Source organism: Silene latifolia, chromosome Y (assembly GCF_048544455.1).
Source record: "Silene latifolia isolate original U9 population chromosome Y, ASM4854445v1, whole genome shotgun sequence".
NCBI lineage: Eukaryota > Viridiplantae > Streptophyta > Magnoliopsida > Caryophyllales > Caryophyllaceae > Silene > Silene latifolia.
Genome location: NC_133538.1, coordinates 265,553,671 through 265,625,759, shown reverse-complemented (window position 1 = coordinate 265,625,759; position 72,089 = coordinate 265,553,671). Strand labels below are relative to the sequence as shown.

Sequence of the window (72,089 nt, the reverse complement as noted above, 5' to 3'; positions counted from 1 at the left end):
AGATTGGTTGATAAAAGATGCGGCGGTGTCGTAAGATGATGGTAGACCTCGGACGAGTTGCAATACGAGCCGCTGATCGCTTACAGCCGCTCTGACGTCTTTCAATTGGCCAGCAAGATCCTTTAACTTCTGGCAATACGCATCAAGGGAGGGTAAATTTGCGAGTTTAAGATTGTTAAACTCGTTCTCCAAAGCAGCGGCGCACGCCCCCTTGTTGCTAAGGAAAATTGCAGATACACGTTGCCATGCCTCATATGCCGTTGACTCGTCTTCAAGGACTCGGGGAAGAAAGTCATCGCTCATCGTTCCATAGATCCATTGGAGGACGTGAGCATCAATTTCACACCAATCGTTATAGTTGTCGGCAGTAGGCTCGGGTGGAGCAGTACCGTCAATATGAGAAAGAACTTTGTATGCCTTGGCATGAACCGTAAATAGGCGAACCCGCATAAGTGACCTTGGTTCCGTCGAGAACACGGATCTTGTGTTGAATATTTGAGACGGTGTATACGGGATGGAGAGGAGGCTTGGGTGAGGATGATGAGGAATCGGTTCCTATTTTATCGCCCATCGAGATGGGTATCCGGACTACAGCAGTATCGAATTTGATCAAAATAGTACGAATGTATCAACTTATGGAAATAATCGGAAAACAAAATAAAACAAATGGGATATGAAAATGCAGAAGATAAGATAGGAATCAAATATTTAAAACTCAGTTGATCTAAATCCCTGAAAGCAAACCCATAAACAAATGGGATATGGAAATGAGTATTCTGATCATTAGTGGACTCAATGTAGAATTCATCGGAAGTGAGTTCTATGGAAATTCTGCAGAGCAAGTATTTCGATCTCTAAGGACACTTGTGATTTCTATCTTTCCAAGGCTAATCACTTGGATGTGCCTACCGTAGAGGCGATGGTCATTTTTCCTCGCCTTGAACGTCTACAAGTTGAATATTGTCTCGTGCTAAAAGCTATTCCATCCCTACATTGTGAATCATTGACACACCTGAAGCTTGAAGAGCTTAATAGCATCGAGTCATTGGATATCATTAACGGTTGCACCGGACTCACCTCACTGCAAATGTATGGGATGTCTTTACTGACACGTCTGCCTGATGAGATGGCAAGTCGAAAAGATTAATGAACGAACAGTTATAAGCTTTGTTAGACAATGTCCTACATCGGTAAATCCAGCCATTCAACCTCCCTTTCCGGAGTTTATTATCTCTTCTGATGGCGACAGTTCCTCTGAAAATGAAAATGAAAACATCGTAAAAGCTTGACACTTTCATTTGATTCTCGGGTATGTATAATGTACTTAGTTCTTAGTTCATCCGAGCATATGACCATTTCTGGCAACATATATTAGAATTATAGATCATATTTATATGATCAAAGACGATTGGTTGCGATTTTGTGCAATAGGATGTTGGATGGATATAGAATGTATGGAGAATTTGTCAGATTTATGGGAGCTGGTGTGAAATTTTGTACATTTTATTAAAGCACTGTTTTTTATGTCACCCCTCTGTCCCTTGGTTTGGATTGTGATATCAGTTTAGCTTTTCTTTTTAGTCATTTAGAAAACGTATCGCAGGTTCAGTGGTGAGATATTGTATTGTATAACCCGTGATATTGTTTAGTACAACCAGTGGTATTATTTATTGTAAGGTGTGATATTGTTTTGTATAACTTGTGATACTCTTTTACTGGACTCACAGACTCAGATACAATATCACAGGTTATACTAAACAATATCACAGCTAAGATTTTTTTTTTTTTTTTTAAAAAAAATTATTCATAAAAAAAATCGTGATATTTTTGTGTAGAGCGTGTGATACATAAGTGGACTCACGGGACTCAAAAATATAGGGTGGACTCATGAGATCCTAATTCTATATATATATATATATATATATATATATATATATATATATATATATATATATATATATATATATATATATATATATATATAGAGAGAGAGAGAGAGAGAGAGATGGGATCCGGTGAGAACGAACACTCGGTGAGAACGACTTAGCTATATAAACTTAACAGGTCACGTGTGATTGCCATTTCAACTCAAAATCAGCACACAACTAATTATTCACAACAAACACATCTCAAATCTTATCTACTCATCCTCGTCCACCATCACCGCCGGCGGCCAACAGCCACCTCCACCTCCGCGACGACATCGACGAACACCACGACCACCACCAGACGCCGGCGACTTCTCATATCCCTGTCTCTATCTATTTTCACGTTTTATGTTGCTTCTGTGAAGGTAATCGTTGCGCTGCCATTGTTCTCACCGTCGCTTTTGCCACAGTTCTCACCGTTGATCCGCAGCGACTACCACCGGCGAACTGGCTACATCACCGGCAGCACCGTTGACCTCTCATGACCGTCGCACTCGCACACTCGCACCCCATAAAACATCTTTCTCCGGTGATCAATTAGGCGTTGTCGGCGATCTCTTAAAAGCTACTATTTTCAGTTCTGATATGTTGCTGCCAGGGACGGCTTAGTGTGATAGTGGGCTGATTTGCTATTGTTGTTGGTGGTGGTGGCCAACAATTTTGGGGGTACCTCCTGCCCTCCGGTAGCAGCCTCCTCCTTTTGTCATCCTTATCAGTACAGTGATTCAGGCTTGGAACATAATTTACTATTGAAAGTGGGATTGGGGATAAAGATGACCTAAAAGATGGGTTGTTCACCTCAAAGATGCTTGCCTTTTCGTGAAAAAAACTCGTTTTTCTGCTGTGACACACACACTTGTAGTATTCCATACTTCGGAGCCGTCTACAACTGGCTGAGATATCTCCGTAGCTACAGTATTAGGTGCTTTGATTTTCACAGTAAAGAGTAGATCTCTTGTGATTGAAGAAAGACAACTGTTTTCCATTTTTCAGAATTTGATAGACTTCATTTGACAAGAAAACTATTTGATTGAGGCTTCTGTCTATGAATTGGAGCTTATTATTGGTTTCAGCAACTTCTTTGAAATTGGAGTTCATATTCAAGGAGTCTTCTTCAATTTAGGTTTTTGCAGCTGATAAATTGGATGACGGAATGATAAGAATTCACAAGGACTCTTATTTTCGTTAATCTTGATTCACTGGAAGTTAAAAAATTATAATATTTGATACATTTACATTCTTAATAGGCGTATAAAGATTTCAGGTAAAAAGTGTATCTACAATAAAAAAAAGGGTATCTACAATCTAAAAAAAGTATATATAAAATTCTGGTAAAAAGTGTACCTAGGATAAAAAAAATGTATCTACATTATTAAAAAGTGTATACAGAATTATGGTAAAAAGTGAACCTACAATAGTCAAAAGTGTATCTGAAATTTGGTAAAAAAAAAAAAAAAGTGTATCTACATCATTAAAAAGTGTGATAAGGAGTATGTATGTACACAGTAACACATTGATCGCAGGTATATTTAAATAATCAAAATAAAAGTAATGATTATTAAGTAATATAGTATTATAAACGCCATGAAAAAGTAGAAAACACGTTACATTTTTCTTTAATATCTTCAATTAAATATGTATGCGTCAACTAGGTCAAGTATAAAATATTGATTATGAGTAACTAAATACTCCCTCCGTCTAGGTCAATTGTTGTTCTTTGATTTTGGCACAAAGACCAAGGAAAGAGGAGAGGACCAATAACTAAATGACAAGTGGAACAAATTGAATGAGAATGATCAAATTACTCATCAAGTTCATTCTTAAAAGAGAAAGGACAACAAATGACTGAGATGCTCCAAAATGGAAAAGGACAACAAATGACCGGGATACAGGGAGTATTACTTTTAGTTAAATATTTTATATGTTATCTTTTAAATACTTTGAAGTTAAACCTAAAAAAATATTTGAGAAAGTTCAACCTATTTTATTTCCAGGTAATTTATTAAACATCATTGTATAAAAATAATATAATTGATAGTTGTTTAAAAAAACAAAAGGTGTAAATTTCTTATAGACGTGTTTGACACATAAGCACTTGCAGCACACAATCAAAAGAATTGAATAAGTTGAGTTTGGACGCTATATGTTTGATACATAAATATCACACGTTATACATAAAAAAATATAAATTACATAAAATTATATTCACATCATTTTGAACAAATATTAACTGGTTCGGGACATAATGTATCGTTAAATAATATAATGTGAGAGCTCAATGTTCATCGATGCGTTATTCAAGTTTAATTAGGTTCACTAATAAATGGCAATTTTTGTAAAATGAAAAAAATAGACAAGGACAATATGGTAATTTCACAACTAAAAAACTTACTGAAAATGGAAAGGGGGAATAAAATCCACAAATACTATCTTACAACCAGTTGTATAGTAGCATTGTATAACCGCCTCAAAGTTGTTGAGTTCTTACACAAAGTTGTTGAGCTATTTTACAAGTTATTGAGCTATTTTACTAAGTTATCGAGGTTAATAATTATTCTGTTAAGTTCAATAATTTTGTACCATAACTCCATAGTTTTGTTAATAGAACTCGACAACTTTATAATAAAGTTCAACTACATTAAATAGGTTGTATATACAACCAGTTGTATTAACTGAAGAAAATCCGACTAGCTTCGAAAATGAAAGAGGGAAAAAATAAGCGACTAGGAAGGAGTATGATATTAGATAAGTAACAAATAATTTATTTATAAAATATTTATCATGCATAATTAATTATCACTTATTAGTTTTAATAATTAAAATTGTATGTATTTTATTTTAAAACATTGAAGTCAAACCTAAAAAAAATTAAATTTAAGAAAAATTAATTTATTTTTATTTCTAAGTAAAAATATTAAAGATCATATATGAATTATATTATTTTTCTTCAATTAAAATAATAAAATTTTAAAACAGGCCGCGCGAAGTGCGGGATACTATCTTGTATATACTAATGTTGTAGTTATTGTTATAGTTCTAACCAACTTAATAATATAAAATATGATAATTATCTATAGCTTCATATAATACTCCCTCCGTCCTATTCATTTGTTTATCTTTGGTTTAGAGTTTAAACCAAGAATGAATTGCTCATCAAAGACATTCCTAAAATATAAAGTTTAACAATTGACTGAGACACTCCAAAATGGAATAGGTAAACAAATAACTGAGTCGAAGGGAATAATATATGAGAAGAGAATTATATGGCCTAATATAACATGATGTTTATCTATAGTTTACTTATTTATTATTACAATTATTATCCCGGGTGAAAAAGTTTGCCTCGATATTTAATTTCCTTTGAAATTTTAGTAAATATACGAGATAAAGCCTATAAGATACATGGACGAGTGATTTCAATTTTCTCCATAATCCTCCATTTGGAATGTTTGACGACTTTGTTCATATAGCCTCAACACCAAATTTGTTAATATGACTCCTTATAAACTACACAATAAATTAACATAGTAGTATACATATACATTTAATAGTTTGAAGTGAATTTAGAATATGCAACTTTATAATTGTAAGACGTGTATACAAAATTTGCTTCCAACATATTCCAAACATAAAAAGATTAAAATAAATTTGATGTCATGCTCAACTCTAGATGGAGAAATCTCCTTTAATAATAATTAAGGCAAGTTAATGAAATGTTCATCCCAAGTTTGTTAATTTCATTTGCATAGAAATCATTACTTGATAAATAAATGAGAATCTTACCGATGACAATATTCAATTTTGATGTTACTTACACAACTTAAAATTAAAATGACCAATTTTACGCATAAAAATAAATAGCGCCACATTTAAATAGAATATTTTTAAATACCGTGCAACGCACGGGCAAGAAATCTAGTAATTAATAAAGCCAACCCTACTGCCATCACCTCTATTTCCGTACCTGGCCACCATTAACAACCTACCGGCGAGTCGGCAACCACAATTGCTTTTCCCAACCGACCACTTGCCACAGACACAAGTTGTTTTCCCCCAACTACTCCACTCTCGTCGCACATCGTCCACTTTTTCTACTCTCCCATGTATGTTACACTTCATTAATTGGAAAAAAAATGAGAAGACAATCAAGTATTTAAGGAATGATAATTTGATTGAGATATAAAATTGATAACAATGTCATTTCCTAACCAATGAATCACAAGATGAAAAAATTGTGTACTATAAAGCAAAACAATCAAGTACTATGACCAATTATTTGTCGCACAAAGTTTGTGGGAGAAACTTCCGTTTTTGATTTTACTAGTTGTTGCTCCGCGCCCTACCGGGCGCGAAACCCCAATTTGGTTAATCATTTAGACGACGTCATTAGTAAGCGTTATAGCAGAAGTGGACATTGCAATTTACGTTTCCTAACATCTGGATAGAAGACGGTAAGCACTATACCACGTACAATATGCAAATAAAGGAATAAATAGTATTGTAAACGGACATGTTCCATTAGTTGGACATGGAAACAATTAACACTTTATGTTCGATGATGTTTCTAATTTTCAGTAAGGACGGATAGAACACTTCGCAACCAATATCCGATTTACTATTGTTGATTCGTATAAGGTAAATTTTAAACTGTTGTAAACGAACACGGTCCATTAGTTGTTGATTTACTGTTGTAATGTTCTTCTTTAGCTTTTTCCACCTTCATTTACAATATATATCAAACCAATGTTATTAGAGACTAATAGAGCAATGATATATACAAATTTAGCTTGCTTTTTAAACAATAAAATAACGTGCTTTGAAAAAGGCAAGTTTACCGTGATAACTGGATTTGTTTTTATATTCAATTAGTTTTTTTTTATAAATCTGAGGTATGATGGTACGAAACAAAATGGCTCCTAAAATTTTTTTGCCTAATTGCCTACTACCAAAATGATGATTTTCCAAAGCTTTTTCGTTACGGCTCATGAGGAGATACTAAACATATTAGCAAACGTTTTGTTGAAATTGAATATAAACAATTATCCTCCTCGCTCCTCCTTCTCGGCCTCCTTCCATGAATATCTTATTTCGTCCTTTAGGTCTCTCTCTCTCTCTCTCTCTCTCTCTCTCTCTCTAATCCTCATCCTCATCCTCCTCCTCCTCCTCCTATTAAGTCTTGATCATCCTCATCTTTATCTTCATCTCTCTATTTCTCCTACGCCTCCTTTTACTTACCTCCTTCCTATTTGGCGTTGTCGCCTCCTCCTCCTCCTCCTCCGTATTCCCCCTTTTTCCCGCTCTTCTCTTTATCTTTTCCCCTCATTCTCATCCGTCGCCGCTTTTCCCCCATTCTCCTCTATCTACATCCCCCATTTCTCCCCCTCGATCTCTTGAACATCCCCGCATTTCTCTTTCTTCTACACCTCTTCTTCTTCTTCTTCAGCATTGCCCCACCTCCTCATCATCCTCCCAATTTCTTGCTTCCATTCTATCTCTTGTTTTTATGTTCCCTCTCATTCTCATCCGTCGCCGCTTTCTTCCGATTTTCTTATGCATTTCTTCACATTTTCCACGACACTTCCCCCCACTTGCATCATCCTCTCTCTTTCTCTCTCTCTCTCTCTCTCTCTCTTTCTCTCTCTCTCTCCCCTCTCTCTCTCTATCTCTATTATCCTCCTCATGTGCATCCTCATCTTTATCTTTATCCTACGCCTCTTCTTTCCCTCCTCTTCAGCGTTGCCGCCACCTCCTTCTCAGCAGTTTACCCCCTTTCCTGCTTACCTTAATCTCTTGTTCACCTCTTTTCTCCCATTATCTTCTTCATCCCTTCACATTTTCCACTTTACCACCCTCCCCCTCCTCTGCCTATTTCCCTTTACCCTTCCCTTCCACCACGGTGGTTCTCTCTTCCCATTCTCCTCATCTTTTCTCCCCTTCTCATATATCGCTGCCTATTTCCCATTATCCTCTTTCCCCCTTCTCTGTTGCCCTCAGTTATCGTTTCACCCTTCTACTTGTCCTCTTTCCCATTGCCTCCCCCCTTTCATCACCTCTGCTCCTAATTTTCATTCTTTACCATCCATCTCCTCCTTTACGCTTCCACACCTCCTCCTCTATAGTCCTCCCCTTCTCTCCTTCTCCAACTTGTCTTGCCCTCTCTCACGCCTCGATTTCTACTTCTCTTTCATCTTCATTTTCGCATTATTATCCTCCTTCCTTCAAAGAACGCTTTATCGTAATTGTTAAAGAAATAGAAACCTAAATTATTAGGTACGAATGTTTCCTTATGATTTTATAAGATTAATAAAACCCGTGCAATTATGTATCTTCCTCATTTTAGCTAAAAGTCAAGCATACAATTTACACAATGGTAATAACTCAATCAATTACAAAGATTTCTAGATGAACCGTCTTTAACATCTTGTTTAAGAATAAACATGTTACACCATCCTTTCCTTTTCTCTTTTTCTCAAAATTCAACATAGATATAATCATTGATCAACAAACATGGTTATACAAACTTTAAAAATACTGCAGACATTATCAAATCCTTTTTTGAAGACTAAATTCATTTAGGCCCTGTTCTTTTGGACTTAAAGTTGCTGAACTTAACTTAATTTTTCTGAACTTAACTTAATTTTGCTGAACTTAACTTATTTTTGCTGAACTTTTCTGAACTTAATTTTTCCAACTTAATTTTGTTTGAACTTTTCAACTTAATTTTCTTGAACTTAATTTTGCTGAATTTTGCTGAACTTAACCTATAATAGCTTAACTTTTCTAAATTAAAATAATCTTACTTAAATTAACTTAATTTAATTTCACTTACTACTACTACTACTACTACTAATAATAATAATAATAATAATAATAATAATAATAATAATAATAATAATAATAATAATAATTCCCTTCAAAAAAAAATATTTAATAATAATAATAATAATAATAAAGAAATATAACTAAAAACACAAATAAAGATTATAAAATACTTTATTTATATAAGTTAATATTTTCGTACACATTACCTAATACATAAAAATAAAAAGTAAATCACATTACTTTTTTTTTCTTTCTAATCATCTAGTTCCATATTATCATCTTCCTCGTCACTTTCTTCATCTTCATTTGAGCTCACCCAGTCAAATCCATTGCCTCGCCAAATGTTCTTGACTATGTTATTTCGCACCTTGTACATAGCTTTTTTCTGCTTCTTATCAAACATGCCTAAATCTTTTGTCCCTAGAACGTTCTCATGTTGTATAACAGGTATCCCATGAGTGTGCATCCGTATAAAATTATGAAGTGTGAAATTAGAAACAATAATGGACATTTGATACTTAGGTGACATTTGAGGCATAACTTTAAACACCTTCCACCTTTTTTTCAATTGACCAAATGTCATTTCAACTTTCATTCTCAATGGCGAATGTCGGTAATTAAAATGCTCTAACATACCTTCGGGGGATAGGTAAAAATTCCGCTTTAAATTAATATTTTTTTTTTGAAAAAATTATATAGAATAATAATTAATCTCGGATTGTTTATACAACCGATTTGAACGAAAATTGTATCTATTTTTTAAAACTCGTCAATATTATGAAACTTATTATTATGCTTAACTTTTCTGAACTTAATTTTGCTGAACTTTTCTGAACTTAATTTTGCTGAACTTTTCTGAACTTAATTTTGCTGAACTTAACTTAACTTAATTTTGCTGAACTTTTCTGAACTTAACTTAATTTTGCTGAACTTAACTTATAGAGAGTGACTTTAAGTCCAAAAGAACAGGGCCTTATTAACCCTTGTCTCATAACATCTTAAATTAGCCCAAGAACACAAGGAAGATAAACGGCGTAGAAAACTCCTGGTATTGTGTTGGTATGACATTTATTACACTGAATGGTATGCTATGTTAGGTTGATACATTGTGGGTCATTGATTTGAAATCGCTTAAAAATTATCCGGCAAAACAAAAAAAAAATAATACGTTACATCTTTGTCTATCTACCGTCACATTTGTAAAAAAGCATTAAAAATTTTGTTAGGTAGATACACGTATAGTGCGCCTCCTTGTACAATCTTCATACCTTGTTATTAACAAACCAAATAAATAAATAAACAATTATATTTAAGCTTAAGGTGAGCCTAAATCCGTACCTTCTCGATATTAAATAATCTAGCCTTTTTCTTCTATGCTAGTTATCTTACTCTAAGCAGTAGTGGGCTAGCGGCTTGTTGTATCTTGTTAAGTACCCATTAGAAGACAACCTAGAGAAGCTCTTCGCTCCTCCCAATGGATGACGACAAACTCGGCTATTGCTTTTGCCTCCCAACTGGAATCGACCATTGCTCATGTTGTGCGGAAGCGTGAATACCTCGTGTTGAGCCTCTGCTGCATCTGTGCCCACAATCTATAATAGTACGATATTGTCAGCTTTCGGCCAAGTCCTCACGGATTTACTCTTGGGCTCCTTCGCAAAAGGCCCCGTACTATTATATTTTGTAGACACTTATAAAGATGATCTTCCATCTTTATTCTACCAATGTGGGACATAGGTTTACACCCTAACAATCCTCCCCTCAAACCAAGGACCATCATCTTAACTCGGACCTTGACCTCTACGGAGAATTTCCCACACCTACAGCCCCAACTTCTAGACCACCCGAAACATCACAAGTCTTGATAACCTTCCCTTAGCCGACACACCATGTTACCACGAGCCATGTCTTGCACCACATGTCACCGCCTGGTCAAGTGAGTGTCCCCACATGCTCCTGAGTCTGCATGTCCATGTGCCCTTCTTGGGAATTTTCTAAACATGAATATCGAACATTATCCTCTGCATCCAATATACCCTGGACCGGGTCCGTCACTTCAGAAGTCCTAGAACACAAACGGTCTCTGGCGGCATCCAACCTGGAAAGGACCCACCAGACCTGTGGCACCCAACCTGATAAGAGTCCACCTGATCAACAGTTCTAGTATACAAATGGTCTTTGTCCCACAAGACCTATGACGCCTTCCATCCATTTAGCCCTGGACCGGGCTTGCTGACTCACCTCGAGCTAGGAGTTCCACGCCTTATAGTGTACAACTTCAAGTCTTGGGCCTACTGATGCATCCTTGTGTCTAGCCCAAGTCGAACCTTGGGCTCTGATACCACTTGTTGGGCGGAAGCGTGAATATCCTGTGTTAGGCCTCTGCTGCATCTGTGTCCACAACCCATAGGGCTTGCTTGGAATGGGAGTAATAATTAAGGGAGTAATAGAGCTAAAATGACCTAAAAAATGGAGGGAAGGGATGGGGGTTGGAGATAGAAATGGATAGAAATGGGGAAATATAGTGTAATAGTCCCTCCATTAAGGGAGTAATTGTTACCCACCTCGCCCTCCAAGTAATAATTACCTCCATATAGAGGTAATAATTCCTCCCTCACCTCCTCTTTCCACCCTCCACAACCACCACTAACCAACAATTTCCTCTCATTTTTCTTATTTTAGCTCACATTACTCCCTTAATTATTACTCTCATCCCAAGCAAGCCCATAATAGTACGAGGCCTTTTGGGAAGTACGAGGCCTTTTGGGAAGGAACCCAAGAGTAATCCGTGAGGGCTTGACCCAAGAGTACAAGGGCTCTGATACCACTTGTTGTGCGGAAGCGTGAATACCTCGTGTTGGGCCTCTGCTGCATCTGTGTCCACAATCCATAATAGTACGATATTGCCCGCTTTGGGCCAAACCCTCACGGATTTACTCTTCGGCTCCTTCTCAAAAGGCCTCGTACTATTATATTTTGTAGACACTTATAAAGATGATCTTCCATCTTTATTCTACCAATGTGGGACATAGGTTTACACCCTAACAGCTCACACTTCTTCCCTCTCAAGGACCACGAGAGGGGTTAGCACTTGGAGATACTATTAGCTTTTCTTCTAAAATCTTGCATCATAGATGGTATTTCTTCTACAGATAAGTGAAATAAACATTAGATAGAAGTAATGGACAAGCACAAATTATTTAGGTCCTTATTGTTAGAACTGACACGTTAACAAAGAGCACAAATACATTGTGTATATAATAGACATACTTTTCTTTTGATAACATGATAATATAGGTGATCATCATGATTATAAAATTACAAATTCATGTTCAAATGTAGGTCATCTTAATTGCAGTACCCTGCTATAGAAAGGAGAGTTACTGAAGAAAGGAAATACACTAAAATAGAAAATATGGCACACTCACTGTTAACTGTGATTCTAACTTTGTTTTGTGCTCGACAATGGCAAGCTTATCACGAAGTTGCTGCATTTTTCTCTGGAATAAATTAGCCAAACTGAGCAATAATTTAAGACCCTAAATTGAAGTTTTGCAGCCTGCTTACTCTCTAATACAACATAATCTAATATTTAGACCACTGTGTTTAGATATCTAAGTTTTGCAGTGAGCTTTGTTTTACTTCGACCCTATATTAACTCACATTCACCGTATTTAATAATCAAAACTCCATACGACACCTCACGTATATTGGAGAAGTGTTACCTTTGGTTTGGATGGGAGGGAGTAATATTTACACCGCAATTTACCCGTTTTGAATATACAAACACTAAAACATGAGCCCCAAATTCTTCAAACATTTTGCAGCCATATTAATTTGTGATAAAAATAATCAAATGTATATGTCAAAGATGACATGTTACACAAATAATGGTCCCTAATCTAAGAACAACATTAAGCGATTCGTGAGCCTTCGCCTCTTTTGCTTCCAGCTCAATGACCCCTTGTGTCACCACACCACTGCACAGTACCGTCATCAATTTTCCATTGAACCACGTCCCTCTATCAGCCAAGCTACATGCGTCAACATCTATTTTGACAACCCGGCCCATCCGTTGGACGAACCCACCTGCCGGCTCTCTCTGCTTCTCTAGAACGACATCACACAGCTTCACCTCATTCTTCTTCCTATTGTTCACGCCCTCCCTCACCCTCCTTATTACGCCCTTACTGACCCTGAGTACACTTGGCGTCACCCTTTATTTTAAATTTTTTCCAAACAATACGAGATTTACCAATTAAAATAACCCGCTAGCTCACAATGCTGATCATGACACCATATACTTCCTTCCATCTTAACAATCCATTAACATAAAGTGAGCTAAGTAAATCCTAACAAAACTGATATTTTCCTGCCATTAAATCATCACATTTCCGACTTCTCACCATTATATCAAAATAATCAGCTCTCGAAGGGACAAATATCCTTTCGACGAACTATAACAAACAAAGTCTTGATTTTGGAAACAAAAAAAAAAGAACATAGTCGATAATTTAGGCATCATTCCTTCCACAAACATCACTGATTTGTTTGTCGTAGTCATCCAGATAAAACTAAATGCAAGGCCTTGAAAAAAAAAAAAAAAGCAAACTCGTGAAAAAAAAAAGAACATACATATAACATATTAACTGAATCCTTGGCAAGCATAATAAAAATAATAATAATGTACCGCTAACTATATTAATTATGATAGGCTAAAATCCCATTAAACCCCAAATGAATCCAGTATAGGAAAGCCTCAAGAAAATTATATATACTTCACTCAATCAAGAGAACGACAACCCATGAAAATAAAGCTAAACCATTTCAGTTAATCACAAATCCTCATTAAACCTCAAGAAATTAAACTTCAGTCAACCTACCTACCGCTAATTCACACAACCACATTTTACTTAATTTTGAGGAGGTATTTTTGTTTTATCATTAACACTCGTCATCTGCTAGTAGTTACAGTAATAAAAACCACAATGACACAGCAAAAATAATGTTTTAGAGATATCATATCAATTACACAACGGGAGGCGTCATTTTACCTTTGAGTGTAGGCGTCTATTGTCGCAAAGGACCAAGCTTGACCAGGTTTTATAACAAAAGGCTTATCATCCTTGTTAGTCGAGGCCATTTCACAAACCCCAGCACAACCAGCCTCCTTACTAAATGATTATCCTTGCTAAAAATTATTACCTGAAGCAATAGGATCTTTCAAAAAGACTACATAACCCACATTCGTCTGCTGGCATTACTTCTTCTAGTTAAATGCACGTAAACAGGTAATAAATCTAACCACACATTTGGTATTTCTTAATTTAAGGCTCGTAAACAATAGAGATGTACATAGCAAAAACTAACCAACATCGATAAGAGAAGGAAGGAAGGAACAAATAGGGTCGTTGTCTCGTTAAAAAAAAACAAATATATAAGTCAATCTAAACTGATCAAATCGGGAATTAGGGATGGGTACAGTACACGTAGAAGTCAATCTAAACAGGTCAAAACAAACATCAGGCAACATTTCTTTCTCCCTCTCGCCCTTCCCTCTCTATCCCTCCCTCCCAGCCTCTTCATCTTCCTCACTCCCTCTCAAACCGAACAAAACCAAACACAGACATAAACGCGTAATAGGACAAATAAATGTCATGTATCTTTGGAATTGTTCAGTGTCTATCAACTGCAAAGCGAACTGAATATCATAGACAAACATGTTGTTATCACACAATGAATGTATACTACAACAGAAAATTTGTTTAAAGAGTTTGAACATAAATAGCTGGCTCTAAGTCCTAAAACTAAGTCAATGGTTGATATATGATTAAATTGCACAAGATTTCCCTTCTTCTTTCATGTATTCCGACTTCTTTCGAGTCGGTTTTGTGCGCCTAACCTTGCATTTTGTGCCCGATACCCGCGTCTATGATTTTACGCCCCTCTTGCAGGACTTGAGGCAGTTATAGAGAAATCGGGGCAAGTGAGGCGGTTCGATGATTAAGCATGAGGAAAAGAAGGTTGAGATGTTGAAGCAGTGTTCTTTGCCGGCGGGCTGGCAGCCAGTCCATCGGCAGGGAACACGACCTGGTGAGGAATTAAGGAGAAATGCTGAAGAAGAGTTCTCTGCCGGCAGGCCGGCAGCCGGTCCACCGGCAGGGAACCCCGTCCCATGCCTTAGACAAATTTAGGAGATATTTGAAGGAAAAAAAGGAACAAGTTCTCGATGCCGGTTGACACACCGGCAGCCGGTCCGCACATCGGCAGCCGGTCCGCCGCCGGCACACGCATCATCAAGGTGAAGAATTGAAGTTGAAACTCAGCAATCTCTGCCGGCAGGCCGGCGGCCGGACCACCGGCAGGGAACACGCCCAAGCCAATTCCAACACATTTTTGAAGAAGATCTCGTAGCCGGCAGGGAGGCCGGCAGCCGGTTGACCGGCACAGAGACCAAAACCCGCGAAATGGGCTTTATTTCCTCCTTATGTTTAATCCAATGGGATAGTATAAATACCCCTTTCCTAATCAATTGTGAACACATACCCTAGATCTGAAATTATTTCCTTAACCTTATGCAAACTCTTAATCAAAACTTTAATCTTTCCTTAATCAATCATTAATCACTTGTTATATTAGCTTAGAATTAGTAGTGTTCAATAGTTTACATTTAGTATTGGGTTGTTAATTGGAGATTGGTGAAGATTATTCTTCTATTTAATCAAAGGTTGCAACTTTATCTTCATTATTGCTATAATCTCTTCTTTATTGTTGTTCATCTTTCATTTGTTTACATATTGAATTGTTTAGTTAATAGAATTTGCAAACATGTTTCTGTTTGCTTGTTTCATGCTAAATTCTTCACCTTTTGTTTATGTCATCATGATCATGTGTGAGTAGTGCCTTACTAGGATGTAGGGGAATCCGTTGTAGTATTAAGGAGAGGCTTTTGGCATGGATTAATGGTAATTCTTAGGTTGTTTACATTTACTACTTGTTAGGCACACAAGGTGTTTGTAGAATTGTCCAAATGAGTAAGTTGAGTAATTCTTCTAACAATCTATCCACTATTTGAGTGAGTAACTTGAGTAGTAACTAGGATTTGATAACAAGTTTTGAGTTAGATTAACTGAATGAGTAAGTTGGTTAATCTTGGCTCAAGTGTAGAATTTAGAACGAGAGATTAGAATCTACATGTTGTAACAACCTAGATAACTATTAGTCCATGCCTATTTCCCTTCTCCATGCTACTTGGGTGAACCCGACCATCCTAGTCTTTCTTAATCATCGTTTTAAACCATCTTAATCGTTGTTTAATTCCTACTTGCTTTAATTCATATTGTAACCATTAGTTAGAACTCAAACCACCTCCTTTTTAGACCTAACTAAACTAGCTTCCAAACAAGTAATTCTAGTGCCACAATTTCCGTCCTTTGGGTTCGAACCTTTTGCATATTACAACGAGCAATCGTTCACTTGCGAGAGGAGTATAAGTAAAAATCGTATCAATTTTTTGGCGCCGTTGCCGGGGACGGCAATATTGGATAGGATAATTTGTTTTCATCTAGGCTTAGTTCTTTTATTTGTTGCTTGCTTGTTTGTTTTCTCCACTTGTCCTAGTGCAACCCTTGCAATAGGACTATTTGATCTTTTGTTGAGTTCATAAATAGGTGCTATATCGGACCTCTTTTCCCACTTGATCACGAGATCGAGAAGACATTCCGGGAAAGAATAAGATTAGCTCTCTCGGCAATTCGAGGATCTCCACCCTTTCTTAACCCACCAATCACCCACAATTCCACAATTGATAACTTAGACCAACCACCCTCTTCCTCCACCCTATCACCACTTCACATTCCACATAAATCACCACCTCAAAACTCTCCCATTGATTCACCACAAAATTCACCAACACATTTACAACATTCTAACCATACAAACGAAACCGAATCTCCATGAAACAATCTCATAAACGAAGACATGGCAGACCAACCTATGGGCTATTATAATAGACCGAACCCCAATTGTGCATGTTCGGCTAACAACTATGGAGCTCTTGCTCCAAATACATTTGAACTCCGACATCATGTAATCAACTACATGTAACAAGATAGTTTTCATGGGATGAAGAATGAAGATGCACACCAACATTTTACAACCTTCAAGGAGAAAGCGGGATACATTAAGCATAACGGTGTGACAGAGAAGCAAATTCTCTTGATACTCTTCCCCATCACCTTAAAGGATAACGCGAAGAAATGGTTAAATTCCCATGAACCGGGCACGTTCACTACTTAGGAAGCTCTATCCAAGGCCTTCATCAACAAATTCTAGCCACCTTCTAAAACCGCAAGAATTCGCCATGAGATTCAAATATTCAAACAAAGACCAATGGAGACTCTAAGTGAAGCTTGGAAACGTTTTAGAGACCTCCTAGCATCTCTTCCAATGGATGACCACCCAAACCTTTTTCCAAACTCTTGAGCAAAGGTTCCGGGACATGATCGTGGCTGCATCGGGTGGAAATTTTGATGGAATGAATAACGCTCAAATCAAGGAAATGATTCAAAACATTTCCGAGATGGAGAGTATTTATGCTAGAGATGTGGACTACAAAAGAGAAGGACCTTCCAAGATAGAGACGGAGTATAAGGCGAAATTGGATGCGTTGACAAAAGAATTTGAAGAGTTCAAATTGGCAAAGAAGCATGGAGACTCCAAACATGCCAATGAAGGTAGACCTAGCCATTTCAAGGTTTATTACGTCCAAGAACCTAGGTCTCCACCTATGCACTATCCTCCTCAAATGTTTTACGATTATTGTGGCGGTGTGAGGTACACCATTGAGCATTGGTCATCTATTCCTCAAGAGGATCAACAAGAGTGCTTTGCTCTTCAAGGGCAAGGTGCACCGAAGGTCTCCTACCAACGTCATGAGTCCTTCTACCACGCCTTCTCTAATTAAGACCCAAAACTTTCATATGCGGGGCAACCATTGAACCCCAAGTAACAACAACCTCAATGCATGCCTCCACCAAAGCGCGATGATTCTCGGCAATACAATCAAAACCAAGGCCAAGGCTGCAACTACCGAGGCCAAAGGCAACATGATAATCCCAACTATGTCTCACCTCATAAAAGAGAAAACTACCGCAATCAAAACCAAAACCCTCCATACCAACAAGGCTACCAATCAAACCAACAACATCAACAACCATTCAACCAACAACAAGGATACCAACAACAAGGGTATCAACAACAACAAAATTTCAACCAACCTCCTCAAAATCAACAACAATACATAGAACCACCCAACCTCACCTCTTCTCTTGAGAAATTTCTAAGGGACATGGATGCGAAGGTTGACAATCAATTCAAAGCTTTGAAGACCGAACTTTCAAATGTCCAAGCGCATCAAAGGACATTTGACTCATATATGGCCAACCAAAACCTTTCTTCTTCACAAAGGGCTCCCCACTCATTGCCTCCTCAAGGCTCCCATCCTAGGGATGGACCACCTCCACACCAGCAAGCTCATGTGGTGACCTTGAGGAGTGGGAAAGACTTTGAGGACCCTTACAAGGACTATGAAGCAAAGAGGAAGAGAGATGTGATGAAGGATGGTAAAGAGAGTCCACCTCCCTCACCATCAATTAGAGTTGACAACACTAAGAAGGGGAAGGTGAGTGACTATGTTGAGGATGATGATCACTTTGTTTTGGAGGAGATATTGGTTGCAAGAGACCAGGAAAGAGTGGTTGAAAAAGACCAAGGGAAAGGAAAAGAAGCAAATGAAGTAGCTAACACCAAGCAAGCCTCAACTCCCAAAAAGACCATTAACCCTCCAATCCCATTTCCTAATAGAAGTAGAGCCATGAATGAGGAGAGGAAATTCTCCAAATTCTTGGATATGTTGAAGAAGCTTTAAGTTTCATTACCTTTCACAGAGGTAGTGACACAAATGTCGCTCTACACAAAATTCTTGAAGGATGTGTTAACCAAGAAGAGAAGCATTGGAGGAGATGGTCTAGTCTCTCTTAGAGGAGAATGTAGCGCAATCTTACTCAATCCCATGCCGGAGAAATTACTAGATATGGGTAGTTTTTCCATCCCGTGCACGGTGGGTAATGTGAGCATTAAAAGGGCACTTTGTGATCTTGGTTCTAGTGTTAGCATTTTACCTCTTCCCATTGCAAGGAAAGTTGGGTTACATGACATGATTCCCACCTCCATGCCATTACAACTTGCCAATAGATCGGTCCAAAGACCGATGGGTGTGATTGAGGATGTACCGGTTAAGGTCGGCAACTTCTACATCCCCGCGGATTTCGTGGTACTTGACATCCTGGAGGATCAACAAACACCAATCATACTAGGAAGACCTTTCCTAGAAACCGGAGATGTTAATATTAGTGTTAAGGAGGGGAAACTCACCTTCAAGGTGGGAGGGAATGTTGTTGAATTCTCTTTGACCGGAGCCATGTCACAACCTATGTTTGAAAGCGTTTACTCCATAGACATATTGGAAGAAGTTATTGAAGAAGCTAAAGACAAGTGCTCGGGGGAACATTTGGAGGAAGACTGAAGTATTACCACCTATCTTGGATGAAGTTGAGGGTCCGAACCCTCCTAAGGTAGATCTAATACCTTTGCCCCCTTCCCTTGAGTATGCCTATCTTGATGAGGCATACTCCTTCCCCGTGATCATCAATGCGGACCTATTGGCTTCACAAAAAAAAAATCTTGAAAGTTCTTAAGGAAAAAAAGAAATCCATTGGGTATAGCCTTGATGACCTCACGGGAATCGATCCCCGAGTGTGCATGCACCGCATCACACTTGAGGATGGATTCACTCCTTCCGCCCAACCTATGAGAAGGTTAAATGAAAAATTAAAAGAGGTGGTAAGGAAAGAAGTTGATAAGTTGCTTGAGGCCAGAATTATCTACTCCATCTCCGGGAGCGATTGGGTTAAGCCCGGTTCAAATCGTCCCCGAAAAGGGCAGTATCACCGTGGTTGATAATGAGGATGGTGAACTCATCTCCATCCGACCGGTCACGGGATTGAGAATGTGTATCGACTATAGGAAGCTTAACTCCGCCTCAATCAAATAACATTTTCCCTTACCATTCATTGACCAAATATTCGAGAGACTTGCAAACCATGAGTATTTTTGCTTTCTTGACGATTATTCCGGGTTTTTCCAAATACCCATCCACCCGGATGATCAAGCAAAGACTACTTTTACTTGTCCTTACGGTGTCTTCGCATACCGGAGAATGCCGTTTGGACTTTGTAATGCTCCCGGGACATTTCAACGGGCTATGATGTCAATCTTCTCCGAGTATATTGAGAAATCTATGGAGGTGTTTATAGATGATTTTAATGTCCATGGCACCTCATTTGATGATTGCCTAAAGAATCTCTCCCTTGTTCTCCAAACTTGCATCTGATACAATTTGAAATTGAATTGGGAGAAGTGCCATTTTATGGTACAAAAGGGAGTAGTTCTAGGACATGTAATTTCTAAGGAGGGGATCTAAGTGGACAAAGCAAAAGTTGAGGTGATTAAGAAACTTCCCCCACCCACAAATGTCAAGGTTGTGAGGAGTTTCTTAGGCCATGCGGGGTTTTATCAATGTTTTATCAAAGATTTTGCAAAAATCGCTAAACCCCTCACCTAAATTTTGGCTAATGACACTCCCTTCATATTTGATCAATCTTGTGTTGAAAGCTTTTGCAGGCTCAAGCAAGCCTTGATATCAGCTCCCATTGTTCAACCACCCAATTGGAACCTCCCCTTCGAATTGATGTGTGATGCAAGTGACTTTGCCTTGGGGGCGCTCTTGGGCCAAAGATATGACAAGAAGCTCCATGTGATAGCATATATAAGCAAGACCCTAGACAATGCTCAATGCAAATACACCGCCACAGAAAAACAGATGTTGGCGGAGCTGTATGCTTTTGAGAAGTTTCGACCTTACTTCTTATGCTCCAAAGTCATTGTCTACACGGATCACACCGCCATCAAGCAACTTATGATCAAGAAGGATGCTAAGTCGAGGTTGATTTGTTGGGTATTGTTGTTGCAAGATTTCGATATCACGATCAAGGATAAACCGGGATCCGAGAATCTTGTTGCGGATCACCTATCAAGGTTAACTAGAGAATCCCTAGGGGATGATGATGATGAATCCCCATTTATGAGTGGTTTCCCGATGACTCTATCTTAGCTATCACGCACTCCGACCCTTGGTATGCGGATATAGCTAACTAGTTGAGCTCCAACTTTATTCTGGAAGAACTTGACAACCAAGCTAGGAAGAAGCTAAGGTATGAGTCTAGGACATATGTATGGGAAGATCCTTTCCTATATAAAAGGTGCAATGACGGGATTTATCAAAGATGTGTCACCCAAGAAGAGGGTCAAGCAATCCTTTAAGCTTGTCATGCTACTACATATGGAAGGAATTTGTCCACCTCAAGGACCCAAGCTCGGGTCCTTCATTGTGGATTATATTGGCCTTCCCTATTCAAGGATGCTTATGCCATGGTTCACTCATGCAATTCTTGCCAAAGAAGGGGCAATATTGGAAGGCGGGATGAAATGCCTTTGAACAACATTTTGGAAGTAGAGCTCTTCAATGTACGGGGCGTGGATTTCATGGGACCGTTTCCATCATCCTTTGGCAACCAATACATATTTGTTGCAGTGGATTACGTGTCCAAATGGATAGAATCTATAGCCGCCCCTACCAATGACTCAAAAGTGGTGACCAAGCTATTCAAGAACTACATTTTCCCCCACTTCGGAGTGCCTCTGGCCGTTATAAGTGATGGTGGGTCCGATTTCATCAATCGCACCATCTACTCTCTACTCAAAAAGTACGGCGTCCGACACAAAGTAGCTCTTGCTTACCACCCCCAAACCAACGGGCAAGTGGAAGTATCAAATCGACAAATCAAGGCTATTTTTGAGCGGGTTATGAACAAGTCTAGAAAATATTGGAGTGCTAAACTCAATGATGTGTTATGGGCTCTAAGAACCGCCTACAAGACCCCAATCGGCACCACTCCTTACCGTTTGGTCTTTGGCAAGTCTTGCCATTTACCTTTTGAGTTGGAGCATCGAGCAAGATAGGCTCTCAAAGAGCTCAACTATGATTTGGATGCCGCGGGGAACAAGCGGTTCCTTCAACTCAATGAACTTGACGAGTTGAGGATGGATGCCTATGAAAATGCCAAGCTCTACAAGGAGCGGACCAAGCAATGGCATGACTCAAAATCACAAGGAAAGAAAACGTTGTAGGAGACAAGGTACTACTCTTCAACTCCCAGTTCCAATTGTTTCCCGGGAAGTTGAGGTCCCGATGGTCGGGACTCTTTGAAGTAGTGACCGTGTTTCTATATGGATCATTTGAATTGAGGAATAGCAAGGGAGAATGCTTCAAGGTAAATGGATACCGAGTCAAATATTTCTATGAGGGTCAACCCATCGAGACCCGTGGTGAACTTGAATTGGAACACCCCCCCATCCTTGGGGGATGAGTAATCTCAAGCTTGAACAAGAATGGTTTGGTGAAGTCCCACAAGAACCACCATTTGTATATAGCATGCAGTTAGTTAGATAATGAGAGATTTAGGAAACATCATAATTGGCACATTGGATTACGTAATGGGATCCCTCACTTGCCCCAATTCCCGACATGATGCGTCAGTTCGAAAGTGGAAAACATGAAGAAATGGGCAAGTGACGGAGTCGGGTTTTTATCGACAATGAGAATTTTAAAAAGAAAGAAAAGAGAAGAAAGGAATTTCATGTGCAGTGCTCCCCTGCCGGTGGACTGGCAGCCGGTGCCCCCACCGGCAGCGAGCACATTTGAAAAATTGTTGAAAAATCGAAGAATTGAAGGAAGGGTTGCTCCCTACCGGCAGGCCGGCAGCTGGCTCACCGGCAGAGAACACCCCTATGTTGGAAACACTGAAGGAATGGAAGAGAAGGTATTCTCTGCCGGCATTCCGGCAGCCCGCTCACCGGCAGAGAACACACCTATGAGGAACTTGACTAAAAACTGAAGTAGGAGATCTCCCTGCCGGCAGGTCGGCGGCCGGCTCACCGGCAGGGAAACCTGACAGCAGAGGTAAAAGAGAAGAAATGAAGGAAGGCGTGTTCCCTGCCGGCAGGCCGGCAGCCGGCTCACCGGCAGAGAACACAGGAATGCTGAACAAATGCTGCAAAGGAGAAGGAGAGGAGCTCCCTACCGGTGGACCGGCAGCCCGTGCCTCCACTAGTAGCGAGATAATTGTTCACAAAACAAATTTCGAAAAATTGAATTCAAAGGGCAGAGGCTCCCTGCCGGTGGACCGGCAGCCCGTGCCCCCACCGGCACAGAGCCCCGACAGCATCTATTAACACACGACACACCCCCTTTTTCCCTCACAATTTTTCAGATTTTTTCTCTCTAAAAACCCCATTTCCCTCTCTTAAACCCCATATCCTCCCCTTACCTTCAACAATCACCTAACCCACCACCCTACTTCATCACTAACCTTCCTATTCCTTCATCAATGGCGGGAAAGCGAACAAGAGGCGACCTTGCTAGGGCACAACAACAACTTGTTGATGCGGCGGCCTGATACGTGCATTTTATATAGTCTTTTTAGCCTATTTTATGCACGTATTTCTATGCTTTCATCGTGGTTTTATGCTACGAAATGCCCTGAATATGCTACTTTGGTGTATTTTGTCTTAATTACAGGAATGGACCATAAAGTAGTGAAATCAAGCCTTTTACCGTCCGTTTTGCATGCATTTGAAGGAAGAGTGGATTTGGAGCGGGAATTATAGCTGTCTTGGGATGCGTGAAGCTATTTCGGAAGCTAAAAGGACAAGTCAAAGTCAAGCTAACGTGAATTATGTGCTGCTGAAGTCAAGATCCACTCGATCGAGTGCTTTTCTAGTCGATCGAGTGGTTTTAGGATGAATAAATAGTCGATCGAGTAGTTTTTCCGTCGATCGACCAATTCAATAATAGCCTTTAGTCGATCGAGTAACTAGTTCATCGATCGAAAGCGTGTTTTAGGTGAGTTTACTCGATCGAGTGGTTTTATTCCACTCGATCGAGTGGATTCGCTATGGGCTGGGCTTTTTAGCTTATTTCCGTCATTAGGTTAATTAATAATCCTATTTTCTTATAAATAGGAAGATTAAGACGACATTTAATCGGTCTCTTTTTCTCCCCCTGACACTTTTATTACGTTACTTTGGCTACTGTTACTTTTGTTCTTCATTTCCGGATCTTTTAATTTAGTAATTCTTTCTTCCCTTCTCTCTTTAATTTAATGTTTATTGTTCTTATTTCTTTTATTTTAGTTTTCCTTATTTCCATGTCTAGCTAAATCCCCTTAGTATGTTAGGATTAGGGAAGCCGTGGTAGCAACATGTTATAATTGACTTGAATAGACTAGTCTGGCGATAAGAATTGTATTAGGCAATTTAATTGTTATCAGGTTGAATGTATGCATGCAGGAGACCAATTTATCTAGTTAACCCCGACCTGGATCGAAAGATTGGAAGGGAAGGCTTGCTTAATTACAATAGGTGATACCTAATTAGGGCGAAAGCTAAGTTAGGAGACCCTAGGGCGGTTTAAGGACCGAAAGGTGATGACCATAGCTCTTCTTATCAATAGTCTAATCGCCTCAGTTGACCCGATAGTGTAGCTGCCACGGTAGACCGACTCCTAGCATATCCCCTTCTCTAACTGTTAATTTCTTGCGTTTATCTCTCTCTTACCTTCTTATTAGTGTAGTTAAAATAATCAAAACCCCCATTAGTGACATTAGACAGACCGAGTTAAACAGATAATTAGCGAAATAGCCTCCCTATGGAGATCGACCCTACTTACCGCTGACTTCTGTTAGTAGTAACTTAGGTATTTATTTTTGGTACAAAACGAACGTATCAAATTTTGGCGCCGTTGCAGAGGAGGAGACGCTTTTTATCTGTTTTATTTTGTTCGTTTTTCACCTCAAGGGAAGACTAAGTACCTTGAGGCCGTCCTTATCTTTTTCTTTAGTGCTGTTTTGATAGGTCCTACAGGTCTATTTGACAGATTTTAGAAAAAGATTATCGAAGGGAAGGCTTGAGTACCTTCGACTCTTTTGCCAAGATGACGTCCGTCTCTCGACTTATTGCTCAGTTTTAGCTTTAAACTGAAAGATCTACTAATTAGGAGAGGAAAGAATCTTGGGGTTGTGGTAATCATTACGACGCTGCTCCTCCACCGAGGCCTAGACCACAACCGTTGCTGCAACAAGGCTACCCACCACCTTGTTATTCTTTCTCACCGCAACCAATTCCCCCACTTGCTAGGAATGATGAGGCTGAAGAAGTTAAGTCACTGATATTGGCACTTGCACTACAGTGTCATAATTCTAGTGCGGAATTTGATAGCCGTATGAAGAAGCTAGAGGCTCGGTATGATCAATTAATTACCGAGCAAGAGCAATGTGAGACGGTGCATGCTATCAACACCGACACCATTCCGTTTCATGAAGATACCCCGGAGGATGATTTAGACGAGTTTTTGGAATTAATACTTGATGCGTGCAATGCAGACACTCGATCGAGTGAAAAATCAACTCGATCGAGTGAACTTATTCATCCCATCACTCGATCGAGTGATAATTATGGTCGATCAAACATTACAGAAATTGAGGATGGTCGATTGAGTGGAATTTTTACTCGATCGACTGAAATTGCTGAAGAAATCACTCGATCGAGTGATAAAACCGGTCGATCGAACGAGATTGATGCTGTAACCCTCGATCGAGAGGATGTAAACACTCGATCGAAGACTCTTGAGGAAGAAGCGTTCATTCAGCTATTCACTGATCCTCAACCGACTATAGATGATGAGGAAACTACTCAATCGAGTATTATTACGGTTCGGTCAATTCCCTATCCACAACGGTTGCTGCCACACCGTGCATTCCTGGACCGTATCCGAGATCTCAATGTCGCTGATCACTACAAAGTGATGATTGCCCAGGTACCCTCTTATTCTGAATTTATCGGTCAAATTAATTGGTCTAAGAGGGACACTAGTGATGTTAAGACGGTAATGAATGTTGTTATGACTGAAGAGTGTAGCACACTTCTTCGGAATGGGACCCCCCCTAATATGTCTGACCCAAGTCGTTTTCCTATTCCGTGTTCAATAGGGACCCATTCGTTTGATAATGCTTTATGTGACCTCGATTCTAATGTCAACATTTTACCTTTGTCTCTTGCCTTGAAACTTGGGTTGACTAAGTTCACACGCACTAAAACGACTGTTCAGCTAGCTGACCATTCTCATGTTCGGGTCAAAGGAGCTTTACATGACGTACCTGTTAGGATTGGAAATTTCTATATTCCCGTAGATTTCATTGTCTTAAACATACCCGAAGACCGCAATGTTCCCATTATTTTGGGAGGACCATTTTTGTGCTCTGCTGGCGCAATTGTTGATGTCGGGGTTGGGACACTTACCTTTCAGGTCGGAGGAGAGGACTTGGTTTTTACTAAGTCCGATGACCCTAGGGAATCATCCATACCTATCATACCTTGCATTGATATTCCCCTTGTAGACTCCATTGATATTCCGTCTGATATTCCTAGTGTGTCACTTATCGCTGCTGTTACGACACCTCCGCCCCATTCTGGGAGCGAATTGGAGGAACATTTGTTTGTTTCTCTTTCTACAGGTCTTGACAAGTTCAAAGACCAGGGAGGTGAGATGGGTGCTCCGAGTCTGGAATCCGGAACTGCCTGGATAGACGACCCAGGAGGAGGTGTTGATAAGGCTACACCGTCTAGGAAGAAGCTGCGTGACGAGACAATAGTTTGGGACCCGGACGCCATGAGAAGCTGTTGTTCTTACATTGCCAAGTTGTGGAGGCCGGATGTCCGCTTGACGATTGCTGAAGCTACCGCGTCCAGTCAGAGGCCTAGTAGTGGGCCAATGATTTGTTGTGTTGGATGAGAAGAAGGTCGAGCTGGGACACATGTCCTGGTTAGCGCTACCCGGGAGGCAACCCGGCGACTTTATTTTGCTTTTTATTTAATTTCAGTTGCAATAAATGGTTTTTATACCATAGACTTTCTCAGTATGCTTGTTTAGTTAGTTTGCGGGCTGTTTTTCATTGCGTTTTGCAGGTACACGCTGAGAACCACTCGATCGAGTAGTTTTTCTAATCGATCGAGCACTGTTGCTGATAAATCCACTCGATCAAGTAGTTTTTCTACTCGATCGAGCAACTGCAAAAAGAGAAACCACTCGATCGACTGCTACTCCCCTCAATCGAGCGGTTTTGGATGCCCATTCTACTCGATCGGCCACTGTTCATCTGCTATCGAGTGTATTTGACTTGGATTAGCTTCCCGAGACGGTTTTCCGGGCCTTTTAGCAACCTCCCATTTCATGGTCGGTTTGGGGAGGTCCCCTTATTCGCGCATTTTGTGAGTTTTTCCGTATTCACTCTCTTTCTCTTTTAGTTGGCGTTTCCTTTCCATGTTTTGGTACAATGAGGGCATTGTACGGTTTGGTTTGGGGAGGTTATGCATCCATATCTGTGTCTGCATCTTGTCTTTAATTGCATTTAGGTTATCACGTTTAATTTATGTATTGCATTGTTTTTATTTTCATATAAAATTTAAAATCTCATAAAAATTAGAAAAATTAAAAAATTAAAAAATTTCATGTTTACTTTTGCATATAGGTTGAGTCGGAACGGTAGATTTCAATGATGATATTGCACTATAATTGTCTTTTTGCTTAAGCCTTGCTTTGAACTGTTATCTTTTTAGCTTTGTCTTATTGCATATCTACGAGTTTATGTTTAATTTAGCTGAACGAATAGACTTGACCTGAAATTTTGGCAACCTACTTATAAATTCTAAGGAATTAGAGCCGTATAAACTGGTGTCATTTATGGCCAGTTTCATGTAGGATTGTGAGTAGTTACTCCTTGCATAGCATGTTCATTAATTTGAACGTATATGAAATTCAATTACTTTTTGCCTTCATACATTCGGGTTAGTGGTTGGTGTCACATGTAGGGAGGTGCTTACAAATCCCCTTTCTTTCATTTTTACCCATAAACTCCACATTAGCCAAAATTGCCAGTTGACCTTTAGCTACATTCCAAATTTAGCCTGCCTTGTCAAGCTAGTGTATGTTTTGCGGTATATATTTCATTGTATCAAATTTTGGCTCGTATTCTGTTTATTTGGAGTTGGTAGAAATAAAGAAGAAGGAGGATGAATTGAAAAAATAAAAGTTGAAAGAAAAGAAAAAAAAAACGTGATGAAAAATGAAAAAAAAAAAGAAGAAGAAGAAAGAGAAACCGAGAAGAAAAAAAAAGAAAAAGAAAAAAAAAGATGTTTGATTATGAGACGGTTTCTGCTCCTATGTTCTATCTTATATCATTTGAGGAGTATTTTTAGTTCGGTTTGGTGAGTTTTGTGCCAAATGAAGGGCATGTGCTTAATTCATAATTGAGTTGGAAATGGATATGTCTCATATGGTTTTGTTTAGGTACTAGCTTGGCCGCCTATACCTCCACATTCCCATAAATGTTTTGCCTTTTCTTACCCATTGCCTCACTTTACCATATTTTTGTAAGCCCTCGGCTGTGACAGGACCTTGTTTGGTTGGAATGTATGTTTGGTAGTTAGAATTGTCTATCATATTAGCTGCATGCATGTTTATGTGGGTCGTAGTTTAGGTGAGCGACTATTTTTCTTTCTCTCTTACATATATTTGTTCACCCTTTGCTTCATGAGAGAAGAGTGACCTGTGAGAGTCCGATTTTAAAGGTCTTGTAAGGTCGACGGTTCAGCTTTATTATAAACATCCTATAACTCGTTTGCATTTGACTATTTAGCTAGCTCTGAGTTATCTTTTCCCGTTCCATTAGTTGCATTTTAGTTTACTCGGGGACGAGTAAAGGTTTGGTTTGGGGAGATTTGATACGTGCATTTTATATAGTCTTTTTAGCCTATTTTATGCACGTATTTCTATGCTTTCATCGTGGTTTTATGCTACGAAATGCCCCGAATATGCTACTTTGGTGTATTTTGTCTTAATTGCAGGAATGGACCATAATGTAGTGAAATCAAGCTTTTACCGTCCGTTTTGCATGCATTTGAAGGAAGAGTGGATTTGGAGCGGGAATTATAGCTGTCTTGGGATGCGTGAAGCTATTTCGGAAGCTAAAAGGACAAGTCAAAGTCAAGCTAACGTGAATTATGTGCTGCTGAAGTCAAGATCCACTCGATCGAGTGCTTTTCTAGCCGATCGAGTAGTTTTTCTGGTTGATCGACCAATTCAATAATAGCCTTTAGTCGATCGAGTAACTAGTTCAGTCGATCGAGCAGGTTTTAGGTGAGTTTACTCGATCGAGTGGTTTTATTCCACTCGATCGAGTGGATTCGCTATGGGCTGGGCTTTTTAGCTTATTTCCGTCATTAGGTTAATTAATAATCCTATTTTCTTATAAATAGGAAGATTAGGACGACATTTAATCGGTCTCTTTTTCTCCCCCTGACACTTTTATTACGTTACTTTGGCTACTGTTACTTTTGTTCTTCATTTCCGGATCTTTTAATTTAGTAATTCTTTCTTCCCTTCTCTCTTTAATTTAATGTTTATTGTTCTTATTTCTTTTATTCTAGTTTTCCTTATTTCCATGTCTAGCTAAATCCCCTTAGTATGTTAGGATTAGGGAAGCCGTGGTAGCAACATGTTATAATTGACTTGAATAGACTAGTCTGGCGATAAGAATTGTATTAGGCAATTTAATTGTTATCAGGTTGAATGTATGCAAGCAGGAGACCAATTTATCTAGTTAACCCCGACCTAGATCGAAAGATTGGAAGGAAAGGCTTGCTTAATTACAATAGGTGATACCTAATTAGGGCGAAAGCTAAGTTAGGAGACCCTAGGGCGGTTTAAGGACCGAAAGGTGATGACCATAGCTCTTCTTATCAATAGTCTAATCGCCTCAGTTGACCCGATAGTGTAGCTGCCACGGTAGACCGACAACTAGCATATCCCCTTCTCTTACTGTTAATTTCTTGCGTTTATCTCTCTCTTACCTTCTTATTAGTTTAGTTAAAATAATCAAAACCCCCATTAGTGACATTAGGCAGACCGAGTTAAACAGATAATTAGCAAAATAGCCTCCCTGTGGAGATCGACCCTACTTACCGCTGACTTCTGTTAGTAGTAACTTAGGTATTTATTTTTGGTACAAAACGACCGTATCACGGCCAATGATACCAACCCGGATCCCGATTTTCCGGAGGTCGAGTTTGCATCTCAAACTCAAAAAGGTAAATTTATCCTCTTCAAGCAACGCCCCCTTACCCCGACTAGGTTTATTTGTTGCCCATCCATGAGAAACCTAGGTTTAGACAAAGAAACGGAAGCTTTGTTTAAGGGAGTCGGAATGAAAGCCATGTATAACATGCATAAGCGAACTTACCCCCGAATTACATGGGAATTTTTGAGTAGCTTGCGTTTAGACAAGGATAGAGGAACTGGTATGGTCGCCCAACTCCATTTTCATCTCATGAATCGAGACCATACTATCTCCCTTGCCCGACTTGCAAATATTTTTGGGTTAGAAAATGTCCCTTCACACAAGGCACCCGACACCCTTCATTTTGCGCGAGTGTGGAAAGCTATTTCGGGGATAGGCGATAGGAATAATGTGAAAAGACCGGCTACTTCTTGTCATAATGCACCCATGCGAATATGGCATCGATTTATGGGGTGTACTATTTTTGCCGTCGATGAGCCTTAGGTTTTTCGGGTTATCGAGCTGGAAATTTTGGGCTCTTATTTGTTCACCAAACCCAAACTCTATTAGATCAACATTGCTCACCACCCGGCCCTCCATCTTGCCAAATTGGCTAATTCACCGGGGCAAAGGGTCCCCCTTCACGTGGGTGGCATCATCACCCGCATATCCAAGGGCCTTGATCGACCGGTGGACTTGTCCACCATGAATTGGCTACCCGGGGAGACCTACATCACTAATGATTACATGAGAAAATCTCTTGAATGGATCAAGTACAACCCCTTCAACGGTCTCGACTATTGGCAAGTCCAAAAGTGGAACTCCATCCCTCTTCCAAATGTAAACAAAATGAGAATTAAGCAAGACCAAGATGATTACCTCCTTGAACTAGAAGCGGAGGTGGACCTATCCCAACCTCCCCAAGAGCAACCTATCACCTATGGGAGGGATAACTCGACTCAAACCGAGGCCACTCTTCGGTTCACAATGCCTACTCCCACCGTCTTTCAATCCAACCCGTGGAATCCACAATTTGGCGAAGGATCCTCTTCGTATCAACCTCCTCAACCAACCCCGCTCTACTCCGACTTGGTGTCATTCATGAATGACATGAGGTTGGGCTTACAAACGGCCGCTAGTGAGAAGCGGGGCATAGAACAACGCTTGGATATGATCTACTTTGACCAAGCAACGGGGCAATTCCCCATTTTGTGATGACTATCGAAGGAGGCAATACAAACACCCCTCCGGCCTCTACCCCTCTTACTACCTTGAGCCGGATGGTGGATATCCGAAAGACGGATTACTTTAGCGCCCCGGTTTTCCCCACCCTGGCCTCTACTCAAGGGGAGGGGCATGATACACAATGGTTTGGAGGAGCTCCTTCAATTTTTGGTGAAGCCGGGTTTGCTAGTGGCTCGGGAGGGAACCGAGAGTTGTTCATCGACACCACCATGGGCATGAACACGGATGATTTCATCCGGGAACCCGAGTTCGGAGCGGGAAATGATGATGAGGAGGAGGAGGACGATTAGTCATAGATGGCCTAGCTCTTCTTGGCCTACTTTTGCTCCCTTTCAATCCAAAGTCGAGTATGACTCCCTTAATCCAAAATCTCTCATTCATATTTCCTTTCGTATGCATTTGGATTAATATTAATATATTTAGCCTAGTGATCATGTAGTTGCATTCATCTAAGATTGCATTAGATTTCAATTTTGTACTCCCTCTGATCCAGACAGATGTAAAGATAAGCAAAAAGTGGTTATTTAAGAAAAGGTGGAAAAGTGAGGGGTAAAGTAGGAAATATTGATTGGGGCCACATGAATTTAGGTGGATTAAATAAGTAGCTGGTGAGTGGGTGAGTGGATGGTAAAGTTGTAAATAGGTAGTGGATGCAAGGGTAATTTAGTTATTTTTCATGCCAAATATGATATGTTACCATTGGTGTGGTTCATCCATTTTAGGTAAGTGTTACCGTCTGTCTGGATCGGAGGGAGTAATATATTGTCACATATAGGAATTGCATCCATTTAGCATAATTTGCATTGTCATTTTAATATTGCATGTAGTAGTTCATGCATTGCATCCCCTTTTAAAAAACACAAAAAAATCGAAAAATTAAAAATTTGAGAAAAACACGCATTTTACCTTCCGAATCTCCTTCATACACTATGTATATAGATAAGTGTGGGGAGGAGATCATATATATTCAAAAATACAAAAAAAACATGTCTTTTTGTTTTTTTTTTTTAAAAAAAAAAAAAAAAAAAAAAAAAAAAAAACATGTTCTTTTCTTTCCAAATCGCCTCCCACCCACACCTTCCCCGGAGGTTGTATATAGCAAGTGTGGGGAGGAGGCCCAAAAAAAATACAAAAACAAGTTTTTTATCATTTCAAAAAAAATTTCAAAACCACAAAACATGTTTTTATTTCAAAAAAAAAAAAAAATCAAACAAAATCTAAAAATATGTCTTTTACTTTTCCTATTTCCTCCCTACATGTCGTTCCATCGAGGACGGTGTAAGTCTTAAGTGTGGGGAGGGAAATATCTACTCTGTATATATTTGTTAATAATGTACATTTGTAAATAAAGTTTGTAAATCTGGTAAAATTTCAAAAAAAATACAAAATAATACAAAAACATTGCATTGTATATATATATATACTTGTTTGTTGGCTAACCTTTGGCATAGGCATTGATCATTTGAGGCAAAAAGGAGCTAGAAGACCCGCTTGGTAAACTCATTCTAATCTCTTACTCCTTTACTGTTCTTTCTTTATCTATTTTGTATATTTGAAGGAGGATGGGATTTTTGTACCTTGGATGTTCCTTCTGGAAACTTTTAGTCTGTGTGTTGGTGATTGATATGCTGCTAGGTTTAGTCAACTCGTTGCATGTTTAATTTATGTTCATTTCAATTTCCACATGCATTATAACATGTACATATGCGTTTGTCTTAGGTTAGAATCATTTGCATCGGTTTGTATATAAATTTGCACAAATGTGGTCAAGGTTGGGAAGTCTATACCCCCAAGGATGAGTTAAGTCCCAATTGTGCCTCGTCCCTCCCCGTGGCTCGCACCCGTGTCCATAGGTTAGCCGTGGGAAATTTGGGACCCGACTAACGAGTCTAGACCGCCCTATGAGACCATTGACTGTAGGCTAGACCTAAGTCTCGACCTAGCTACTCTTATGTGAGGATTATAGCCTCCTAGGGTTGGTACATTCATACCCAACCCTCACTTAGGATTGTGAGTAGGTCTCCTCGCGGGACGTGTTATGTCTAGACGCATAAGTGCGTCATTCCGTCCTTAGACCATGATTTGCATTTCATTTTTTGTGCACAAGTTATGAAATAAAATTGTTTTCACATGCATATGAACCTCACATAGCCAAATAGCCTTGTTTTGTCCCTTCCATTATCTCCTTTTTTTTATTCACCCCCTTTGAGCTTTAGCCTTTTCATTTGGCAAACCCACTAAATTAACTACATTCCATAAACACCTTTCCTTGATCAGGAATTGGTCAATTTTGTAGTAGTGTTTTAGGAGGTGATTGGGTCATAGTGGGGGATAGTGTACATATCCCCTTGGGTCGAAATTCGGCATCTAATTGGCATTGTATATAAATAAGAGGTTTTGATGTTGAAATGAAAAAAAATAGAAAAGTGAAAAATTTTTGAAAAATCAAAAAAAGAACTAGATGTGATTGTATATATGTGTGTTAGGAAAAGAAAAAGGCAAACAACACCCCTCCTTATCATTTAAAGGGGTAGAAAAAGCCGTTGCTAAAATAAAGGGGCGATTTGATGTTTTTCCAAAGTGAGTCGGGTTTACACAATTTTTGCATGATTTTGGGAAACCGAACTCTTGTTAGGGTGTAGACGTTGCTCATTTGTTGAAATAAGAGAAGTATTTTCAAGTTTTTCCAATTTGAGTTGAGTTTATGCAATTTTTGCATAGTGTCGGTAATCAAATTCTATGTTAGGGCATAGACGTGTCTCATATGTTGCAATAAAAAGTGGGATGTGATGTGTTGACCATTCTTGATTTGAACTCTACATGTCCAAACGGTGCGTGCACCAATCCCGTTTTGTCCTACTCCCTAGCCCCGTTACAACCCTTATTTCATGATTTGTGCATTGTTACATTTTTGCATTTCATTTGGACATGGGACGGTCTTACACATTAGATTGCGGGCACGTTCCCACGAGTCGCAGTAGAAGAGTGTTTTGGTTACTTATTGTACAAAATCACCCGGAATTCAAACGAGAGACGAGTGAAAACAGTGAGGGCGTCGTTGACTTAGGTCCCCTTAGTCATGGGTCTTTCGGTCGAATCTTGTGTTGGTTTTGTAATTCTCGGAGGTCTAGTCCCTCTTTCTCCTTTCCCGCTCTAGAATCCGTTTCTTGAGCTTTAATGGACACATTAGGGTTTCATGGGCCATGCCTAGGGAGTTGGCACCTCCATTGAGACTCTGAGACGGTATTTCCCGACCAAGACCATGTTTTTGAGAAGAAAAACAACATTTTAGATGAGGAAAGCGGTTTGACTTTTTGTTGATGCATGCTTACTTGTTTATTTGCGCCTTTATGTTGGATGTGTCTAAGTTTTGTGCAAGACCTTACTTGCCTTGCGAATTTTGCCTTTCGCTCATGGGTGAAATTACGTGAGTTGAAAGGGCGTTGAGTACGCTAATACTCATTCGGATAGTATACTAGAATAATTGAGTGATGCTTATATTGTGCACGCACTCTTGATACTTACCATAGTAGTATCTTGCAAATTGATTTTGGACTTACTCGAGGATGAATAAGGTTCAAGTGTGGGGAGGTTTGATATATGATTTAATTGCACCACATTTCCTTTCTTATTTCATGTATTCTGACTCCTTTCAAGTCGGTTTTGTGCGCCTTAAGTTGCATTTTGTGCCCGATACCCGCGTCTATGATTTTGTGCCCCTCTTTCAGGACTTGAGACGGTTATAGAGAAATCAGGGCAAGTGAGGCGGTTCGATGATTAAGCATGAGGAAAAGAAGGTTGAGATGTTGAAGCAGTGTTCTCTGCCGGCAGGCCGGCAGCCGGTCCACCGGCAGGGAACACGGCCTGGTGAGGAATTAAGGAGAAATGCTGAAGAAGAGTTCTTTGCCGGTAGCCGGTCCATTGGCAGGGAACCCCGTCCCATGCCTTAGACAAATTAAGGAGAGATTTGAAGAAAAAAAAGGAACAAGTTCTCCCTGCCGGTTGGCACACCGGCAGCCGGTCCGCCGGCACACGCATCATCAAGGTGAAGAATTGAAGTTGAAACTCGACAAGAGGTGTTCTCTGCCGGCAGGCCGGTAGCCAGTCCACCGGCAGGGAACACACCCAAACGAATTGCAACACATTTTTGAAGAAGATCTCGCTGCCGGCAGGGAGGCCGGCAGCCGGTTGACCGGCATAAAGACCAAAACGCGCGAGATGAGCTTTATTTCCTCCTTATGTTTAATCCAATAGGATAGTATAAATACCCCTTCCCTAATCAATTGTTAACACATACCCTAGATATGAAATTATTTCCTTAACCTTATGCAAACTCTTAATCAAAACTTTAATCTTTTCTTAATCAATCATTAATGACTTGTTATATTAGCTTAGAATTAGTATTGTTCAATAGTTTACATTTAGTATTGGGTTGTTAATTGGAGATTGGTGAAGATTATTCTTCTATTTAATCAAAGGTTGAAACTTTGTCTTCATTATTGGTATAATCTCTTCTCTATTGTTGTTCATCTTTCATTTGTTTACATATTCAATTATTTAGTTAATAAAATTTGCAAACATATTTCTCTTTGCTTGTTTCATGCTAAATTCTTCACCTTTTGTTTATGTCATCATGAGCATGTGTGACTAGTGCCTTACTAGGATGTAGGGGAATCCCTTGTAGTATTAAGGAGAGGCTTTGGCATGGATTAATGGTAATTCTTGGGTTGTTCACATTTACTACTTGTTAGTTACACAAGGTGTTTGTAGAATTGTCCAAATGAGTAAGTTGAGTAATTCTTCTAACAATCTATCCACTATTTGAGTGAGTAACTTGAGTAGTAACTAGGATTTGATAATAAGTTTTGAGTTAGATTAATTGAATGAGTAAGTTGGTTAATCTTGGCTCAAGTGTAGAATTTACATCGATAGATTAGAATCTACATGTTGTAACAACCTAGATAACTATTAGTCCATGCCTATTTCCCTTCTCCATTCTACTTGGGTGAACCCGACCGTCCTAGTCTTTCTTAATTATCGTTTTAAACCATCTTAATCGTTGTTTATTTCCTACTTGCTTTAATTCATATTTTAACCATTAGTTAGAACTCAAACCACCTCCTTTTTAGACCGAACTAAACTAGCTTCTAAACAAGTAATCCTAGTGCCACAATTTCCGTCCTTTGGGTTCAACCCTTTTGCATATTACAACGAGCAATCGTTCACTTCCGAGAGGAGTATAAGTAATACTCGTATCAATGGTCAATTCTGAACACATTATCATACAAGGAACCAATACTCACTCTATCTTATAAGGAAATTACACGTAATCTTAACGCAAAATTCAATTTTTAAACTTTTAAGGAGAAAGAACCTTAAACATCTATTTACTAAGTTAAGATTACCCTGTGATGGATCCAACTCATCTCATCTGCAATAAAGAATAACAAACACTCCTAATTTCTACCACATATCTGGTAAATTGATGCTTGAATTTGTCAATTGATAGTAGTACATCTTATTAGAAGAGGAAACCAATGAGAAAAATAAAAGCACAAAATGAAACAGAAATGAAATAAATAAGTAATTAAAAGTAATTAAATTAGTGTTCAAATCAGTTTCTTGTTAGGGGCAAAATGCAAGTTCCATGTGTGATTCCCAACACAAGAACAATAACCAGACCCGGATGATTCTTTCTTTGCACCATGTGTGATTATATTAAAAAAATGGCCAGAATGGCAGGAGCAACACAAGATTCGACAGGGCAACTCACCATATGCGAGAGTAGGCAGAAACGCATATCTGAAACCTGAAGTAAATCCACCAGAAAAAGCAGATCAGTAATAAGCAGATACCTGTAGCTAGGTATGACGACACATCGTGAAAATTGCCAGGGCTCTCTTCCATAGGACACCATGTCTACAAAAGAGCAGTAGATAGCATGATAAAAGTGACAACAAATTAAAACCAATTTAATAACATAGCTAAATCCCACATCTTGACCAACACATATGAGAAGTTGATGATTGACTCTACCAATTGATAAACAAACTACATTTAGCAGGCGGTTTGTCCCGTGCCCAAAGCATCAACCGGTAATGAACTATCTTCCTTCGGTTTCTCCACCCCAAGGAGCTGCTATCACAATTAAAACATCACAAATATAAAAGCTAACCAAGAAGGACAGCAACACTAAGCTTATTAAAACACAAGATCACGTATAAGCAGAAAGCAATTCCAATCTCAGGAACACCTTGAAGGTGCCATACCTAGCAGCAGCAGCCTCAGTCCCAGAATAATACCGACAACTCAAGCCGCAGCAGTAACATCGATAGTCCTGGAAAACAACAATAAATAAGCTGGTAAATCACTCACCTCTAAGGAGTTATAGGAAATTTCCCCCCTAATTAAATGGTAACCCAACCCTGTAGATATTCAGCGAGAAAGACAGCGTTAACTAAAACACAAATATACCAACATCCCATTACGTTCTCTTGAGGAATACAGACATCTCGGCCCTTTGACTCGACATAAGAATAGCCAACAACAAAATTACTTAAGAACAACAACAAATAGCCTGTTAAATCGCTCCCCTATTAGGAGCTTAGGAGATTTAAGAGGATCACTCACTAATTAAATGAGAGCCAAGTAGCTAACACCTGTAGATATTTACACACAAAGATGACAACACTAATCAGAAGACAAGTAGAACAACAAACCATTAAGACCGCTCCAAAAATTTTACATATGTTGACCTAGAAACCCCAAACAAATAGAACCAACAGTGAAAGCAACAGGATTTTTTAGGGTAAAAAAACCGTAAATTAAACAAATTAACAAATTTAGCAACAAACAGCGTTTTAGTTCACTAACCTCTCAAGAGCACTAAAAGCAATTCAAGCAAACTCCAAATTTGAAGGACAACATAGTAAACAACAAGAGGAATCACCTAAGAATCAATTGTAGATAGATTAAAACAAGACTATTGTTGATAAAATCAAAACTAAGAAAGCTGCAAAATTATTGATGATAAATGGAAATAGGATGAGACTGTCTCACAAAGTAACGATCAAAAAATAAGGTAAGATGAGATACCTGAGATGGCGCTGTTTTGCCGAATTGAAGCTGAAATGGAACCACTCGGGTCAAATCACCAGACTCAATTGTTGTAATAAGATGCAAAATTTAGCAAACAAACACAGGTTAATAAGTAGAAGGCCAACGGAGAACCAAAACAAACATCTAGTATCGTAAAAAAAAAACCGCCTGGACAAATGTGGAAGCTCATTAAAGGAAACCGGACAGTAAACTGCAAATACTCAAATCAGTAGCAAGAAAAAGAGGGGCAAACGATAACGGGACACAGTAAAATGAGCAGGGGGGCAACTGGAGAAAAAATTATATTGTCGATCTCTTAGGAGAATTAAACAAAGCTCTAGCTTGAGAACAAATTATATTGCTGACATACAGGCCAATGCCCACACTTCCAGGCTCCAGCCCAGTAAATAATTGGTCTGGAAACCAAAAACACACAATAATAGACGATAAGAAGGAGAAACAGGTAGACAATTTAACCTCCTAAATGAAACACACAACTAATTGTGCAATCAAACAAGTCAAATAAAATATCAAGCTAAACAAAACAGTAAAGATACATAATACAACAACAATCAGGAAAGCGAATACCTCGAAACCAACAATAAATGGATAGGCAAATAGCTAACCTTTACTTTTAGAATTGAAATAGAAGTTGGAAGAGATTCCAAGCCCAGGAGCATCTCCATGGCTCCAATCAACTGACCAAAATACCAAAATGAGAAAGAGGAAGAGGTTAATAATCTAATCTAATCTAAAAAGAAAAGGGAGCAAACTAATAAATAGCGAGAAAAAGAAAAAACAAAGGAAATGATTAGTAAACCAACAACAAAGGGTAGCGTATGTGAAATCTCACTGTTTACAGGTGGCTGGAACAGGACACCTGTCAAAGCTCACCATTTATCAACGGGACACTGGCACCATGTACTCGCGGGAAATGCACAAAACAAAAGCTTATGTAAGTAGAGCAACAAAACAAACTATTATATTCTAAGTAAGCCAAAGGAGCTCGTTCCTGAGTGACTCCACCAGCCCAAAGAACAGTAAATACAAATTGTTGGGCAACCTTGTAATATTAATTAACAACAGAATAATAGGCAGGAATAAGCCAACTACTGAAGGAGGCCCCTGACCGGCAACATGCATGCAAGGGTCACCTAGAGCAGCAAAAGCAATTCTCAGGCGTGAACAACCAAAGTAAATCGAATTTAACAAGGATCGGGATTAGCTTATACCTACCAGGCAAAGCCGGCAACTTAGTGTCGCCACAATTATCTGGTTGTCACCCTCGAACGCGGCGCACCTTCGAATCTGTAGGTGCAAAAAAGCTTAGGCATGACGAGTACCTGAAAGTACCATAACAGATTAGGACGACCAGTCAGCGCGTCAGTTTAAGATAAAATGACCACACTGCGAAATCTTAATTGGTCAGCCATTACAACTATCCCAAGGGATAACTACTACGAGTACACAACAATGTAAAACACCTGCTCCAATATGCAATCTACATGCCCATGTGGAGCAAACCAAGGGCTAATCCTCAAAATCAGCCAAGGACAATAAAAAGGCTACGGTTATGAAGTTATTTAAAATTCGTTTGGTCAGGCAACACAGACAAATGATAGGGCCCCCAATCAACACCCCCAAAAGGACCAACACAAAAAAAAAATCGCACACACCAGCACTATTACTAAAGAAACTGTAGTCAAACACAAAGCAGGAGCGCCACAGACCCGAAAACTGAATGTTTTGCTTTCGACAACTATAAGAACAACTAAAGTTATACCAACAAACAATCCGGGTAACAATAAGGACAATAATAACAACAACACTAATAATAATAGCAATTAAAATAATAATCATGGTAACAACAATAATAACAGTAATAATATTCCTTTAATAACAACAAACACAAAAGTAGCAGCACAAGCACTATTCACACCAATAATAATAATGACAATAGCAACAATAAATCGTCGTCGATCACAGTACATCAACCCAACTCCATTCATAATTTGTGACTAACAGATCCTAAGCTCCAGTAAAAACTACGCATACAGGACTTCAGCGCACTATCAGCAACATGCTTACCACTTAACAATAAGTTAAAACGAGAAAGGAACCAGATTAGTTTGAAAAAATCAACAAATAATAGGATTTAAGATAAGAATTAAATACCTAGGTCTTGATTAGAAGACTGGATCGCGGCCGAGAAGCAAGAGACGGATGTAAATGAGGAGAATGGAACAAAAGAAAGCATAGGTAAATCGTTGAAGCAGGGGTTGAGGATCGAAGAAGATGAAGCTTCGATTGGCGCGCGGGAGATTGAGAAGAGGGTTGTTGATAGTGACGTCGTGGAGTAGTTGGAGAATGAGAAGCAAGATGAAAAGGCAGAATGTGAGCGATGAATAAAAGATAGGTCAAGTTAGAATGGAAGGATGAGATTAAAGGCAAGGAATCGACGTTGTACATTACACAGCCACTATTCATCGCTACAGTAACACAACTTCTCTCTTTTTAAAGAGTAGGGATAAATGAATACACAAGACAAACAAATTGTAATTTTGTGTAAAATAAAGCAAATTAATGTAATTTAAGGTTTTTTTAGTAGAAGAAAAGGCAGTGTTTGGAAACATTATGATAAAATGTATGTGAAGGAGTAAAAGTCATATATGAAAGAGCAACACCCTATTTTTTATGCTAGTTTATGTAACATAATCAAAGCATTACATGTCTATAGAGGATATTTGAAATCTACCCCATATTACTTCATTTGTTTCATTAAATTGCTTAGATTTTCCAAAATTCACTTAATATATTTTAAAAACTGTAAACAATTCAATGGAACAAAGAGTATTTTTTATCCTAAAGAAAATCGCTCATATCCGACCCCTTCCTTTGTTATATGAGACAACAGAGACTAGTAATGTTGTCGTGGTCTTAAAATTATTATTGCAGCTTGATGATAGTGTGTTGTTAAATTTTTCAGTTTTTGGATAAGTTCAGATTTCTGTTAGAAATCAGGTGATGTTGTATATTGATACTAACAGTTTGTTTCTTTGCCACACCGGCACACTAATAAGTTTTGCCGAATGGGAGTGGTAGCATAAAGCATGGATATTATATAATCCTTCCGTCCCATTTATTTAGGGTCGTACTTTTTCACATACGCATTTTACTTTTTCACATACATTTTTTACAAGAGTAAGTCTTGCTTAAAACGGGTCGGATTTTAAGACGGGTCGTTGTGTGAGAGGAAATGGGTAGAGGGGACAAAGGTGAGACACCCCATGTGCTTCTCCACTCACCCTAAATGGGTATTTTGTGAGTGAATATGGTATCCGTCTTATTAATAAGACGGATACCTTGGTCTGAAATAAGAATTGGTGTTTTTACAATGATGCCCTTGCCATTTTTTTCTCCCTTGCTTAATAGATGCTTTTCAACTCCTTCCCTTCACCTCTTCCCTTTAACTCCCTCCGACAACCCTCTCCATCCAACCTTACACCGACCGTCCGAGGAGCCGTGCTCTGGCCGATCTCGGCATCCCCTTTCTCCGACTACCCTTATCCGGCCTTCACTCACAGTTGCATACTTGCATCCCTTTCCATGATTAAAAGTGAGACTACAAGATATGGCCAGCAAGTTTCACGAGATTACACATGAAGTTGAAGAAAATAGTGCCAGCAAGTTTGGAACCAACGCACTTAATTCAGTATTTAGTACTATTGTTTTGTGCCAGTTAAGCTCAATCCCCATGACTAAAAGTGAGACTACAAGATACCTTTCGCCATTCTTCTTTACGCCCATCATTTTCTTATCAATTTCATCATAAATTCACCCATTTTAATAATTGATAAACACAAATAATTTCGACAAAACATATTAATAATTGCTAGAAAATAAAATTAATTCATTTTCAAGATGTTAAAGCAATTAGATCTAGTTTTAGAGAAAAAGTACATACAAGACTTAATTTGTTTAGGTTTAGGAAAAATGGTATATTATGGAAAATTAATGAAAAAGTGTATGTGAAAGAGTAAAGTCCGTATGTGAAAAAGTAAATAAATGAATGGGGCCAGGAAAAGCACATACTCCCTCTCATCCAAACCAAAGGTAACAGTTGTTTTATCACACTTGCCGAAACACGTTTTGAAACGTGGATATCATTAGTTACACATCATTAAAAAATTATAAAATTTGATATTCTTATAGCATTCATGATGATAAATCAAACAAGATCTCACATGACTATATTTTGTCTTATAGATTAAGAATAATATCAAAGATTTTCTACGACTATAAATAGTGCCAAAAAGCAAGTGTTACCTTTGATTTGGATGGGAGGTAGTACTAACCAAGAGATGAATCATATGATTGCGTGTCTAGGATAGGACTTAGGAGAGTGGAAATAGTACGACATTAATAAGTTTTTTTCTAAAGATTAAAATGGTCACATATTAGCTTTTATTATTTGAATAATGTCTGAAATCGAGAATGAGCACCATCCGGTAGCGCCATCTCATTTCTCTAAACGAAAGAATAACAATAGAGCGTTACCAGGTGGTATCGAATCTGCCCTCTTATAGGTAACCAAATATGCAGAGATCGGTCATTTACCCAGCGGGAGCAACGACTGCTCATAATATACGGAGTACATTGTATGGGGAAATGACTCATTTAACTGTACATTTCCAATCTTCTGACATAGCAGCCGTTCAATGTTGTCCCTCGACAAAAATTTCATTATCAATATTGCAACATCTTTCTCTGTAGTATCAATGGTTGAAGTTGCACAAGTCTGAACGCTTTAGGAGATTCTTGTGTATATATTTTTTTTTTTTTGACAGCAACATTCTTGTGTATATAACTAACAAAGAAAACATACGATTTACAACCATGAGAGGCCCCCAAGTAAGATTTGAAGCTTTCACAGAAAGCTCAGGCTGTTTCTAACTACTTAGAAACATACAGGCATACAGCTGATGATTCGCCGTTCAATTTTATATACATCATCTTCAAGGGTTCTAATGCTTCTATAATGTCAGAGGCGTATAGCCTAACATACATGGTCCAACTACGTATGTAGGACAATGATAAAATGTAAATGTTAAATGTGAGATTGTCAAAAAAAAATGCGTCAAATAATTGAAAGTTTGCTGTGACAGACCTAAAATTCGATGGGGATGGCAGACAAAAATGCGAGAGTAAATGGAGAGGTAGACTTCCCAAACAAGGAACACCAAAAAGGAAGCTTCTTCAAAACTCGTTCTACTTGAGGGGTTACTCTGTCGATATCAGTTCTCAGTTTTACAAGATATTTCTTCTTATCTTGGCTCGCTTGACCAGAAGAATGTGTGATGTTTTTGACCCATTCTAGTGTTAGGTCAAACTTTCTCGGAGCATTTCTTCCTCCGGAGAACTGAATAACGTGCCAACCACCAATACTACTTTTTTCTCCAGCGGGAACAAGCTTTTCTTCATCACTAGAAACTGACACACAAAAAATTGAAGAGTTATAGCCATTGCCACTAAAAGAGAAAATAGAGAGACTGTTTTTGTGAAATACACCTTAAAGTATGGTTGTTACCAAGAAAAACTCATTATAAGGTATTCAGGTCAAACATCATGCGGTTACACCTTATTTGCTATCTTCACAAATCATGATGGGAATAAACAAGCTTATGCCACTTACCTAAGCTCACTCACTATAGTAAAAAGGTATCGACTGATTGACCTGTGTATTATTCTTCAGCCAAACAGAATGGTAAGATGGAATAGCTTGGTATTGTAGGGGACAATTCTTTTGCCATCACTCCCCAATCATGGCTTAAGGCCATCCTAATTCTTGTGAGCAGTAAGTTTAGATGTGTTTTGCAAGTCGCTAAAGTTGATTTTCAACAAATAAGCAGATGAGGTTGTTGGGTCTTGGACAAGAAGTAATTGTCAAAAGAATCATCAAAACTAGAAACGAAAAAAGATTGTTAATGACACTAGATATCCCATACCTCTGAACTCAAAATCTGAAATAAGATCAGTATTGACTGCTAGGGACCATCTTGTCGAGCCCTTCGTGTCAATTGAAACCTCAGTCACTCTCTCATCTACCTTGCTATCGTGCTTAATTTTCAAAGCTGGAACCTCAGATGGGTTCCACCCACTCTCAGAATCATTACTCGTCCAACAGCCATATTTCATGGAGAAAGTAACAAAATCAACAGGTTTTTGCCTGCCACATTCAAAGCTCTCTTTAATCTGTTGTACCTCCCTTTCTAAATTCCCTGGAGTAAAAGAAAACAGCGAGACATATGAGGTATAGTCTTCCACTTTGCCATGGCTTTCCATTGTATCCACAACATGAACAACCTGAGAAACAAAAACAATGACATCCCACAAATAAATACAACATTAAGGTAATATTGTGAACTTGGTAACAAAAGCAACTAAACTAGAGAAAAAATCTGGACAAAAAGAGGGTTTCTAAATGAAAGGCTGAGGAAATTTTAAATATGTGACAGCATATGAGAAAACAAAGCTAAAAAAAACAGTTCAACTTCCTCCATAAAAAAGGATTAGTAAGAGTAGTCTCGTAAATTTAAAAGTACAAGCTAACAGGAAAATTAGTTACTGCAGGAGGGCAAAGAACTGAAAAAAACGTAGGAGGAGGAAAGCCGTCATAAATTTACATGTCAATAATTGGTCTGACGTCTCTGAACTGTCAAAAGGATGGGATGACGAAACATACAAACTAATTTTTTTAAATCATATGATGTTTAGTTTATGAACATGAAGCTACCATATAAAAGTTTAGTCCATGCACATGGAGCTATGATATAAAAGTTTAGTTCATGAACTTGAAGGCTGAAGCTATGATATAAAAGTTTAGTTCATGAGCATGAAGCTATGATGTAGAAGTTTAGTTCATCAACACAAAGCTGTAGTACATAAGTGTAGTTCACAAACACGAAACTCGATGGAAAACTCAGTATGATGCTTAGAAATTCGGAACATGGACACCGAAAGCATGAGTAGAGTTTCCCACATAAAAGCTGTCAAAAAAAAAGCCTTACAAAATATACAAGGAGAACGCCACGAGATCTGATTGAAGAAATGCGCAATCATTTAATATTAAATCCATTGGCTACATCACAACTTTATGAATCCTTATTAGACTTTGGTAACTGACCTCAACATTTTCTATTGATCAAGCAAACTATTTTCATATTTTCATATTTAAAAGTAGTGTACAACAACATATCTTGCAAGTAGCGGCTACTTTTCAAATGCTGATGATGCCAAGTAGAAATGTACGCAAATTATGGAAAAATAATGTCATCACTGACTTACGTTCAAGGCTCTAGCAGTCTCTTCAGTATAGCTTGGGACAGTGTTGGACACTATTGCTGCCAAGGAGAGGCCAAATAGAAAACAACTCACCAAAATGATAGGTTTTTTTGCTCCTAAAATGACAAAAGAAAACAAATCGATGAAGACTCAAATGTATAATCTAAACAAAAGCTGTTAAAACTTTAAAGTTCAAATATTCAATTTGCTTAGTGAGAAAAGATAGAAAAAGTTAAGAAGGTGAATGAAGACTGAGACATAACCTACTCCGCACTAAGGCCATTACAGGATTAATAGCAGAAAAGTCTTCTCACAATGATAGAACCGTTATTGCTACAATCATCCAGTTTGCCACTAATTATGTGTTAGCTACATTAATTCTTTAACATAGAAAAGCTCAAAAACCTCAAATAGTGAAAAGATGGTCTATATATGAAGCCGGTGTCTTGTATTGTACAAAAATGGCGCAAACCAAACAACAACAACAACATCAGAGCCTTAATCCCAAAATGATTTGGGGTCGGCTGACATGAATCATCCTTTCGAACCGTCCATGGGTAAACGCACGCCTCAAAATGCGAATAAAAAAAGGAAAAATGAAAAACAAAAAGGAAGAACGAAAATGTAATGGAAAGTCAAGGTAAACTTAGGGGTTTTAAAATCGAATTCCGGATTTCTTTTATAAAAACTTAAAATTTAAATCGAGAGAAAAGATTAAAACGATTTTTAAAAACCGAAATAGAATTAAGGATCCGGAATGAACCAAGTAAAATCTATAAGAAAGTGGTTGGTAAAAAAGTGTAATAAAGGAGAGAAGAATAAATAATTTAATTTCTTTAAATTAAATAAAAAAAACACTAAATATGTAAAAAAAATATCAAATACTAAAAATCCACATGTATCCTTTCCCTCCATTGTGCCCTCTCCGTCACCATACTCTCCTCAAGCCCCAGAAATCTCATATCGTGCTCTATCACTCTCAACCATGTCTGTCTCGGTCTTCCTCTACCTCTAGGAACATTTTCTGTTCTCCAAGTCTCCAGGCCTCCTAACTGGTGCGTCCATAGGTCTCCTTCTCACATGGCCAAACCATCTTAGTCGGTTTTCCATCATTTTGTCCTCTATTGGCGTCACTTTTACCTTTTCCCTAATCACCTCATTCCTTAACCGATCTTTCCTTGTATGTCCGCACATCTACCTCAACATACGCATCTCCGCCACACTCATCTTTTGAATGTGACAATGTTTCACGGCCCAACACTCGGAACCGTAAAGTAAGGCAGGCCTAATTGTCGTGCGATAAAATTTTCCCTTTAATCTTTGGGGCATATCTTTATCGCATAGAAACCCTGAAGCACTCTTCCATTTCAACCATCCCGCTTTAATTCTGTGAGCCACATCTCCGTCTAACTCCCCATCTTTTTTAATAATAGATCCTAGATATCTGAAGAAATCAGACCCCTCAACAACCTTCCCATCGAAAATAATACTCCCCGCCGCCTCACCTTAGTGAACTGACACCTCAAATACTCAGTCTTACTCCTGCTCAGCTTAAACCCACGAGTCTCTAAAGTCTGCCTCCATAATTCCAACTTTCTCTCCACCCCCTCTTTTGTCTCATCAATCAACACAATATCATCAGCAAACATCATACATCATACATCAAAGAATGTCGTCCTGAATATCCCTTGTCAACTCATCCATAACTATAGCAAAGAGAAAAGGACTAAGTGCGGAACCTTGATGCACCCCGATGGTAATGGGAAATTCTTCCGTTCTCCCAACATCAGTGCGAACACTTGCACTAGCCCTCTCATACATGTCCTTTATGAGGTTAATATATTTTCGCGACACACCCTTTCTCGCCAAAGCCCACCAAAGTACCAAAGTACTTCTCTTGGTACCCTATCATATGCCTTTTCCAAGTCAATAAAAACCATATGCAAGTCCTTCTTCTTGTCCCGATGGTGTTCCATCAACTGTCTCATGATAAAAATCGCATCCATAGACGATCTCCTGGGCATAAATCCAAATTGGTAATCCGAGATGTCTACACATCTCCTAAGCCTTTGCTCGATTACCCGCTCCCATAACTTCATCGTATGACTCATAAGTTTAATTCCCCGATAATTGGAACACTCTTGAACATCACCTTTGTTCTTGTACAAAGGGACAAGAGTGCTTCTCCTCCAAGCCGATGGCATCTTGTTGCTCCTCCAAATCTTGTTGAAGAGCATGGTTACCCATTCGATCCCTTTCTCCCCGAAGCACCTCCAAACTTCTATGGGTATACCATCCGGTCCCTCTGCTTTCTTTGACCCCATCTTCCTTAACGCCTTTCTAACTTCACTCTTTTGTATTCTACGCACAAATTCCCGATTAACCATGCTTGGTGTTACCTCTACATCCCCAAAACCTTGTTCCTGATGTCCATTGAATAAAGTATCAAAGTAAGAACTCCATCTAGCCTTTATTTCGTTATCCTGAACCAGAACCTTGTCGTCCATATCTTTCACACACCTAACTCTCCCAATATCTCTCGTCTTTCGGTCTTTTATGCGAGCCAGTTTATAGATATCCTTCTCTCCTTCTCTCGTGTCCAACCTGGCATACACTTCTTAGTTAACCTTTGCCCTCGCATCCCGTACGGCCTTTTTAGCGGCTCGTCTAGCCTCCTTGTACTTTTCAAAGTTCTCATCACTCATGCATTTCCTTAAAACCTTATAGCATTCACGTTTAGTCTTTATCGCTCGTCTCACCACAACGTTCCACCAAGATGTGTCCTTACTTGATGGTCTATTCCCTTTAGATTCCCCTAACACCTCCCTCGCCAAATTCTTTACAACATGCTCGATCGACCAAATATCGCTACTTCCAACCTTATCCAAAAATGCTTGTTGGTTTCCCCCTTGTAGCTTCCACCACTTGATCCGTGCCTCACCGATTATCTTTCTCTTCCTCAAGTCTCTCGTACCCCGAAAATCAAGCACCACTAGTCTATGTTGTGTTGCGGCACTTTCCCCGGGTATGACCTTGCAATCGGTGTACTCTTTCCTCTACACATTCCTTACCAAAAGGAAGTCAACTTGACAAGCATTTCCTCCACTTCTATAAGTCACCAAATGAGAATGCCTTTTCTCGAACCAAGTGTTCATTACACCCAAGTCATATGCCAAAGCAAAATCTAATATGTCACTTCCTGCTACATTTCTCTCCCCGAACCCAAAACCCCCATGAATGTTCTCGAAGCCAACTCGACTAGTACCCACATGCCATTGAGGTCACCACCAAATTACATAAAATTCAGGCAAGTAGCAGATTTGGTATACTAGAGCAAACAAAAGAGACAATCACATTCACACAACTACAACAAAAAAATTGATCTTTAAGAAACAAATGTCATTTGGAACTTGTAGGCAACCAAAACCTAGAGATAAGCAGACACCAATGTACATACAGCTTATGTCAGATTTAATTACACACTATATTCCAACAAGCATCGATATATAATATTTTGATTTCCAACTACGAAATGGAATCTAAACGTCAAAGAAATTATAACACAGCCAAAAGAAATTAGAAGAAAATCAAAATCCTATCCCTTAGATGGTTTACTAGTGTTTATTAACCGCCCTTCGGGAAGAGATAAACGGGGAATTGGGGATCCAAAATTTGGTCTTTCTTAGGTTATGATATCATCCTAAATCACAAAAATCCTAATTGGCTAGTGATACCCAAAATTACAAGAACTGACCACAAATTTCACAGGATAATAAATGCAAAAGAGGAAGCCTGCCTGAAAGGTGGAGGTACGAAAGTAAATACACCATTGTCAAGCACACAACAGCAGCTACAACTACAGACACAATCACATTTACCAGCCATTCAGGAGTCGCTCCAGGATCTCTGCACAGCAATCATTTAACATAATCAGTAGAGTATGAATGTTTAGTAACAATATCACAACTCACTATTCGGTAGTTCTATGTCAGGCCCTAGTTATAAAGCAAGCCATAAAACTAAGTAGAATCCAAATTTGCCCTGCATGTAGTAGTCAGGAATTTGACAAAGTAGGACCAGGAAAGAGTAGACTCAATTTTTCTCACAACAGAGCAATTTCACTTAAAAAGCAATATATTATTCTACAAGCCACATATAAGTCACACTGAGGCATTTTGACTAGTGCTTCGTTGAGCCTCAGGCATTTTGACTAGTGCTTTTCTCCCATAAGCTAGTTAAAGTCAGCAGATCCAGTCTTCAGAATTTGCGAGGATAGTAATCAGAAACGGAGCTATTGATTGGGATTCAGCCCCAAGTCGTTTGTTGGGTAAGTTCTTAGTAGAAGCAAACACATTAGTCGCCCTCCATCCAATTTATTGTGTCAGTGTTGTCACTCTCTAGCTTTAGCTGCTATTTTCTCACAATATGCCATACTTATAACTTTCCAAAATGGTAATGTTAATATTGTTGTTTTTGACAAATTAAATGTAACAAGTTTGTTGCATATATTTGGACAAATTAATAATCAAAGTTGATCACCAAAGTAAATATGGGAAAAGTCAGCAAGAAAGCATGCAGATGTAGTGGAAAATTCAAATTAATTAAAAACAATTACAAGCTCGTGCCAGCACTCAAATTATCAGGTGCACTAAACAGGTCATTTAGGGTGTGTTTGGATTGAGAGATTTAGAAGGAAAAGAAAGGGAGGGAGAGTAGAGGATTTAAAATCCCTTGTTTGGATAGCAAATGAGGGTGGGGGAAATGGGGGAGGGGGGGCGGGGGAGGGGGGGGGGGGATCCATTTTCCCTCCTCCAAACCTAATCAAAATCTCTCCACAATAGGCAAGATTTGGAGGGAAATTGTATCCAAACAACCACACTCCATTCCTCCTCCCCTCCCTTTCCCTCCACTTTTGCTATCCAAACACACCCTTAAGCTTCCACGAAGAACAAATCATTAACTTGAAAATTTACCTGTCAAAACGCACAGCAGTTCCAATAAGTACACCGATTACACGGACAATGGCCCCTGCAGAAGCCACCATCGGTACTGATAAAGCTATCAGCAAGGTTGCAATTTTGAGTGGCTTTGGCAACCGAATTGGGGATAGAGTTGCTTCCAATAACCCATCTGCATAAACAATTCCATTCTAAAGATTAGAATATTGAATTAATATACTGATGAAGGATGACACAATGGCATACAAACAGAGTCCATGCATGCACAATATCTTGGTTTTTACTTCTTTTTGCTGAATAACACAAATCTCTAATTACAACAATATTTTAACATCAAAAGGGGTCCATGTCATGCAAAAGCCAAAGAACATAGGTCACTTTCTCATACAGTTACCGGATTAGGGGCCAACTTACATGAGAATGAAGGTGTAACAAGCCATAGAAGGGGTATGTATGATGAACCAACTTTGTAATAGTGTGACAGCATCAAGATTATTAGCCATTGCATTGTCCCTGCTTTGAAGTGCCACCTTTCAGCTTCTAACATGGCCAAAGATGCTTGACTCGAAGGGAATGAAGTTCTCTTTTCCTTGGTATAAGTGTGAAACAAGTTTTTACGTAAAAGGACAAAACCAAGATGTTGTCCAGTCAAAGCCCCAAGAAGAGAAGGAAACCCAAACAAACCAACCACCAACCAAGGACTTGCAATGTAAGGCACTGGTGCCAATGACAAAATTGGAAGAATAAAGGCAACAAGCACTGAGAAACCTATAGAGAGTACCCACATAAGGATAACACTCAAACATGACAAAGCCAATGAAATTGTTGCAACATAACCACCCATCACGAGTGACATGATCCATATTAGTAATGATTGCATCAATACTGAGCTGTGTAGCATATTTGCGAAATGTTGTCGATACACAACCATATATGTTCCCTGATGAAAGTAATGCATAAATACGGTGTCAGCACATGCACATTCAGCATTCAAAGTGGTAACTGAATCTCAGTTTGAGACTTGATCTCATAATCCATCAACACGGCCTAATTTTGGTCGTTTAGCTACAAATGTGGCGGATACCATCTAAAACGATGATAACTTGGCCGCAAATTTGGTGTCACGGCCTAAATTCAATACCTTGATTAATTGATTAGAATATAACAAGTGCGAACAAATAAGAAACCAACCCATGGTTGAACACTACCAAAATGTCAAAATATATGGCAGAATCTTGGTCTGTATGTGCTGCTGCTTCATGACCATTGTCCTTTGCTAGAGAAGGTGACGATGCAGCCTCAAGCAGAAAAGCTAGCATGTTTTCTCCAAGATGCTGAAGAGAACCGGGCTTTAGGAGCTCCACTTTGTCATTCTGGGATCATTGGTAAATGATCCAGGCTCAACAGTAAGTTCACAACTACCTTAACAATTTCAATTCTTTACTTTCTCATCTTTATTGGATAATAATTTAACAGGTCATATTTTTCAATTGAGCTAAAGATCCCTTGCTCTTTTTTAGCTTTGGGATGTAAATGACTAAATCAAAATGCTTTTACAACCCTTATATGTAAATTTTACGGATTAACTTCTGAAAACCACGCAGAACACTCAACGTAAAAATGCCATAACTAGATCATGACTACTGATTTTTAGTCAAGTAATAGCCGCCCTACTCCCCACCAAAGTTCACGCCTCCCTTTTTGAGTAACGCACACCAAAGTTCTTTAGGAATACAAAATTCACAATCGCCCCAATAAAGTACTCAAAATTACATAAAAATGTCACCATGCTACGCCACTCGCACACTTTTTTACAATACCTTAGTCATTACCCAACTTGCACATGTTTTATAGAACATTTAACTTTTGTCATGCTCAATAGTTTACCTTAAAACTTGTGCTTTTAAGAGGCTGGTGGAGGGGACTTTGGGCTGGGATGGAGGCAGTATATGAAATCAACTAAAGGACACCGAGGGTGACACCCTTGCAAAAAAGACACCAAGGGGGTGACAACCATTTACAAAGAAAGACACCGAGGGGGTCATCCCCATGTACAAAACGAGCGCAAGAAAATTAAACCATCAAGACACCAAGGGGTGACACCCCTGCACAAAAGACACCAAGGGAGTGACACCCACGTATAAAAAGACACCAAGGGGGTGATGCCCACTTACAAAAGGAAATCAAGAATATTAAGTTATCAAGCTATGCCAAGTAATCATCAATATATATATAACTTAAGGAGGCTTTTTTTTCTAATTATACTATCAGCATTAGAATTAGGAGATAATTAATTATTTACAATTTTTCTATTATAATTAGGAATATAATTTTCCTATTATAAATGAGAATAAATTAATTATTTTACAATTTTCCTATTAAAAATAGGAAATAAATTAACAATTTATTAAGGCTTTTTTTTCCCTAATTATACTATTAGAATTAGGATAATTATTTAAAAATTTTCTATTATAATTAGGAATATGATTTTCCTATTAGAAATGAGAATTAATTAATTATTTTACAATTTTATTATTAGAAACAGGAAATAAATTAATTATCTACAATTTATTAATATTAAAAAATTATTCATTAGTATTTGTTCACTTTTTATTAAATTAGAAGGAAAAAAAACCTTTGATATATTTGTAATATCCAATTTTATAACAACTTCCGATTAAAAAAATGAGGTATTATGAGGCTAAAAGGCCCTAGGCCGAACTGGGTTGTGACAAATGTGCATGCATAATACGTACTACATGGAATTTACTCATGTAAAGAGTAAAATGAACGCTGAAATATGCCCCTACGTCTTTTGTTATTGCTAATGTCATATTTAATTATACATAATACGAAGTTTATTTTTCAAATGTCATAAGTATTTTTCCTACTAATTTTAAAGTTATTTCACTCACAATACACTTCAACTTTTATTGATAATTTATTATTACATTATTTACATTCATTTGTCGTTATATAAAAGTATATTAATCAAAATTTAAATAAGATATTCACAAATTATTGATAAGTACAAAGTTTGATATCTATTTTTCAAGGAGTATTAAAAGATAAAGAAAGTTACTGCTAATTTGCAAATCGAAATATCACATTATGAAAAATGAGTAAATGTTTTGAAAAACTTTATTATGCGATTGTTTTACAATTTAAAGTAAAAATGATACCACGAGTAATAAAATAGATTTGAATGAGGCTTGAAGGTAAATTAGATACACTTATTATAAAAATATGTATAAGGTTACGATTCCATTCAAGCAACGATGAACATTAAAAAAAAAAAAGTCATGAAAAACACATAAAAGGGTAAGAGTAGTCTTTCCCTAACATAGAGAAGACCGTCTCTCTCAAGCTTTTCTTCTGGCAAATTTACATGCATAAAAACGGTACTATTCAATTATATGAAGCAAACTAATTATTGTTGATGCTATAATTTTTTTTTTTTTGTAAATTGAGCACATCATCACTATAATTTAGGGAGAGATACGAATTGGGAAAGGGTGAGACATATTCGTCATGCATAATACGATGCTTTAACCACTTTTAGCAAAAATATAAAAATAAATGAAAAAATTTAAACCTAAAAGGGGGTCACGTACTTGCCAACTCTTCTTTAGTTCTCTACCGCATTAATATTCTCATGAAGTTTATGACATTTATTTCATATTAATAAAAAAAATGATTATACTACTTCGTACAATTTGTGATTTATAACTTTTAGCTAACTTATTTGAACTTGCTTAAATTTATATATTTTAAGTGAAGAATATTAATTATAAATATGATAAAGATAAAGTTTGATCTTTAATTTCCTCAAAGATAAAAAAAAACTCAATTTTTATTTTCTTATAATATACTAATTAAAAGTCATAATGTAAAACATGAAATCACACCACAATCTACTATTTCAATATGTCGATGATCAACACTCAAAATAGCACATTTGTTACTTAAATAGTGTAAAAACTCTCAAAATGCTAAAAAATAAAATGTTCAATCTGTCGTTATCAAACAAAACCTAAGTTTCTGCATTTTTTTTTATCATGTTCAACTTAATCTTTACGTGATGTAAAAATGATGTACAGAAAGTAGCGGTTAGTTTTCTGTTAGTTAGATGGACTTTTCAAGAGAGATGAAAGCTTTGCATTTTAGACCGTTTTATGTGTGAACGGAAGGGATTAAGTAGTGGGCTAAAGGTTGTTTTGAGTGGAAATGAGGTTAATTGCGACAAGTTGGTTGACTAAAGTTTTTCCTTACTAGATCTAGAAAGGGGATAATAATTATAAGATAATAAAATTTGAAGAAAAAAGGACAATAAAAATGAGATGGAGGTAGTAAGATTTATTTATGCAAAATGAAATAAATAGCAAAGTTCGTGTATATATATATAATATTCAAACTTATTCAGTTTACAAACATAATACCCAAACACTTTGTTTGAGTATCTGGAATGGAGGTAGGGGAGGGGACGAGAAAAAGACTAGGAAGGGAAAGAGAGAGAGAGAGAGAGAAGAGAGAAGATTGCTTCTTAAACTTCTCTTTGTTGAAGGAGAAAAAAATTGTCTTCGATAAGGGAGACAGGGATTCATATCATCTAGAGTAAAGATTGGTGTTTCATGGAGGTGAATGTGATTTATGACTTCTTAGATATAAAACGTGGCAGAAAGGTAGTGATAGTGGTAGTGGATTAGAGGTTGTTTCAAGTCATAAGAACTAATCACAGTGGCTGATGTTTTATTTTGCGGGTAAATTAGTAGGGTGGAGGGAGGGTGCATTTGTGGAGGGTGATGAGTTTAACGAGGATAGTGATAATAAATAAAGTTATTTATCAGCAAAATATCGCTTGCACTAAAACATATAGTTAACATGAATAATAACAAGAAACCTCAAAAGATCATACTGATAAACATAATCTTGACCCCATCAATCCAAATTAAAGTAAAATCTTAATTCTAACAACATTGTCGAGAGCAAGGGTTAGTTTCCATTGGATTGTGGATTTTTCTAGAAGTAGGGTTTAGTTTTTCACTTGGTTGGATGAATTTGAGAGAAGTTTTGAAGACAAGGATCGATCTTTCAAGGGATGAAATTGTTTTAGATCATGTGTGTGAATAGGGAAGAAAAATAGGGGTCTACGCGAAGGATTTTGTTTCAAATGAGAAGATGGGGAGCAAGACTATTGTTATAGAGGGGTGTCATAAGCAGCCCCAATCATGTAGTATTGCGTTGGAATTTGGTTCACATTCAAAGGTACGTCTATAGTTTGACTGGCATTTAACTACCTGTAAATGTTTTTACGTAACTACCATTTTTACGTAACTACCATTTGACCCAACAATGATTAAATTATGATTCTTATTCTAAAGAAGGAGATTTGTTGCATCATTGAGTTGATTATGCAAAGTGGATATTATTGTTTTCCTTGACCAATTGAAAAACAAAGGTATTAATGAACAAAATCTAAAAACTCTCTATAAACTTCATATTGGTTTTATTTTCCTAAAAAAACAACATTGTCGAGAGCAAGGGTTAGTTTCATTGGATGGTGGATTTTTCTAGAAGTAGGGGTTTAGTTTTTCACTTGGTTGGATAAATTTGAGATAAGTTTCGGAGACAAGGATCGATCTTTCAAGGGATGAGATTGTTTTAGATCATGTGTGAGAATAGGGAAGAAAAATAGGGGTCTGCGCTGCGTGAATGATTTTGTTTCAAATGAGAAGATGAGGGCCAAGACTATTGCTATAGAGAAGGGGGAGGGGGGGAGTCATAAGCAGCTCTAGCCATGTAGTATTGTGTCGAAATTTGGTTCACATTCAAACGTACTTTTATAATTTGACCGGGAGATATAACATTCTAACTACCGCTAAATGTTTTTACATAATTACAATTTGATCCAGCAATGATTAAATTATGGTTGTTATTAGAAAGAAGGAGATTTGTTTCATCATTGAGGATATTATTGTTTTTCTTGACCAATTGAAAAACAAACAGGTATTAATGAACAAATTCTAAAAACTATCAGTCCAAATATCATATATATAAACTTCATATTGGTGTTATTTTCCTAAAAAAAACACTCTTTTATTTTTAAGTCAATATTATGGTAACGGGAATTATTTGTTGGTCATGCGGCATACATAAAGTCTTAGACATGAACGATGTACTATATGTCTATATTTCATTTTATTGTGAAATTTACCACACATTATTTTAATATCCGTGCAACGCATGGGGAAGAAAACTAGTTTTATTTAAAGAGAAGAAATTTAAGTTTTGGCAAGAATGGAGCACTTGTATCCAACTAGAACATAACTACTGCTAGTCGTGCTGGAGTACTCGTCATTTGAATTCTACAATAAGCCAATAAGGTTGATTTTGTTATATTCTCAAGTCTAACCCGGAAAAAAACTAGCTGTTCAACAAAATAGTAGAGTAAAAGAACCTTTGTGTGGTACACTGCAGTGTTGTCTGAATAAGCAAAATCCAGTCCAGAAAGACCTGCAGCGTCCTTATAAACTTGAAAATCTGTGGCAGATATGATAAAACCAGAAGAAAATAAATCCTGCATGATGTCATCAGTGATTCAGTATCCACCAAGAGTTACGAAAAATAAGGAAAAATAAGAACTTTTGCATACAAGGTCAATGCAATAGGTGATAGACAATGAACAGACCTGTCCCATGATATTACCAGACGGATACTTTGCCACTGATGCAAATTTTTCGAAAGCCCAAGGATGAGGGCCCGCCTGAAAAATAGTATATAAACGATCCCACGTGAAAAGAAAGGATAAGAGAGATTAATTTATTTATTTTTAAAAGAAAGGATTTGGATGATGATTCATGTTAGCCGACCCCAAACTATTTTGGGACTGAGGCTTTGTTGTTGTTAAATTAAGGCTTTAATCAGTACAGTATCGCTTCTAAGCAATACGGAGTAGTCAATAAGAATTTATTCTTACCAGAAGAAGATAGCAAAGGAACCTTTCTAAAGTCATAATCTCGATATTGTATCGCTATTGTGACATAATCAAGCTCAAAAGCACATCTAGTTATGGCAGTGTTGGAACTAAGGGCTTGTTTGGACGAGGGGTTTTAGAAGGAAAGGGAGGGCAGGAAGAGGGAGGGAGGCAGAATCCCTTATTTGGATAACAAATGGGTAGGAGGGAAATGGAGGGGAAAACTTCCATCCCCCCCCCCCTCCTCTCCTCTCTCCACTTTTGCTATCCAAACACCCAAAAAGTTATAATATTGACCTGAAATATGCCAGATGTGCCGCCAATTCCCATAGCTTCCAAATCAATAGCAACACGGACAGTTTCACTCCATGGATGCTGCATTTATATCAAAAAGCTCACAATTACATATTGTGAGAAAACTCTCACATTTCTTTCCACCAAGAGACGAAAAAAAAACATATCCCACTTATGCAGTCCCCAATTGACTTTGGTGGTCAAACAAGGTTGACTTAAACCAATATTTTCTCACAATATATAATCGTTACGACTTTTTCAAAATAGTTACATGAAAATAGTAGATCAAACATAACAAATTATACAGAGTCTATATACTTGGACAAATATCTGGTCAAGTAGACATTAATTATTTAGTTGACCGCCGCCAAGGTCAAATGGGGACGGTAAAAATGAAATGGAGATATTATATTGCAAGGACGTGTAAGAATAAGCTTACTTGAGTGATAAAGCTATGAGCTCCGTTCAAACCCTCCTCCTCTCCAGTGTTGAGCAAGAAAATGACAGAGCTCTTGAAACTATGAGCCCACTGTGACACTCCTCTTGCAAGCTCTAGCATAACCGCAACACAAGAGCTGCAGTCACCAGCTCCTCCCCTAAAATACAAACAGTACAAGAATTCAACACAAAGAAAATGAATTTCAGCAGAAAAAATGCAGATCTAAGATACACCAAGTCGTAAAGCTCTGCAATACGCATAAAAATTTCTACGCGAGTGTCAATACACATAGAAAATGATGTCTACGGATGACCATGTCACGTTCGGCGTTCAACCATGATGAAAAATTCAAACCTTTTGTACATGGCTTTACCTCTTAGTGTCATTTTGTACATGAGCATCGCCCATTGGTGTCCTTAAGTCGAGGCCTAAATTACTTATCAGAAAAAAAAAGAGTAAAAGACATGACGGCAGGTAAGTCGAGGCCAGGTGTATCATTCATTAGGAAAACCATATACTTCATGGCTCGTATCACCCTCCCTCCCAAAAAGATATCTTACTTCTAAGTGCGGCTCATTTGTATAGGTATAAAGAAAACATCTTGAAATTCCATCTATATGCAAAAGAAAGATTGCCCTTCTATTTGATCCCTCCCAATTTGCTAATTTCTATTGGGGTAAAATGGGGGAAAAATTGCGTCTAAGTATAGAAATGCACATTAAAAGGTCTTCTCTCTTTTTTGGAGCAGAAGGAGAAACATAAATAAATATCAGCTGCGATAAGGGTAATATTATAAGAAGTGATCATAAACTTGGCACTTCATTCAGAAGACCATAAGGAGTACATGATTTTTCACGAGTTCATATCAGAACACCCTAACAAACTAGTGGCCTTAAGCAAGTTTTAAAATCAACAAGTTTCAGGAACCTAGCATACATTTCAAGCTTACAGTTCTTTATAATTAGTATGCCACTGTTAAAACTTGAAATAAGAAAGGTATATCGATTGTCTAGCATGGTTGACTTGACTTTCAAATAGCTCTTAGGCTTTGTTTCCTCAATAAGTAGATGTTATTTAAGTCTAATATTGCCTAACAGGTACTTTGGGGTAGACTTGAGGAAAAGCTAAACTTGAATCACCAAGGTTACTATCATAAGAGATTATAAACTCTAACCTATCCAAGGATGGATTCTAAAAGTAGTTTGCCTACCAAATATATTCAGCACAAGTAAACTGTACAAACAATTATATTTCACATCAGAGAACTATAACAAAAAGGGGCACCACAATGCAACAAAAGTCGATATGAAGAGCACAAAAGGATATAAATCGAGAATATAAACTTACGTCGAGAAAACACTATCAATGTGAGAGGAAACCAGAATAGAATTATCCTTTGCTTCGGCTGCAAATTTGGGTGTAATCCTCAGGAGGATATGATCTAGATCAGCATAAATAAGTGTTTTCCCTCTAAATAAGCCACCTTGAAGACGATTTGCACCATCATTGACATGAAACTCTTCCACTTCAACATCAACCTCCCAATGAGATGTGTTTTTTATCTTTTCTGCAGCAACAAGCACATACTGCCCAGTAAAAAGAAAAAGAAAGGGAATGAAAGCTAGTTCATTTCACGGTAAAAAGATAACCTAAAAAAAGGGAATGTTAGTGAGGAAATGTAAATTGCTCGGGGCAGGGAGGAACAGAACCACATAAACTGTATGGATGAACTACGGCAACAAACAATGCAACCTACCTAACATGTATTTGCACACTTTTGCAGCTAGATAGATTCCCCAACCAACCTAACTGCCTTGCTCACTTCTCACGAAAAAAATTTAAATACCATGTATTTAAATTACATTACTCTTCCACTTCAGCTCACAAGTCAAATTTCTCCAAACAGAAACTGCCCTAGACTCAACCAACAAACTGCCTTGCTCACTTCTAATGAAAAAGATTTAAAAATAGCATCTTTCTCCAGTAAACTCTACCTATGAGTGTTGTTTATGGTATTCACTATTGAATGCAAGCCCACATCCCACATAGAGGAAGAGAGTAGCGGGTTTATGGTGGCCGCTGGCAAGTGACAGCACTCCTAATATGAACGACCAAAAATTTCTACAGCTAGAAATGGCCAGTTGATTATAAAGTGCAAAGCTAATTCAGCTAAATCAAAATACTTATCCAATCAGTCATAAATGTCCACACGCAAACGCCAACAAAAAAATGAAAGTCATGCAATCAACACCATCTATTATCACATATTACTTTCCTTACAACCACAACAAATCCACAATTCAGCAACTACGGAAACACAATCAAAGGCAGGCAACGAACCAGCAAAGCGCGATCAAGAGCAGTAGAACCAACAGGATGAGGACCTAATCCCGCCAACGCCTTAACATGTTCCATAGCCTCAAACTCAGAAAACCCTCTTTTACCAGCTTGATCAGCAGTCTTAGGTACAGGCAAAACCAGGTACTGATAATAATAAACAGTCCAAGAACTATACATCATCAACCCAAACAATGCCAGCATTACATATCCCGACCTTTTCGGCGCCTCCACCCGAATCTCCGACTTTAAGCCCTCCTTTGCATCCGTTGAACCCTCAATTTCACCACTGCTAGTTGAGGGTTCTCCAGAAACCTTGTTTCTTTGCCGCATCTTTGATTACGGGTTACAAAACTGAATTTAATCAAATTCAAGTTAGATGGTGGTTGGCCCCATTTTTAAAGTGTTTTTTCTGAAAAAATAGAAACCGGGTCAAACACTACTTTTTAGGAAACTAAAAACTGTTTCTATTTTCACGCTGCTCTTGTGCGGTGTGAGCGCCAAATACCAGTTCCCAGTTTTTCTTGCCTCTTATAAAAATTAAAATTGTTCTTATTGTTCTCATCACACATCCATACCTCTTCTCTAATCCCTAACATTCCTACAAGTACCAGGTACTTTTTCTCCTTCATCTTTTAAATTGGTATTATTACTGTGTTTATAATCATCCTTCTTTTACAATGATTTTTTTCATAGTTGGTTTTGTTTGTGTTAATGAGATTATCAAGAGGCTGTAAATTGATTATTTAATTTTAGTGGAATTTGAGTTTTAGAGTTCAGAATATGTGAAAATTGTTACAACGAATTAGGAATTTAAGATTAAAAGTAGATATATGGTGTGGATTGGTATTGAATTATAATAAGTATTGCTTGAAGATTAAGCTTTGGTTTGGATATGAGTAAAGGGGGTGGGATTCCATGATAGCATAAAATCTAATCTAACATCTAATCTAACACCTTATAAAATGTGAGAGCACCTATGTTACTATTCATCAATGAATAGTAACTTAGACACTGAATAGTAACACCTACGTGGGTTGGGCTGGTATTTGCGGGTTTTGGATTCGGATGAGTGTTTTGTGCGGGAATTAGATGGCTATTATTTGGGCCTCACTTATTACCTTTCCTCCCTTCTGTTATCATCATCAAGCCCAATTATGGATCTTATGCTTCATCTATGCCCCCATTTTATTTCGTCAGTCGTTGCTCTTGCATTCACAGCCACAACATCACACCATTCTTAGTAACCTTCTCATTTCTCACCCACTCATTCCTTCTCACCCTCACTTCTCACACCTCATAAACTCATCAAACCTCCAACACCCTCAGAAAACCTGAATCTTCTCAAAAATAACCAGTTCTGCGGCCCAATCTAAGTTGATGTTTCGGTTTGATTCTGTTAGTGTTAGGGTATTATAGTGATTTTGGGTTTTGTTATTGGTATTATTGCGTTGATTATCATTATTACTACTATTACTATTATTATTATTATCGGTTTTGATTACTGTTGTTGTTGTTGTTGTTTATTATTCGCGTTAGCAACCATGGGATGAAAGATACACAAGGACGAGTATGTGAGATCTGAGATGTGTTCTAATCCGGATTTCAATTACTTATTTCGGCATTCTCCTCTCTATTTGGGTATTAATTTGAAAAAAAAAAACAAATTTTGATGTTATTTGATTATTTTTGCAGGTTTTGATATATTTGACTTCGTGGGTTTTGCTTAATTTTTCAATCATGGCTACAAGTAATCACCTTTTCATTGTTTTTTGTAGTACTTTTTCTTTTTGCTTTGTGGCTACTGTTGTTTTCTGAAGTTTGATTGTTGTATAAAGATATGAACTTTTTGTTCTCAGAAGTTTATTAGATTGATTGATTACCTAAATGTTAATACTCCCTCCTCCCGAACCATTTGTTTACCTTTAATGAAGGTACTCGTCACAAAGAATATAGGCACTCCGTCTCAATCATTTGTGTACCTTTTTAAATTATTTGTGAGGAGACTATTTTAATCAAAGTTAAACAAATGATTTAGACGGATAGAATAAAAGGTCAACAAATGATTGCGACGGAAGGAGTAGTTTCTTAGATGGCGGTTTAATGAGAATTTTACTAGGTGGCTGTGTTTATAATTTCGTATGTTGGGATTTTATCTTAGATGGTGTAAATATGTAATTGATTGGCTTTTATGGAGAGCTTCAATTTGAAAACAATTGTGAAGTGGGTGTGTTTTCCAAGTTAACTAATGCCTATCATTTTGTTGGGATCGACAGTTCTTAGAACTTTTACAGGTGGGTTAATTGATGTTTCGAGTTTGTATAAACTTAAGTGACTTGGTTTCTGTTGTTCTTGGATAATTTTCTGGGTACCGATATACTGTATTTTTACAACACATTTGAATCTGAGTTGGCAGAACATATGTGCTGTAAAAATACAGTATATCAGTGTATCATATTCTAACACGGCACAACGGGATTTTTCATAAAACAGCCTAGGTGACACTTGAACAAACCTTCGTTTCGGATACTGATCTGCAATCTCGGTAGCTTTTAAATTAAATTCTAAACTGCTATGGGCAATATTGTCTTATTCAAGTGTTCTTTTCTGCTCATTACTGGATTAGTTTACATTTACCTTGAGTTCTATGAACATTGCAGTAGTGCAGTAGTAATTGATCTGATCCGTGATTGTTCTATGACTTTTGAATGCTATTAAGGCTTTTCATATAACTGATATTTGTTTGACTTGTTTGGATATGGATTGCAGTATTTCAATGAGAAAGGAAGAGTGATATACGAGAAACTGGCTAAGGTTTTGCTTTGGATTTCAGGTAATTTTCTTTTTAACAAGCATAACGCACTCTGTAGTTTTATCTCTCAGTAATCGAAAGTTCATTTTCGAATAGGCGATGAAGATGTCCAGTGCATTGAAAGATTTGAAAATGATGGTTGTTTGACACTTTAGAGGGTTAGATTGTTGATGATAAAAACCAACCTTTGATTTTTCCCTTTCAATTCTGACATGTTTTGTGCTAGCTAGATTGATGATTATATGTGGTTTTGTGATGTGGTAACATCATTCTCAGCCACTCAATTTCCCTCTTTGCCTCTCCCACACGCATTTCCTCTTTACCATTTTTCGTTTCCTCAATTTATATTAACTTATTTTGTTTGTTTTGATCTCAGCCAAAATGGCTTCTGACCTCGCCATTTACGCACCTTCTTCTGGGTATCTCTCTTCTTTATCCGATCTGATTTTTGCGTAATTATCAAATGTTATCTTGCTCCCTTCTTCATTGTGTTAATTATCTGCAACTTTGGTTTATTTATTGCTTTCCTTGCTGGGGGGACTGTTTTTTGCAGTTTTGGGTTCATTTCTTGCTGCTCCCTATCAAGTATGTTTTGGGCTGATTTCAGATGGTTTTTTTTATATGAGTTTTCGTTTTGATGATTAAAAACATCGAAGTGAATAGATGAGCAATCAATTGATATGTTTGTATTATTCTCATGTCTGATTAAGGGTTTTAATTGGTTGTTAGAAGTCAATAAGGTTAAGGTGAGGAAATGCTAAAGTTAGTGCTGGTAAGAGAGGAGTATGCGCCTACACTTTCCCGGTAAGTTAACTCTTGTTTTCGGTTTTTTTTTTTTTTTTGCATAGTTGATCATATGCATATTCAAAGAGGATACACCATTAGTTTGGTCTAAGAGGTGTTTTTCCAGTTTGGTGATGTGATGTCCTATTTTCTTGTTGTTATTAGTCTATATATTCTTACTTTTAACGCGTGTATCCGCTTATGTACACGAGCTCGAAAATAAGGAATCACGACTTCGACCGGACAATAAAAGGCTAAGAAGATGAGGGTATGGCTTCTTTCTATTTTCAAATGGATTAATATTTAATAACTTGCAGCTGTTATATCACAAATCTCGTTTCTGTGGATTAGTGAAATTTTCTGCTATTGTCATTGTGGTTGTTTCATATTCTTTGATTTAGTGAATTATACTAAAATCTTTCCAGCTGGTATACCCTTGCTTATTTCCATTTTATGCTGGACACTTATTTATGCTAGCCAAGCCAAGTCTGTCGGCTTTTGCAAGAGAACGAGACTATGCTTCCCCTTCAAGGCTCTCAAGAGGTATCTTGTGTCTTCCACTATATCAGCCACTATCCATTTAACTAACCAACCCAAAACATTACGCACTAAAAAATCAACATAAGTCAAAACCATAAACACGCACATATGTAAGGCTGACTTCCTCTTTATCGGTAAATCCATCATCTGCCTCCTATTAATTGAAAAACACACATCTGTTCAATAAGTGCGTAATCAATCAAATGGAGGGAGTAGAATCTTACATCGGTTTATCAACACAACTAAGACATATTTGCTATATATGTCCTTGTTTCATTGCGTGATTTACTGATGTAAAAGTGCAAAACCGAAAAATGCAGTTCATGATATGGAGTATGGGTTCGGAGCACATGAGTATTACAGCAGTGGTGTGTTTGAGGTGGAACACAGGAGTTGTCATGTATTTTTTTTTTTAGAAAGTCAATACCAATAGGTACCGCTGATATGTCTCGCTCTCAAGTTCGAGCATTGTAGAAAACCTCGCATCCGACTATCATGGGGACACTTACCATTTGATTTACAACAAGAGCTATAATCATTTTACTGATGACGTTTGTGCACGTCTCACTGGGAAATCTCTTCGTGGTTGGGTCAATTGAATTGCACGTTTAAGTAACAGAATGCCTTCTCTTGTTGCTTTATGTATTAATTTTAGACTCCACAAGCTATTAATTTGGCTGAAATTTCACTATTGTAGCTGCAAGTTATTTCATTAGTTGCTTGTTACAGGATCAAATTGCAGCTAATGAAGAAAAACCTGTTGAACTTACCCGAGAGTTCTTCTACATTTATGGTTATTGCAGTTAAATCCCTTTTCTTTTGTCCATCAATTTTCCTGTAAGATATTGTACCGATATTTTGGTTGTGTTGTATATATTTTGCGTATTCAAACATACCATGGCTACTACTTACACATGATCTTGAAACAAGTTATATGGAGTACGACGATGATTTGGAGGACTGTGATTATGACCATGTTGACTGAATTAACACCGTTTTATAGTATGTTATTGTATAGGTCATGAATGGAGTGCTTGATTTTATCCATTACTTTTCGATAATCATAATAGTAATTTAAGCCCTTTCTGAACACTTGATGTGCCAGCAACGCGGAGGATAAACCCAAATATTTTGAGCAAAATGATTACCAAGAATTAAATATTTACTAAAACTTGTCAATAAGATGTCCAAATTTCAAGTAAACAAGTTCAAGGTTAGACGTGGACGAAAGTGAAGATATAGAAAGAGGTGATTTTTGAGTTTTATTACAATCGCGAGAGTTTAGGTTTAGAAAAAAAAATTGTAATCAGCTAAATTCCATACAAAATGAGCTAAATTGTCAATACAAATAATCACCAAAAGCAACAAGTAACACAAATTCTCACATAAGACAGAGATATCCCTCTTAAGCTTAAGACGGGTCAAGTATGCTCATGTGAGATGAATAAAACAAAGGCATAATGCATAGGGAGAACCAAAATATTTATCTCATTCACACAAGTGGTGCTTACTTAACCCGTTTTATTCTTAGGACGGATATATCCGTCATATCCGTCTTAAGAGAGGCTGAATGAGTAAATAATTACAACAATTTTTCACAAAGAATATCTTAACAAATTGTACATAATCAATACATCATTAAGTAAGTAGCAATTTTCTTGAGTAGTAAATAACTTCTCTAAACATTATAAAAGTGTAGATGTTGGGTAAACATGACGGATAAAGCAACGAATTGATATTAAAATAAATAAATAAAATGAGCAATATGAAGGAATTGAGAGAAGTTTAAAGAAGGAATAGTTAGAAAATAATGACAATTAACCTATACCGTAACCGCTTGAAATCTATATATGATGCTCTATGCCCTAAACCACCCTATTCTGAAGCAATCAACTCATAATATCTATCATAATTGGTTTGATTATGTAACACCAAGTCATCGAATGCGAGCTATAAGGGGAAAATGAGTGAGAAAAGGATGAGCAAGAGAAAGAGGAAAGGAAAGATAAGAATGAATAGTCCGAGGATAAAGTGGAGGAGGAGTATTATGAGAGAAAGTGAAGGAGAAAGAGGGGGGAGAAGGACGTGGTTGAGGATGCAAGGACGTCGAAGAGAAAACTGAGAGAGAGAGAGAGAGAGAGAGAGAGAGAGAGAGAGAGAGAGAGAGAGAGAGAGAGAGAGAGGGGGGGGGAGAGAGAGGGTGAGGGGGAGAAGTAGGGGAAAGAGGAGGAGGAAGGGGCAAGAGAAAAAGGACAAGTAGTACGAGGGGAAAAGGGAGGAGGAGGAGGAGGAGGAGGAGGAGGAGGAGTAATAAGAAGAAAAATGATTATAATGAGAAATTTAAAAAATTATCAGAAAACTCCACTTAAAAAATCTAATTAGTAAACGTATTGAATTTAGTTTTCTTTAGTCTATCAATTAATAGAGGCAATCGTAATCAGGATGTCATTTTCTTCTAATAATTATAGAGAGGTTAAATATAAGAGACAGAGAGACATGAAAATAGAAGGGGAAGGATGAATAATTAAGAAAGGAAACAAGGAGGATGAGAAGAAGGGTGAGGATCAGGATTATGAGGCAACAACACTAAAGAGAAAAAAAGAAGGCCAAAGAAACGAACGAGGGGAAGAGGATGAGCAATGGAGGGAAGATAAGGAGGAAGGGTTAAGGGAAATAAAAGAAATAGTGGGAGGAGAAGAGAAAGGAGGATAATACGAATATGGGAAATGGTGAAGGTTGAGAAAGTGAACAAGGGGAGAGAATCGGATGTAAGGACAGGGAAATGGAAAATGTGAACGGTTAGAGGAAAGAAAAGGAGGAAGAGAAATGGAGGAGAAAAAAGGAATATATGGAGCAGTAGAACAAAAATGAGTGGAGTAATAATAAGAGAGCAAGTGGAGGAGGAGGGAAAATAGAGGATATATAAGAGGAGGATAAGAGGCATGAAAGGTATAAGGGAGGAGGAAGGGGAAAGGGATGGAGGTCGAGAAAGAGAATAAGGGGAAAGAAGAGGAGGTAGAGAGAGAAAAATGGATGGATGCGAACGATAAGAGGAAGGGGAATAAGGAAGGTGGGGAGGAGAAATGGGAAGATATGAAGGAGCAGTACGAGGAAAAATGGGAAGAGGCGTAATATATGAGCACGTGGAAGAGGAGGGGAAGCGGAGTATATATAAGAGGATGATGAGGGTCAATGAAGGTTTAGGAGAGGATGAAGGAGAGAGTTAAGGAGGAGGACTACAAGGATGAAAGTGGGCGGTGGCTTAGGATGCAACGACGTTGGTGAGAAAAGGGAGAGAGAAATAGAAGAATGGGGGAAAGAACGAGGGCGAGGGAGATAAGACGGGAAAAGAGGAGGAGAATGAGTATGAAGGGCGAGGGGAGAAGGCTGAGTAGTATGAGTGTAAAGGGAGAAGGAGAGGAGGTGTTTGAGGATGTGAGGATGTTGAAGAGAAAACAGAGAGGGAAAATGTAACACCCCCATACTCCAAGTGCCTTACCAGGACCACTCAGGTTTAAGGATGCTACCATCTCGGTTACCCGAGGCATGATAATCATATGACAATGAAAAAACATACTTTATTAAATAAGTTTAAGTGATTACATTACAAAACCAACTGTAAGCAAAATACAACTGTTCTCAAACTATAAACCAACTGAAAGGAACTGTTCTAATAAACACAAAGGAAGACTAAAGACTCGATATGTGATGACTCCATCCCCACTAGATCCCACGCGTATCCAAGATATACCGCTTGCTAAAATCGCTCACCACCCCGAATGGATCACCACGATTTTAAAACATTTAAACGGGGTCGGTTACTAATCACACAACTTATATATATATATCAACAAGAAGATACACAGACGACTTAACCGTCACAAATACACACAACTACTCCAATCCCATCAATCTCAATCACCGACCGTCCACTGGACCCATTACGCCGATGGGGGACCGCAGCCGTTCCCACCTAAGCCCCGCTCATCATACCGAGCGATAACCCCGTCCCATTAATGTGCACATCCCCTTCCGTGGCGGGTTCCACGAAGGGCGAAACTAGGGCGTGAAGTCACTCCCTCAAGTGACTCCACTCAGCCGAGAACGCATCTCGAGAACCATAGACAACCAATCACAATCACAACATCAACAACCGTTTGAATCTATCAACAATGTACAATCACAATCACAGTAGTCACAATATAATCACTATATCAAACAATCAATCTCACGCATCAACAATCATCCCATTATGGGACTAATACGAGTAGGGAATCCTACCCGGAAAGCATAATTATCGACGGTCTCTACAAATTTGTATCAAAAAGGCTCTTCTACAAAACCTCCTCCTATCATACAAACATACAAACACTACCGAATCACAATCTACACAAAAACCCCCAAATCCCTAAATTAGGGTTTAACCAAATCAAAGGAAATACAATAAAAAGGGTACATAGATCTTACCCTCGACGCAAGGAACTCAACGGTACGAACAACGACAAGAACTCGACCGTCGAACTCCGGAATTGCTAAGAATGCGATTAAGAAGATGGACTTGTTTGCTTTCTCTCTTAAACAAGAATTTAGGTTTTGTAAAAGTGGTTTAGAATAATGACGACGAAGCTTAAATACCTTAATCGCATAATTAACAAAACCCGAGAAAACTCCCCAGTAAAAAGGACACTCGATCGAGTACCCAAGGTACTCGATCGAGTACCCCCATACTCGATCGAGTGCCTAAGGCTACTTGATAGAGTACCCCCTTACTCTATCGAGTACCTAAGGCTACTTGATAGAGTACCCCCTTACTCTATCGAGTACCTAAGGCTACTTGATAGAGTACCCCCTTACTCTATCAAGTACCTAAGGCTACTTTATAGAGTACCCTCTGAGTCGAAACTTTTCTAAAACGCAACTTACCCTTACTCGATAGAGTAAGGCCTACTCGATAGAGTACCCCAAGACTTATAAATACGGAGTATTACAGTCTTCCCTCCTTAAAAAGAACTTCGTCCCTGAAGTTCAACCCATACTCTAAAAACAACCATACTAACTCGACCAAGACACAACAACATAACTAAGAACTCAAAAACTCGACCAAACATAAAACATTAACTCTTAACACCCACTCCACCAACTATGTTTACTTCCTTAACATGACTCACGATATCGCATCCACCACATATATATCTCTCACGACACCAACTTCATACATAACCAACCACCATCCACTAACACTGCTAGCTCCATAATATCATCCACTATCAAATCCAAAATCAAGACACTCCTAGACATCAAACGGAATGTTACATTCTACCACCCTTAAAAGGAACTTCGTCCTCGAAGTTTACTCAGACTCATAACATCATCCTCCAACTGTCAACATTATATAAAATATTCCCACACTCTGAAGCATCACACTACTACAAGCACGGCCATGGCCTTTTATAAGTATTATCCACAAAACAAATCCCTCCTTTACACTACGCTAACACTCTACTTCCAATTATATTACAACATGCACCACCATGAAACTCTCTTTTATCGCCTCCTACTCCTCTTAAGATAAATGTTACGTCCTCGTAACTCACTAATACTAAATCCTAGATATATCTTTTCATAATCCTCATCACCGTCGCATGTCAAAGATATCCAACTATAATCTAAACACTCGCCATGCACCTACCCAAGGCTCACTTACTTAAACAACTCTCATACTTCACTTCTCTCGTCACACCACCTAACCTATACCACAAAATCCTTAATTTAACCCAAAACTTCACTTGTTCCCTATTACCGCAACATGACACACCTCTCTATATAAACTACATAAAACTCTTACCACCAAAAGCATAACTCACGATCCACACTTGTTACGTACACTCACACTAGATCCTCAAGTTCCTTTCTTTTATTACCGCAAGCCTCATACATAACTTAACACGACACTAATTACTCAACGCCCTACACTCACTTTGTCTCAACAAAGGATTATGAACCACCCGCATATATCGATCATTACTACACATGTTCTACGAATCACTTGCCATTACCATGTCCACTAAAACCTTATCTAGAACAAGATCAAAATTACTGTAACAACCTCTCACAACCGTGTCCCATCAACAGAATATCACTATACCATGACAACAACGAAAACATATTCAACTCTATTTCATATCATACTCTACCTCATTCTTAACTTAACCTGGTAAAGAAAACATCAATAAGCAAGACAACTGTCTACATGTTCAACCAAAACTCACAAAGAACAACAGCAAACAAAACAACAATCTATGTATAATCGGTATGCACTTTCAAAACTCGTATCATAATCATCCCGCCTACTCCACCACAACCGTAACGGCATCACAACACCGCCACCAACAGCCACATCGTAGTGCGAAAATACCCGCATCACAACACTAAATATCGAGCCCGGATCACCACCCGAGGCACCACAACCACATCGATAGACATCACAACTACATACAATTCCATATATACTGACTCGGAAATAACCTTTCGGACAAGAAAACTTACTCAAATCCACTTTACTCAATCACAACGCAACATATTATATGAATAAACAGATAAGCATCTCATGAACATCATCTCTACCATTTCACGGAATACACGTGTGTTATTAATACACATAAAATTATAACTAGCCATGTCAAATTAATCAAATTATTACCTTTTTGGATATCATTCAATTAAACTACCGTGTCCAACATATATATATTACTGAAACATTCATAAAACAAATTTATAATTATCACACCATACCACTTCTTGTGAGGTCCGAACCTCACACAAACATTTACACATATCATAGACCCGTAATCACAACCAACTAGTCAATCCTGACCACGTAAGTTACCACTCAACAAAGGTTACCTGTTGTCCGAGCTTAACTCGCATGCCCCTCATCACATTCTTCCATTCGCATCACCAAGACCTTCTCGCCATACATAACCATACCGCTAACACTCATTATGAGAAACCACCTCCTAAGACTATGTCTTATACTTCCTGACAACCATACTTTTATCAATTCAGTCTTTACAAAATCAGCCTCTTTAGAATTACCACTTTTCTAATATACCCTTACCCTTAACCACTAGTCAAAGACCATAACACTACCACTTTGTCCTGGACATCAA

At 38.1% G+C, this 72,089-nt stretch overlaps 1 protein-coding gene and 1 long non-coding RNA gene across 5 annotated transcripts; one reads left to right on the top strand and one right to left on the bottom strand.

The window, feature by feature from the left end:
* Positions 1–43,355: 43,355 nt before the first annotated feature.
* Positions 43,356–61,720, bottom strand: LOC141633258 (uncharacterized). Of its 4 annotated transcripts, none has more exons than XM_074445701.1 (13): positions 60,789–61,720; positions 59,796–60,034; positions 58,449–58,605; positions 58,013–58,090; positions 57,431–57,505; positions 57,200–57,319; positions 51,951–52,115; positions 51,157–51,682; positions 50,758–50,914; positions 49,581–49,690; positions 45,788–45,900; positions 44,449–44,806; positions 43,356–43,933 (listed from the first exon to the last, which is right to left on the bottom strand). In XM_074445701.1, exons 1-13 carry the CDS (start codon positions 61,116–61,118, stop codon positions 43,611–43,613), a joined length of 2,751 nt encoding a protein of 916 aa, XP_074301802.1. In that variant the 5' UTR covers positions 61,119–61,720; the 3' UTR covers positions 43,356–43,610. The 4 variants fall into 4 exon arrangements, with proteins under 4 accessions (XP_074301802.1, XP_074301803.1, XP_074301805.1 ...); XM_074445702.1 differs by having other exon boundaries at positions 51,951–52,076; XM_074445704.1 differs by having other exon boundaries at positions 59,796–60,015; positions 60,789–61,290.
* A 288-nt stretch (positions 61,721–62,008) lies between these two features.
* LOC141633259 (uncharacterized) lies at positions 62,009–65,883 on the top strand. Its single transcript, XR_012538056.1, has 7 exons — positions 62,009–62,535; positions 63,555–63,618; positions 63,974–64,016; positions 64,151–64,182; positions 64,308–64,401; positions 64,858–64,923; positions 65,241–65,883. It is a non-coding gene; the product is annotated as an uncharacterized LOC141633259 (long non-coding RNA).
* The last annotated feature ends 6,206 nt before the right edge of the window (positions 65,884–72,089 follow it).

Coding starts and splice junctions, on each gene's coding strand:
- LOC141633258 (XM_074445701.1), bottom strand. CDS start 61,118: ATGCGGCAAAGAAACAAGGTTTCTGGAGAACCCTCAACTAGCAGTGGT. Junction 60,035..60,788: donor CTCTTGATCGCGCTTTGCTG/GTTCGTTGCCTG, acceptor TTTACTGGGCAG/TATGTGCTTGTTGCTGCAGA. Junction 58,091..58,448: donor CTCATAGCTTTATCACTCAA/GTAAGCTTATTC, acceptor ATATAAATGCAG/CATCCATGGAGTGAAACTGT.